At 41.1% G+C, this 72,089-nt stretch overlaps 1 long non-coding RNA gene across 1 annotated transcript; it reads right to left on the minus strand.

Moving 5' to 3' along the window:
* Positions 1 to 34,258: 34,258 nt before the first annotated feature.
* On the minus strand, positions 34,259 to 49,943 carry LOC125482885. The gene is made up of 3 exons (XR_007261861.1): positions 49,838 to 49,943; positions 49,721 to 49,759; positions 34,259 to 35,394 (listed from the first exon to the last, which is right to left on the minus strand). It is a non-coding gene; the product is annotated as an uncharacterized LOC125482885 (long non-coding RNA).
* Between the last annotated feature and the right edge of the window lie 22,146 nt (positions 49,944 to 72,089).

Below are 72,089 nucleotides of genomic sequence, written 5' to 3' on the forward strand. Positions count from 1 at the left end.
CTATTTAGATTTATTCCTTGGTTGTGAATGTTTCTGATTTGGCCAGTGTTTGGTTTTTTTAATCCCGTCCTTAATTGAACTCCAGAAGGTGATAGTGAATGAGCCATCCTGCAAGCCTTGTGTCACCCACGGTGCTGCTAACTTTGGAGTGTCCTTTCACTCATCTGGGACATGAATGAGGTTTAGATAGATCAATGCATTCTTGGCTTACTACTGGTTTGAGCAGATTAAAGTTTTGGAGCCAGTGACCGTTCTTCAGAATAGACCTGAACTTGACCCGGAATGTTAACTCTGCTTTCTTTCCACAGGTGCTGCCAGGTTTGCTGTGTTTCTCCAGCGCTTTCTGTTTTTGTTTCAGATTTCCAGCATCCACAGTTCTTTGGGTTTTTTCATCAATTACTGACATCCTGTCAAGTGGTTCTTGAGAATAATGAATAGTGAACATCGTGTGATGTTGTACTAAATAAGAATATGTTTAACTGGCCATTTGTTTTGTGGATTAGTTAGTACTTAGCAGTTTTAAAAAAAAAAAAAAAAAAAAAAATTGTCTTTCTACACTTCTAACTTGTTTTATTTCTGTCCCAAGTTGGAGAGCAAGATTTGGGAAACTTCCTGGCTCACCACTGTCTGCCATGGGAGAAGCAACCCTGAATGGTGTGACCTTCACAGTGTATGCCTGCATAAGTGTAGAGTTCCAGAGTAGGCCTGTGTTGGTTCTCCAGGATTTCATCCAGTTACTTGCTTATGTTCAGAACGTCTAGCCCTAACCCCTGACACCCTTCCCCAGTTATTCCACCTCATGCCAACCCATGATGTCCAGCTGTCATTCTTTTCCCTTATCCCTCTGTCATTTCACCCAGTGACCACCATGGGTAGACCTCAGCACCCATGCTGAGATGAAACAAAAGATTTAAAAAGTTAACCCAGCCTTTACCATATAGATTTTTCAAAAAAAGTCACTCCCATACATGAAAACCCATTCAGTTTAATTTACATTATCACTGTTCCCCGTGTCCATTTTTGGGTTACCAGCATTTTTGGGGGTTTTTGCTTTAATTTAGACAAATGTGAGGTGTTGCATTTTGGTAACGCAAATCAGGGCAGGACTTGTACAGTTAATGGTAGGGTCTTGGGAAGTGTTGGTGAACAAAGGGACTTAGGGGTGCACATAAATGATCCTTGAAAGTGAAGTTGCGGGCAGACAGTGATTAAGAATGCGTTTGGCACACTTGCCTTGATTGGTCAGACCTTTGAGTACAGGAACTGGGATGTCATGTTGCATTCTTCAGTTTATTTTGCAGCCCATTTTTTTTTTTTCTGACTGTGTTCTCCCCCTCATGGAATCATACAGTGCAGAAAAGAGCCCCTTTTGGCTCATCAGGTCTGCACTGACAAAACTGCTGTAAAGCTACACTAGTCCCACTTTTCAGCACTTGAAATACCATAACATTCAAGGCTAGGGTCAAGTGCTCCTCTAAGTACTTTTTAAAGGTTGAGGTTTCCTGCAACAACTAACTTCTCGGGCAGTGCATTCCAGATTCCTACCACCCTCTAGTTGAAAGACCTTTCCTCAAATCTCCTTTAAACTTTCGTCACCCTAAAATTATGCCTCCCCTTCAACTAAGGGGTGCAGCTGGTTTCTGTCCACTGTGTCCATGACCTCAAACAGGTCCCCAATCAGCCTTTTCTGCTTAAAAGAAAACCATCCCAGCTTATCAAGCCTCTCTTCATAGCTAAACTGTTCTAGCCCACAAAAGGAGACAAGGTGAACTTTGGGAACTACCGAAGATCTCCCTACTCTCTGTTACCAGGAAGATCATCGGCCAAATCCTCACTAGGCGCCTTCTCCCAGCATTGGAGGAAATCCTTCCTGAAAGCCAGTATGGTTTTCGACCAAAATGTGGAACTTTGGAGGTGATTGCTTAGCAACTCCAAGAGAATTGCTAGGCACAATGCCAACTGCTCTACCTTAGCCTTCATTAACCTGACCAAGGCTTTTGACTCGGTTGGGAAGTGCGATGGAAAGTCTTGTTTAAAGGTTGGCTAGTCAGTGACAGCCTCCAACTCCTCCACGTTGAGCTGTCATCTACGGCCCTCACCAATGGGAACGTGACAGAATCCGTTGCGATCTAAAAGGGGTCCAGTAGGAATGTGTCGTCATCCCCACCCTCCTTGTCAAGAACAAGCTTCCCAGTGGTGTGGACATTGTCTACAGGATGGATGCAAAATTTCTCAACCTCAACTTCTTGAAATCCAAGAAGAAAACAAAACTGACTTTGCTTATAGAACTTTAGACAATGTCATCTCTGCTGTCTCAAGAGAATCTTCAGACCTCACTTAATGTCTTTGCGGAAAAATTGATCTCAACCTCAGCTTCAAGAAGACTCAAAAAACCTTTACCAGTCCATCCAAGGTCAAGCTCTGCTTCATCCCTCCATTTAAGATCAATGGAGAAATCCTTCCAAACATGGAACATTTCCCTTGCCTGGGAATCTGTCATCTAAAGCTGACATCAATACATAGATTCAACATCCAATCTGAGTGCGCCAACTTTGGACACCTAAGGATTACAAACTTTTGACATCTGCAGTGATAGCAAAATCCTTGATAGTCATCCTTCTGTATGGCTCCAAAGCTTTACCATGTACAGATCCCACTTTTAAAAACCTTCAAGTATCAGCAACATTGTGTGAGATGGATTCTCCACATCAGCAGGGAGGACAGGTATACTAAAAGCAACGAACTGCACCATGATCTAAATCATAATCATCCATAACCAATTCTTCTAGGCTGGCTGTGTTAGAATGTATGAGTTATGACTGCGAAAGCAAAACATCTTCACCCAGCTGAGGAAGGCATTCAAACGAGAGGAGGGCAAAGCAATCATTTTAAGGACTCCATGAAGGCTTCCATCAAGAAATACAACAAAGGTGTCAATGCACAGGGGACCCTCATTTAGAAGGAACCGACTTGAAGGAGCTCCATTATGAAGGGAGACTATTCTTTCAGAACACCCATCAGCAAGAGGATGGATGGAAAAGAAACTGGAGGAAGGAATGCCTAGGACCAATTATTGCCTCTGAGAAACACCCTACCAAATGTGTGGTCAGAGATGTGGCTTTAAGGGATTTGGCTCTTCCATGACACAAGGACCCACTGAACCCATGACCAGTGACATGGAATTTCCTAGGCGAACAGTCGTTAATGAATGATTGCCGATGAAGATGATGACCAGGACTGTATACAGTATTCTGGCTATGGCCTAAGTGAAGTTTTTTTTTTTTTTTTGCACAGTTCCAACATAACGTCCATGCTTTTACAATTTTAGGGTAAAAGTAAAGTCGCCACAGTCTTAACAGACTGTGTGTGGCTCTGTCTCATTAGGAGGGACAGTTGTTGGTGGTTTAACGTGAAGAATGGCATGCCTAGGTGAGAGGAGAGATTGAGAAGGAGTGTCCCTCTTGGTAACCTCAGCCAGTTTGGGAATTATAAAGCTACAATTGGTGTTGCTGTACATTGCAAACCAGCTGTCAACGCAACTGAGCTAGTATATTGTCTGACATGGCTGTTTAAAGCCAAGTGACCTGTATGTCTTAACCACTCTATTATCCTCATCAGATGCCATTTCTGCCACCACCAGACACGCCTTCCCCTCCCCTCCTTTGTCCGCCTTCCACAGGGACCGTTCCCTCGGGACACCCTGGTCCACACTTCCTTCACCCCCAACACCTCCCACAGCCCTATGGCACTTTCCCCTGTAACCAGAGAAGGTGCAACACCTGCCCATTTACCTCCTTCCTTCCCAAGATCCAAGGGCTCAAACTACCTGAAGTAACACTTCACTTGCACTTCCCAGAATCTAGTCTACTGTATTCGCTGCTCACAATGTGGTCTCCTCTACATTGGGGAAACGAAGTGTAGACTTGGCGACCGCTTTGCAGAACATCTACGTTCTGCTTGCAAAAAAGACCCTGAATTACCTGTTGCCTGCCATTCAATGCACTACCCTGCTCCCTGGCCAACATCTCTCTGTGGCTTGCTGCAATGTTCCAGTAAAGCCCAACGCAAGCTGGAGGAACAACACCTCATATTCTGCTTGGGGACCCCAAAGCCCTCTGGACTCAATATTGAGTTCAATAATTTTAGGGCCTAAACTCTCCCATGTCCCAGCCCTCTACCCCACACACGAGGCCTTGTTACCGCATAGCCTGTCATTACACACCCTCTGTTGTTAGTCACTAACAGTCCCCATTAACAACTATTCACCCTCCTAGCCTGATCGTTAGCAACTCCTTTGTCTGTCCAACTGTCTTTCTCTCGTTGGGCTGTATCCTACCGTTTACTGCCTACCCCACCCACCTCCCTATTTTCTGCACATAAACTGGTGTTTTCCCAGCCACCACCAGTTTTGAGGAAGGGTCACCGGACATTAACTCTGTTTCCTCATTCACAGATGCTGCCAGACCTGCTGAGCTTTTTCAGCAACTTTGTTTTTGTTACCTATTATCCTGTTCTGTCTCCCCGGATATCTGTGGGAAATCACTCCAAGATCCCTCTGTTCCTCTGAGCTTCCTAGTGTCCTGCCATTCATCGAGTACTCCCTTGTCTTGTTACTTCTTCCAAAAGCGCATTATCTTGCATTTATCAGGGTTAAATTCCATTGGCCTCTGATCGTTCACTGGATGAGGGTGTTGTTGGCTAGGCAGCGTTTTTTTGCCCATCCCTAATTGCCCAGAGGACAGTTCAGAGTCAACCACATTGCTGTGGGTCTGGAGTCACATGCCAGACCAGGTAAGGATGGCAGTTTCCTTCCCTAAAGCACATTAGTAAACCAGATGGGTTTTTCCTGACAATCGACAATGGATTCATGGTCATCATTAGACTCTTAATTCCAGATATTTATTGAATTCAAATTCTACCATCTGCTGTGGCAGGATTCAAACCCAGGTCCCCAGACCATTATCTGGGTCTCTGGATTAACAGTCCAGCGATAATACCACTAGGCCATCGCCTACCCAATCTGGGGATGCAATACTTTCTTCCTCACTGTTGACTACCTAACTAGCCTTCATATCATCTTCAAACATAACTGCTCATCCACATCCATGTTTTCTTCTATATTGTTTGTATATATCATGATCAATAAGGGACTCAGTCCTGATCCCTGTGGTACACCACTGGACAACGGCCTCCAATCACATGAACCCTGGAATCCAGGTGCTTTTGCGTTCTTTGTCAAAGGCTTTGCTGAAATCTGTATAAACGATGTCAACTGCACTATCCTCATCTACACACCACCTCACCTCACGGAATTCACCCAGATTTCTTACGTGTGACCTCTCTGACAAAGCCATGTCGACAATCCCTGATCAAACCTTGCCTCTCTAACTGGAGATTAATTCTCTCCCTCAGAATTTTCTTCAACTGTTTCCCTACCACTGATGAGAGACTTGCTAGTTTGTAATTCCCTGGTTTATTCCTCCCACTCTTTTAAAAAAGGTGAATTGCATTAGCTATCCTCTGGTCCTTTGACATCTCCCCTGTGGTTGAGGGGAATTAAAAATTTGAGTCAGAGCCACTATGTAATTTCCTCCCTTGTCTTCTACGGCAGACTGAGATACAACTCATCTAGACCTGGGGATTTGTTCACCAAAGGTCTGCTAAACCGCCCAAAACCTTCTTACACTTTATGTCAAACTGTTCAAAAATCCCACCATCCCTCTTACCAAATTTTATACGTACATCTGCTCCTCCAAAGTGAAGACTGATTTAACACCCTAACAGTGTCCGTCAGCTCCATGCGCAGATTGGACCCTAATGAGCCCTGCTCATTCTCTTTTTTTTTTTTTTTTCCCCTTGATGTACTTGTAAAATATCTTGGGATTCTCCTAAATCAAATCCACCAGTGTTTTTTTTTCATGCACCCTCTTTGATCTTCTCATTTCTTTATATTCCCCTGTGCTTTCTATGGCCCTATCCAGGGCGTCCTGTGATTTTGCTTCCTTTGTACGTGTAAAAGCCTCTATTTTCCTTCTTATCCAGTCCTAAGTATTCCTAGAGATCCAGGCTTCTCTGGGCTTTTTGCACCTACATTTCACTGTGAAGGGAACATGTTGAGCCTGTACACTTGCCAATTCTATTTCTAATGCCCCCACTATTCTGCTGTAGATTTACCCAAAAAAGCTCTTCCTAATTGGCTTTGCCCAGATCCTGTCTTATTTCAATAAAATCTGAATGTGGTCCCTGTGCACCCTCCCCCAAAAAAGAACAACCAACGGAAGTCCGGAACTTTTATCGACCAATTGCATCTTTTACCATTACAGCCCTGCCCCTCCCTTAACTGTGTCTCTGGCAACAACATTGCAATTCCACATGTCAATCCTCATCCTTACCTTATGCGTCTTGTCTATAATTCTTCTAGAATTAAAGTAGAGACAATTCCTCTTTGCCTTATTCTCTTAAAATGCAACATTGCTGAATTCTCTCTGCCTTAGTTTCTTTGTTTAAGTACGCTGCATCCCTATCATACTAACACTGTGACCCTCCCCCTGCTGAACTTTTAGATTTTGTTTAAATTCCTCCCACCAGCGTTAGCAAACAAGGAATTGAATTGAATAATTTATTGTCACTTGTACTTAACAAATAAATAGTGAAAAGTGTACTAAGTTGCCATGCTCTGGCACCATTTTGATGACTTAAAAGATATTAAGATATAAGACTGAAATTAAGATATTAAATAAATATAACCAAAAATGTTGGTCTCATTCTGGTTCAGGTGCTGATTGTCCTGTTTGTACAGGTCCCAGAAGGTGATATCCCCTAGTCCCAGCGGTTCAGGAATTTAAGACCCTCCCTCTGGCACCAACTCTTCAGCCATGCATTCGTTTCCTATTCTTATTCCTGTACTGATTAACACATGGCTTTGGGAGTAATCTAGAAATTATAACCATTGAGATCCTGTGTTTTAGTCTACTGCCTAGCTCCCCAAATTCTTGTTGCAAGACCTCCTCCATCATTCTACCAGCATGTTCCAGTACCTTTGTCTTGTCACCATCCCTCTTCAAGATGTCCCGCAGCCACTCTGTGACATCCCAGGGAGGCCACACCATCCTGGAGTTGTGTCTTTGGCTGCAGAAACACCTCTGTTCTTCAAACTAATGAAGCTGCTATGAGTATCACTGTAGCTTTTTTCTTTTTCTCCTTCTGTACAGTCAGGTCACTTGAGATGCAAGAAGCTTGGCTCTGTCAGCACCCCCTTGAGGAACCAGATGGGCTACTTGTTGCTTTCTCTGCCATCCGTTTCCGAAATGGAAAACTGATTTATCAGTGGGACCCCAGATTCCTGCAATACCTGCCTAATTTTCAAACTATTTGATAGTCACCCATTCCCTTCTTTCCATCGGTCCCTTGAGCTGTGGTGTGACCATCTCTCTAAATGTGCTATCCAAATAATGCTCAGCCTTGTGGATGTGTCACAGTGTCTCTTGCTGCTGCTCAAGCTCTGAAATATGGAGCTCAGTTGGAAGCATTTCCCACACGCATCATCTAGGTCACCGGTAGGGTTCTAAGACTTCTCACATAATACAAGTCATAAACTCCAATCGGCTCGGCTCGGCTCACCTCACCTGCATCGCTTAAACTTGAACTTAATTAGTCTGAGATAGTAGGAACTGCAGATGCTGGAGAATCTGAGATAACCAGGTGTAGAGCTGGATGAACACAGCAGGCCAAGCAGCATCAGAGGAGCAGGAAGGCTGACGTTTTGGGTCTAGACTCTCCTTCAGAAATCAGAAGGGTCTAGACCCGAAACGTCAGCTTTCCTGCTCCTCTGCTGCTTGGCCTGATGTGTTCATCCAGCTCTACACCTTGTTAACTTAATTAGTCTTACTTGCTAACTTTTCTAATAACTTAATCTTAAAAATACTCCCTTTACCTTGACTTAGTCTGCTGTTTATCCTCTATTACTTCTCCCTTACGCTTCTCAGTTAATCCCTTAATCTCCCAGCCTTTGAGCCGTGGTCAGCTTCTGCCTACACTGACCTGTAAAACAGTTAGGAAAACCAAATAGGAGGGAAAAAAAGCCTCTCCCACACTTCGCAAACCCCAGACTCCACTCTCTGCAGGTTGTACTGTGCTGATTACATGGAGGCCACGTTTTTTTTCTTTTTTTTGCTTCTCCACCAGGAGGACACCGATGTTACCAATTGAATATTTGCAAGCAAAGCCTGTTGAGTGCAACGCAAACATCACAAAGTGAGGGGGGATGGGAGGGTAGGGAAAGAGGAAGGGGATAAAATCAATGAAATTGGCAGGGGAAATGAAGTATTGTATACAGGCCTTTTTTATATACTCTTCAACTATTTCACCTGTTTTAAACAAGATTAACTGTTGTTAACCCTAGTTATCCAATTATCCAACCCAAATAGCCCACCCACTAGGAGAGATTATTTTACTCTCCTGAGCCCTCAGATTTAACTGTCTACTCTTTAACTTTAACTATTTAGTGGGATTTAATTTTATAAAAAAACTAGCAGCAATTAGTAAAAACCAAAAGAACTGCGGATGCTGTAAATCAGGAACAAAAACAAAGTTGCTGGAAAAGCTCAGCAGGTCTGGCTGCATCTGTGAAGGATAAAACAGGGTTAACGTTTATGGTCCGGTGACCCATTCTGAGGAAGGGTCACCGGACCCGAAACGTTAACCCTGTTTTCTCCTCCACAGATGCTACCAGACCTGCTGAGCTTTTCCGGCAACTTTGTTTTTGTTACTAGCAGCAATTAGTACTTGATTTTAAGGCAAGAGTTTAACTCTTCAACTCCCACAATAAACACTGCACTCTCTTCACCCTCCTTGCCCTTTGCAACACTACCCAGGACACTGGGTTCCTGCCCCAAGGTGAAACCTCCCCCCACCCCCCACTCCAAAATACTTGCACGAGTTTGCTTAATTTTTCCAAGCTGATTTTTCTTTAGTTTTTTTGTTGTATGTCCTTTAGATTATTGTTGTTGTTCAGCTTCCTCTTGTGTTTCCTAGATCTTAATTTTGAACCCTTGTGATCCTGATTCTTAGAAGTCCTTCCTGAAACATGTTGCTGTACTATCTTTCTTCCAAAAGTATGTTGACCTCTCTCCTGTTCTATCGTGCCTTTTATCCTTGCTGGCATCTCCCACTTAATAACTTCAATTATAATGGTTGAATATTCCATTTTTAACTTTTGAAGTTAGATGTGTATCTTGACAAAATTATCTATTTTAACACTCAAAATCTATGACTACTTTTTAATATAATTGTAATTATGCTTATTAAGCCTATGAGGATGTTGGGGTGGGTATAATTCCATTTCTGCTTGGAATTGGTTCAGATAATTCTAATTATGAATCTGTGGATGGTGATTTAGTTCAAACCCTGCAATTTATTGTTGAAATTGGCAGCTCAAAGGTATCCATTTTGGAAGCTTTTAAAATGTTTCAAGGCTCTTGTAGGGGCACTGCCATTGCACCGCCTCTGAACCAGGAGACTTGGGCTCAAATCCTACCTGCTCTAGATGTGTGTCATAATGCCTCTGAATAGGTTGATTAGAAAATATCTTTAAAAGTTGTTTAGAAAAATTCTACTTGAAAGTAGGTAGAAAAACCTTGGTGACAGTTTGTAAAGCTTACAGACTGAGAGTTGCTAATCTGGCTGGCGGAAAGGATGAGTAAATCACTTCCTGCTATTTATGCCGGGGACTTTTTCTCATTGATTTTTACATGACCTATTCTTGTTGTCTATTGTTCTAGGTCAGAAATCACATGACACCCGGTTATAGTCCAACAGGTTTATTTGAAAACACAAGCTTTTGGAGTCTCACTCCTGAGTAAGACTTTGTCCACCCCAGTTCAACACCAGCACCTCCACGTCTATTATCCTATTCCTAAATGTGTTGATATGCAGTATGCATACGAATACTACCTGAAAATATCAACTCAAATTAATGGAAGGCATTATGCATGTAGAACTGTTTTGTACTGGACTTTCTTGAAGAAAACTTTTTTAACATTTGATCCCAAAATGGATAAAATACACTTCTTTGAAACAAATTTATTTCATCAACCCAATTGGTAAATCTGGCATTAAAAATGGGAAATGCTTTAAATACTCAGCAGATCTCACAACATCAGTGGATAGAGAAACAGTTAATGTATCAGGTTGATGATCTTACCCGAACCACCAATAAATTCTAAAGTTAGATGCGTTGCATTACCTATCTCATTTGTTTGAATGTTGTGATCTTTTGCAATCAGTTGCGTAAATGAAGTTTCTATTTTAGAAGGTCATGATCAAAAGAGAATTATCTCCCTAGATAGTAATGTTATTTGAAAGCTTCACCTTCATTGTCCATCGAACATAGCATTAATGTCATAGAAACCCTATAGCGTGGAAGCAGGCCATTTGGCCCATCAAATCCACACTGACCCTCTGAAGATCATCCCAACCAGACCCACCTCCTTACCCTAACCTTGTAAACCTGCATTTCCATTGGATAAACCATCTAGCCTGCACATCCCTGCAAACTATGGGCAATTTAGTATGACCAGTCAACTGTGGGAAGAAACTGGAGCACCCGGAGGAAACCTGCACAGACATGGGGAGAATATGCAAACTCCACACACACAATCACCTGATGGTGGAATCGAACCCGGGTCTCTGGCACTGTCCGGCAGCAGTGCCGCTGTGCCCCCTGTCAGAAGTAGAAAATTAATTGCATGTTTTAAACTTTAAGGAATTGAAGGGCAAACTGAAAAAAATTAAGTTAGTTTTAAATTTCTGAAACTTAAGTTCATTATGTAAAATGATCCTTAGGTTAGACACTTTGCAGTCAAACCTAGTCATCTGTGTTGGTAAAGGTTATCTGCTGCTGGTAATTGTGTAATTGTGCAATTAGAAATAGTTACTGCATCACTAAAGGTGGGTTGCAATAATGTTTTTGCCTGTTAGGCTGTCTGTAAACAACAATTCTCAAAAATTAATGTAAAATAATTTACAGCAAACTCTGGTATCCTCAAATTATTTTAAAGGATCTGTAAACATTGAGATGGAGAATTAACTTAGAATGCTGTAGATTGTCTCAGCCGCTCTGGTCAAATGTGTCACAATTGTCAAAATATGCTCAGTTTTCAGAGCTGTTTGTTAGATTGGGACGAAACTTCTTCAGTGCAATTGAAGCTCTTAATAAAACGACCTACTTGTTCAGCTTTGTAGTTGCATTGTACCAGCCAGGCAGGGAAAAGCCTCAAAGAACTGATTAATTGTAATAATGTTGAATTAGCACAATGAGTAGTCAAATTGTGCGCTTTACGGAGTGCACTCTTCAAGTGGCTTCTGTGTGAAGTTCCAACATGTCCTGTGACAAATTTATAAGTTAAGAACAATGTTAATTACATATTTAATAGTAAATTCAACTGGTGAGATAGTTAGGCAAAACAGATTTCTTTAATTGGAGTATGAAGTAGTTGTATAAACTTTCAGTGAAATGATTGAAAAGCAACAGCAACAATAGTTTGTATTTACAACTTTTAATGTGGTTAAATCTTCCAACTTAATTACCAGCAGCATTACAAGACCAAACTGAACTGTGCCATAGATATTCAGACAGCTGCTGGAACTCTTGGGTAAAGAAGTGTATTTTAGGGAAAGCAATTGGGCTGAATGACCTCCATCTGTGCTCTGTGCCTGAGAATTAGGGTACCAAGGACAGATCCTTTTGGGGTAGGAGGTAGGCATGGACAGAGGTAATGGTGTAGGCATATAGGAAAACAAACTGGTCTAGGTGATTTACTTAGCTGTGGTTAGATGCCTATAGTACCAGGCAAATGCAGTCCTACCCAACTGGGCAAACCATAGGTGACAGAGGGGAATGGGAGTGATCAACTAAGTTGAATGTTGCAGGCAGATCGAAGAACAAGGAGAACATGAAATATCTTTTGTTACTCTGCGCTAGAAACCATGTTGAAGGGATTCAGACATAGATTTCAGGGAAAGATAGGCACAAACTTGCTCCGGACTTTGGAGAGGAAGGGGAAATTGGAGATGATAGAAAACTAGAGAGGGCAATATTGGTTGTTGGTGACTACCTGATTTTTCTAAAAAAAAACACATTTGGAGGTTGGGGGGATGAATAGTTCAATGTCTGAAGGAGAGATTTGTTAGCAATATCAGTTATCATGGAAGCAACAAAAGACAGGTCGGAATAAAGTTGAGAGAACATTTGCTGTATCATGGACAAGATGAGCTTGGAGATGATGTAGGGGAGATGCATAACAGATCATTAGAATCGTTAGTGCGGAAGCAGGCCATTCAGCTCATCAAGTCCACACTTGCCCTCAGAAGAGATTGCGCCCCCCCCCCCCCGCCAACACCATATCTTTGTAACTCTGAATTTCGTATGGCTAATCCACCTAATCTGCACATCTTTGAACTCTGGGAGCAAGCCGGATAATTTGGCTGTCTGGATACAAAATTGGCTGTCCAATAGAAATCAGTGGGTGGTAGTAGATGGAAAGTATTCAGCCTGGAGCTCGGTGACCAGTGGTGTTCCGCAGAGATCTGTTCTGGGACGTCTGCTCGTTGTGATCTTTATAAATGACTTGGATGAGGAAGTGGAAGGGTGGGTTAGTAAGTTTTTGCCAATGACACAAAGGTTGGTGGAGTTGTGGACAGCGTGGAGGGCTGTTGTAGGTTGCAGTGGGACATTGACAGAATGCAGAGCTGGGCAAAGAAGTGGCAGATGGAATTCAATCCAGAAAAGTGTGAAGTGATTCATTTTGGAAGGTTGAATTTGAATGTAGAATACAGAGTTAATGGCTGGAATCTTGGCAGTGTGGAGGAACAGAGGGATCTTGGAGGCCACGTCCATAGATCCCTCGAAGTTGATAGGGTCGTCAAGAAGGCGTATGGTGTGTTGGCTTTCATTGGCAGGGGAATGGAGTTTAAGAGCCGTGAGATTATGCTGCAGCTCTATAAAACTCTGGTTAGACCACACTTGGAACTTGGGTTCAGTTCTGATAACTTCATTATAGGAAAGATGTGGAAGCTTTAGAGAGGGTGCAGAGGAGATTTACCAGGATGCTGCCTGGACTGGAAGGCAGGTCTTATGAGGAAGGGTTGAGGGAGTTAGGGCTCTTTTCATTGGAGCGAAGAAGGATGAGAGGTGACTTGATAGAGGTGTACAAGATGATGAGAGGCATAAATAGACTGGATACCCAGAGACTTTTTCCCAGGGCGGAAATGACTATTATAAGGGAGCATAATTTTAAGGTGATTGGAGGAAGGTATAGGGGAGATGTCTGAGGTAGGCTCTTCACACAGAGTGGTGGGCGTGTGGAATGCGCTGCCGGCAGTGGTAGTGGAGTCAGATACTTCAGAGACTTTTAAGCGACTCTTGTATAGGCACATGGAGGATAGTAAAATGTAGGGTATGCAAGGTAGGTTGATCTTAGTAGGATAATAGGTCGGCACTGCATCATGGGCTGAAGGGCCTGTACTGTGCTGTATGTGCTGTACAGTTCTGTGTTCTAGTTTAAAAAAAAAAAAAGTACAGTAGGGTAAATAGGGAATGTTTTTTGGAGGAGTTTTGATCTGGCAGTTAAGTGGAATTCAGGGAACCAGAAACTATCTTAATCTTTGTCAGATAAGTCCATGAGCTCCTTGTACTTGGCAGAAATTGACACTGGGAGATGAGTTTAAGAAAATGGTTTGCATTCTCTTTACACACCAAGAAGATGGTGCAGTAGTGAACAATTTTGGTAGATGAGAGCAGGACCTGAGTATTCTATTTAGTACAAGCAGACAGGTGAATGTCTAGAGATAGTAGGAACTGCAGATGCTGGAAAATCTGAGAGATAACAAGGTGTAGAGCTGGATGAACACAGCAGGCCGAGTAGGAAGGCTGACGTTTCGGGCCTAGACCCTTCTTCAGAAATGGGGGAGGGGGAAGGGGGTTCTGAAATAAATAGGGAGAGAGGGGGAGGCGGATAGAAGATGGATAGAGGAGAAGAAAGGTGGAGAGGAGACAGACAGGTCAAAGAGGCGGGGATGGAGCCAGTAAAGGTGAGTGTAGGTGGGGAGGTAGGGAGGAGATAGGTCAGTCCAGGGAGGACGGACAGGTCAAGGGGGCGGGATGAGGTTAGTAGGTAGGAAGTGGGAGGAAGAACAGGTTAGGGAGGCGGGGACGAACTGGGCTGGTTTTGGGATGCGGTAGGGGGAGGGGAGATTTTGAAGCTTGTGAAATCCACATTGATACCATTCGGGCTGCAGGGTTCCCAAGCGGAATATGAGTTGCTGTTCCTGCAACCTTCAGGTGGCATCATTGTGGCACTACAGGAGGCTCAGGATGGACATGTTGTCTGAGGAATGGGAGGGGGAGTTGAAATGGTTCGCGACTGTGAGGTGCAGTTGTTTATTGCGAACCGAGTGTAGGTGTTCTGCAAAGCGGTTCCCAAGCCTCCACTTGGTTTCCCCGATGTAGAGGAGGCTACAGAGGATGCAGTATACCACATTGGCAGATGTGCAGGTGAACATCTGCTTGATGTGGAAAGTCGTCTTGGGGTCTGGTATGGGGCCAGATGTAGCACTTCCTGCGGTTGCAGGGAGAAGTGCCGGGTGTGGTGGGGCTGGAGGGGTGTGTGGAGCGGACAAGGGAGTCACGGAGAGAGTGGTCCCTCCGGAAAGCAGATAAGGGTGGAGAGGGAAAAATGTCTTTGGTGGTGGGGTCGGATTGCAGATGGCGGAAGTGTCGGAGGATGATGCGTTGGATCCGGAGGTTGGTTGGGTGGTACGTGAGGACGAGGGGGATTCTTTTTTTGGTTGTTATTGCGGGGATGGGGTGTGAGGGATGAGTTGCGGGAAATGCGGGAGACACGGTCGAGGGTGTTCTCGACCACTGAGTGGGGAGGAATTTACGGTCCTTGAAAAACGAGGACATCTGAGATATATGGGAATGGAATGCCTCGTCCTGGGAGCAGATGCGGCGGAGGTGAAGGAATTGGGAATAGGGGATGGCATTTTTGCAGGCAGGTGGGTGGGAGGAGGTGTATTCTAGGTAGCTGTGGGAGTCGGTGGGCTTGAAATGGATATTGGTTTCTAGGTGGCTGCCAGAGATGGAAACAGAGAGGTCCAGGAAGGAGAGAGAGGTGTTAGAGATGGTCCGGTGAACTTAAGGTTGGGGTGGAAGGTGTTGGTGAAGTGGATGAACTGTTGGAGCTCCTCGTGGGAGCACGAGGAGGCGCCGATACAGTCATCAATGTAACGGAGAAAGAGGTGGGGTTTAGGGCCAGTGTAGGTACGGAAGAGGGATTGTTCCACATAACCTGCAAAGAGGCAGGCATAGCTTGGGCCCATGCGGGTACCCATGGCCACCCACTTTGTCTGTAGGAAGTGGGAGGAATTGAAAGAGAAGTTGTTGAGGGTGAGGACAAGTTTGGCTAAGTGGATGAGGGTGTCAGTGGAGGGGGACTGGTTGGGCCTGCGGGACAGGAAGAAGCGGAGGGCCTTTGGGCTATCTGTATGGGGAATGCAGGTGTATAGGGACTGGACGTCCACGGTAAAGATGAGGTGTTGGGGACCGGGGAATTGGAAGTTCTGGAGGAGGTGGAGGGCGTGGGTGGTGTCACAGACGTAGGTAGGAAGTTCCTGGACCAAGGGGGAGAAAATGGAGTCGAAACTAGCTGTCTGCATTATCTCTCAAGTTTGTGCTCTTTGAACTTGAAGGGAAACTGGGGTGAGAGAGAGAAGTAGTTTTAATGGACATGGTAGAGATGAATAATAGCTGCTTTATTGTCGGAGGACCCAAGATCACTGGAATTTTGAAAATGCAGTTGTAAGTAAATTTGACAAATGCTGTTTTCCAAGGGCAGTAAAAGAAGAGTGGGCAAAATGTTTCTTATATTTTCTTTATATCAAATGGACAACAAACTTTTCTCTCCGAACTTTACTTTTGTGTATGGCAACTTAAATTTTAGAAGTCACTGAACTTTCACCAAATTATGAATAGACTGCTTATTTTGTCCAACCAAAACATCCTTCATAATTGTTCCTGACATATTCCCCAAATCAGATTTCAAGCTAACTGGCGTATAGTTCTGGTTTTCTAACAAACTGCAGACACCACTTCAACGCAGACTGGTGTCGTTAAATGGGCCATCATAAACTGATGGGGCGGCCAATTACCGGGCCATCAGTCTACTCTTGATCATCAGAAATAACCTGCTCAGTGATGCCCAGTTTGGGCTCTACCAGGGCCACTCCGCTCCTGAGCTCATTACAGCCTTGGTTCAAAGATGGACCAAAGAGCTGAATTCCAGAGGTGAGGTGAGAGTGACAGTCCTTTTCATCAAGGCTGCATTCGACCGAATGTGGCATCAAGGAGCCCTAGCAAAACTGGAATCAATGGGTATCGGGGCAAACTCTCCGGTGGTTGGAATCATACCTGACACATAGGAAGATGGTTGTGGTTGTTGGCGGTCAGTCATCTCTGCTGCAGGACATCTCTGCAGGAGTTCCTCAAGGTAGTATCCTGGGCCCAACCATCTCCAGCTGCTTCATCAATGACCTTCCCTCCATCATAAGGTCAGAAGTGGGGATGTTTGCCGATGATTGCACAATGTTCAGCACCATTTGTGACTCCTCAGAAACTGAAGCAGTCCATGTTCACATGCAACAAGATCTGGATAATATCCAGATTGACCAGTGGCAAGTGATATTCGCTGCACACCAATGCCAGGCTATGACCATCACCAATGAGACACAATCTAACCACCGTCCCTTGACATTCAATAGTGTTACTATCACTGAATCCTCCACTATCGACATCCTGGGAGTTGCCATTGACCAGAAACTCAACTGGACTCACCATGTGAACACAGTAGTTACAAGAACAGGCCAGAAGCTAGGAATACTGCGGCGAGTAACTCACCACCTGACTCCCCAGAGCCTGTCCGCCATCTACAAGGCACAAGTCAGGACCGTGATAGAATACTCCCCACTTGCCTGAATGAGTGCAGCCCCAGCAACGCTCGAAGCTTCACACCATCCAGGACAAAGCAGCCCACTTGATAGGCACTACATCCACAAGCATTCACTCCCTCCACCACCAACACTCAGTAGCAGCAGTGTGTACTATTTACAAGTTGCACTGCAGAAGTTCACCAAAAATCCTCAGACAGCACCTTCTAAACCCACGACTCTTTCCATCTAGAAAGACAACAGCGTCAGACATATGGGAACACCATCACCTCCAAGTCACTCACCATCCTGACTTGTAAATATATCACCGTTCCTTCACTGTCACTGGGTCAAAGTCCTGGAGTTCCCTCCTTAATAGCATTGTAGGTCAACTTGCAGCAGGAGGACTGCAGTGGTTCAAGAAGGCAGCTCACCACCACCCTCCAGGGCAACTAGGCAAGAAATGCTGGCCAGCCAGTGATGCTCACATACCAGAAATGAATAGGAGGAAAAAAACTCCATATTCCTGTCTGCTCCTCCATGTTCTGTCATGGGAATGGCAATAAAGAGCCAGACTAAGGATCAAAACGAGAAAAAGGTGCTCTGGGAAATTCCTCTGTGACCTCCACCGGTCAAACATATGATCGTGTGAACCATGTGATTATCTGTTAAATCTCTTGCTTTTTACGTGATGTGGTCTGTGCCCCATTGAAGAGCTGATGTGGTTTCTGAAAACATGGATATAGGACTTAAGAGCAGGAATCTATTTGATAAGATCACTCAATTTTCCACTTGTTGAGTCACTTTCAGCTGGCCATGCATTCTGGAGGATAAGGAAAAGGTGCTGAACATTCAGTTCAGACATACTTTTGTGTGGAGTAAATATGTGTCCACTTATGCTGCACAATCTGAACTGAAATAATCGATTGACCGGTATAATATCTTACCCGTTATCTTACACATGTATTTCTATCAGGTCACCTCTAAATATGCGGTGCTGTAAAGTAGATAGGAAAGATTCTCATTGCTGTTATGAATTTTTGTTCCAGGGGATGGAACTTTTCTGTCCTCTTAGCATGATGGAAGTTAGCTCATTCTTCAGATCCAGTCTGAAAAATGGCATGTTCAATCTCGGGTGGATGGTATTCTATTTATACTGAATGAGTTTTAATGATACAATCCAATACAGGTACACTGCTCCAAATTTGGCAATCCAAAAACCACATCGTCTGCAGACAGAGTTTTCAAATTCAATGTTTGAGAATTAAATTAGTATCAGCTCTATGCCCATTTCACAGGTAGAGTTCCTCCAAATAATATCCTACCCAGAGTCAAAAAAAACGTGGAGCTTTAAAAGCATAGCAGGTCAGACAGCATCCGAGGAGCAGGAAAGTCAATGTTTCGGGCCGAAACCCTTTGTCAGGACTCTGACTCGCACCCCTCATCCTATCCCCATAACACTACATTTACCATAGCTAATCTGCCTGGCCTGTTTATCCCTGGACAGTATGGGGTAAAGTTTGGCTTGTGGAGTGATATAGCAGAAACCCACACAGGCACAAGGAGAATTTCAACTTTGGAGTTTGCACATCGAACCTGGGTCCCTGGTGCTGTGAGGCAACAGCGTTAACCACTTTGTCACGATTCTGCCCATTAACCTAAAGTGGTCTGTGATCATATTAGTCGGTTCCCTATATGCACTTCTCACTGAATTGCAATCTGAATTAACATGTTCTGATTTTCTGTACCTTGTTCGCTTGAGTTAATGTTGATTTGATTGTAAACATCCACTGATCTGCTCCCACGAGGAGCTCGAACAGTTCATCCACTTCACCAACACCTTCCACCCCAACCTTCAGTTCACCTGACCATCTCCAACACCTCTCTCTCCTTCCTGGACCTCTCTGTTTCCATCTCTGGCAGCCACCTAGAAACCGATATCCATTTCAAGCCCGCCGACTCCCACAGCTACCTAGAATACACCACCTCCCACCCACCTGCCTGCAAAAATGCCATCCCCTATTCCCAATTCCTTTGTCTCCGCCGCATCTGCTCCCAGGATGAGGCATTCCATTCCCGTATATCTCAGATGTCCTCGTTTTTCAAGGACCGCAACTTCACCCCCTCTCTCAGTGATCGAGAACACCCTCGACCGTGTCTCCCGCATTTCCCGCAACTCACCCCTCACACCCCGTCCCCGCAATAACAACCAAAAAAAATTCCCCTCATCCTCACGTACCACCCCACCAACCTCCGGATCTAATGCATCATCCTCTGACACTTCCGCCATCTGCAATCCGACCCCACCACCAAAGACATTTTTTTCCCTCTCCACCTTTATCTGCTTTCCGGAGGGACCACTCTCTCCGTGACTCCCTTGTCCGCTCCACACTCCCCTCCAGCCCCACCACACCCGGCACTTTTCCCTGCAACCGCAGGAAGTGCTACACCTGCCCCTACACCTCTCTTCCCCCACCCCCATCCCAGGTCCCAAGAAGACTTCCCACATCAAGCAGATGTTCATCTGCACTTCTGCTAATGTGGTATACTGCATCCGCTGTACCTGTTGTGGCCTCTACATCGGGAAAACCAAGCGGAGGCTTCGGGACTGCTTTGCAGAACACCTATGCTCGGTTTGCACTAAACAACTGCACCTCCCAGTCGTGAACTATTTCAACTCCCCCTCCCATTCCTCAGACGACATGTCCATCCTGGGCCTCCTGCAGTGCCACAACGATGCCATCCGAAGGTTGCAGGAACAGCAACTCGTATTCTGCTTGGGAACCCTGCAGCCCAATGGTATCAATGTGGACTTCACAAGCTTCAAAATCTCCCCTCCCCCTACTGCATCCCAAAACCAGCCCCGCTCGTCCCCGCCTCCCTAACCTGTCCTTCCTCCCACCTATCCCCTCCTCCCACCTCAAGCCGCACCCCCATCTCCTACCGACTAACCTCATCCCGCCCCCTTGACCTGTCCGCCCTCCCTGGACTGACCTACCTCTTCCCTACCTCCCCACCTACACTCACCTTTACTGGCTCCATCCTCGCCTCTTTGACCTGTCTCTGTCTCCTTTCCTCTATCCATCTTCTATCTGCCTCTCCCTCCCTCTCTCTTTATTTCAGAACCCCCTTCCCCTCCCCCATTTCTGAAGAAAGGTCTAGGCCCGAAACGTCAGCCTTCCTGCTCCTCTGATGCTGCTTGGCCTGCTGTGTTCATCCAGCTCTACACCTTGTTATCTCAGATTTTCCAGCATCTGCAGTTCCTATTATCACTGATCTATGCAACTCCTTTTAGTATCATTCGCTGTAAATGATAATTGTAATTTGTTGATTCTAACAACGCATGCCAGTGCATTCAGCTATGTTAAATGCCATTCCTTCAGTAAATCACTTTGTATCAGATTGCATGCCTCAGCTCTTAACTCTTGCACAGAATTTAGTATCAGCTGCAAATTTAGTGAATATATTTCCAATCACACTCTCCTAGACTATTAATCAGAATCATGGGTGGCAGCGTGTAAAGCAACAATTCCTGGAGAACCCCACTTGTAAAGTATCACCACTAGTAAAGAAGCTGTATAAGTGCATGGTGAGGTTGGAGCTGAATCTCCTCAAGAATCAGCATCTTCAAGACAGGAGTCTGAGAGATGCTTTGTTGGAGCTGGGGGTTGATGCTGATTTTTATATGATGTGTTTATTTTCTTTCAAACCCGTTGTTCAGCACCTGAATTTCATTCTTTAGTCTGGGGTAATGTATTTTTAACGTTTTTTCATTTTCACATTAAACTTTCCAAATGTTTGCAGGTGAAAGCAATTCTTTCCATATGTATTCAACAGACACCAATGTAGCATTATTATCTCGACCCAAAACGTCAGCTTTCCTGCTCCTCTGCTGCTTGGCCTGCTGTGTTCATCCAGCTCTACACCTTGTTATCTAAGGTCAGCAAGCTGTGTTTCTTGTGGTTTTCTGTCAATACCAGATAGTCCATCTAGTTTCATTACTCTTGTTTAGATTTTCTAGCAGAATGTTGTTATAAGTGGACCTCGTCCTTGCCAATCTGTAGGTCATAGATGCATCTATGCACAACAAGATCTGTAAGACTGACCACTGCGCAGTCCTTGTGGAGACCAAGTGGCACCTTCACACTGAGAATACCTTGCATTGTGTTGTGGTGTGGTACAAATCACCTTAGCAAGAAAACATGGATTGACAATAAATGATCATGTACTTGAAAGTTAGTTTCATATTCACCACTTGAGACTGTCATTGACTGCTGTAAAAAGCCATCAAGTTCTCTAATTTTTTTTTTTAGGGAAGGAAATCTGCTATGCTTACTTCATCTAGCTTACGTGCGACTCTAGATCTATTAGAATCTGGCTAATTCAGCTGCCCCTGAAGTCCAACAAACACATGAACAAGGAACAAATGTAGGTCCCTCAGCCCTTCGAGCCTACTCCACCATTGAATAAGACTATTGCTGATGTAATTTTAACCTCAACTCTGCATACCTGCATACCTCTGATAATCTTTTATCCTTTTGGTAATTAAGAATCTATCTCCCTCTGCCTTAAAGATTCTGCCTTTTTGAGAAAAAGAATTCTAAAGACTTCAAACCTCCAAACTTTTTGTCTTAAATAGGCATTGTTGCGGTAGTTCCTTAAGAGTCTACTTAGGCATAATTTTCAAACAGTTTGCCTAAATTGCAGGAGTAACCAAAGCATTGTTCACAATCCAAATGCAGCAGGCCTAGTGTTTCTAAAAAGCATTCTGACTTGGATATTATACCAATATCAAACTGATACTGGAGATATTCCCAAATATTCACAGCTAGCAGAACGATACTGGAAAGTAGCCTTCTCACTTGGCTATTACCATTACTTATAACTGGATCAAATCTAAGTATTTACCACACTTATCAGGGACCCTCATTGAATAGTCAAGAGCTTTCAACAGCTAGATTTAACCAGATTTCAGGCTTACAAGTCAAATTTAACACAATCTCAAAAGGAAAGTTTCTTTTGTGCATAGTGGGAAACTGTTTGCTCAGTACTATCAGAGAATCATAGTTAAAATCAGAACTGCAGTTTTTAAGCCGATTTTTAAAAATCATCACCAGCAGTTTAATTTCTCTGCTGATATATTTTAAAATACTACCCATTAATGTGAAATAGACAAATGCATAAAGAAAACCTGTGTGTCTAATAAAAAGGAAATTCTGTCCATGCAGAACAAAGGCAGAACCACAAGAAATGATCACCACTCCCAAGGGCTAACAAAGTCTATTTTTGCACACTAAGGCTCTCTTTAAAGCTATGCTAAACAATGTCATTTCAGTGTGCAGTTATATAAAAAAAACTGCTGAGTTCAATGCAAGTTCCTGTCATCAATGCTGCATTTGATTTTTATTGGTTTGACTTTGAGAAAATCTGTTTAAAAAGCTATTTTCCCTTTTGGCCTAAAAGTCCTTCGCAATGTGTTAGTAAGATGCCACCTGAATCCGATTTGACCCTAATTGGTAAATTAATCAGCCAGTTGCAATTAATCACGGTTTTTTTGCTCAGAAGAACTTGTCATTAGACTCATTTGTAGTAGATTTTTCATGCTGAGAAAGAAGCTAATGTACGAGTCAATGGCTGCTTGTTACACAAGTGTTTTGTTGAGAAACTATATCATGCACTTGATACTCTGGGTTGCAGTAAGTCTTTATCAAAATGGAGAATTCTTCATGTGTGTTAAATAACAGATGTTCAGCCCCAGATGAATAACATTTTCTTCCTGTCCAAGTCAGGGAGGGGAAAAAATAATATTTGGATTTATACAGCAAATTTCGTGACTTCAGGATATCCCAAAGTGCTTTACAGCTACGTAGTAACTTTCAACACAGCAATGAAAAAGGGAAATGCAGCAGACAAATAACATCCAGTCCTGCGAACAACTTGATAAATTCTCAAAATTATGGTTTTAATGATGTTGGTTAAAGGTCAAATATCGACCAAGAGAAATCCCCTGCTCCTCTTTGAATGCTACTTTGGCATTATGATGCCTCCTGAAGAGGCAAAACGGGCCTTGATTTACTGTTTCATCTGAAAGATGGTCCATTTGACAGCACAGTACTCTTATGATAAAACAATCAATTTTTCTCAAGCCTCTAACGTGGATCTTTTAATGCATAGCTTTCAAAAGGATAAGTATGAGGTAAGGATGTTATCAGTATGAAAAGCTGTATTTGCCTCTTCAGGGTTTCAAGGAAGAAATTTTGCAAAATGTCCAAGCATTTCTGGTTTCAAATTCCCTGCCTCAGGATATATAGTTTGCAAACTAGTAACCAAGTTATGTGCTACCTAAATCCGAATTTATTTATTTATTTTTTTTAAATGCTTATGCTGTGTACTTGATGGGAAATAGTTGGAGCTGAGAGAAAATAAAGCATCAGCCTGTCATTACTCATGGATGTACAAATGGATGAGGAAATGGCAGAATTACTTGTAAATTGTCAATCTTTACAGAGGAAAATGACAGTGACTAATTTGGAAAGTATTGAAAACCTACCACTGGAGCTAATTTATCAAAAAGGACTGTGCTTAGCTAATTATGGTGGGTCACCACCCAGCATGGAATACATCCAATTGATCATAATTTGTAACTCTATCCTTTCCTTCCTAACGTTTCTCCACATTGTGATGATCTGTGGATTGGCCTCGCTTTTATTTAATCCAATCTTTCTTTCCCTTCCGTGGTTTGTCTTTCTGTATCCCTTCTGACATTGTATTGAAACATGCCAATTCACTTTGCTTCTCATGCCAACTTATTTTTTTAATCCTTGAACTCTAATATTAAAGAAGAACAAACTGTTTATTCTGTTGTTCACCAAGATCCCAGAAACCCTATACCCATAATGCCAACAAGCTGGCACTTTCAGCACTGAAGTTTTTAAATTTTCTTGCTGAATTTGAAATAGACAAATCTAACAAACGGGGCATGCTGCAAGATGACCTGTTCAGCAAAATCTCGCTGACTATAGCTACCTCGAATGCATATAAGAAAAGCTTTATAACAACAAGGCAAAAGCCAGTTGTTTGCAAATTCACAGTATTGACACCACACTGCACCGACATTTATTTGGCATTACAGGCCTGAATTAGTTATGGACTGTTGCCAATGGTACCTTAAATCAAGGCAGTTCATGGTGTTTTTGCTCTGGCATGCTCGGTAGTCAATCTCAGAAGTGTAAGTATAAAGATCAAACACCTTTTGATCAATTTCTTCGGTCTATTCTCAGTTGAATGTTCAAATAATACTGGAGGAGTGATGTCATTACATTCCATTATCACTACAAAACATATTTTGATTTGATGACTTGCATCCTCAGATCCTAAAATAGGTAGCTATAGAGAAAGTGAATACGTTGGTTGTAATTTTCCAAAAATCCTTGGATTCTGGAAAAGTACCTGAGGATTGGAAAGCTGCCAATGTCACATCCCTGTTCAAAAAGGGAAGGAGGCAAGAAGCAGACAGCTACAGGCGGATTAATCTATTGTTGGAAAAGTATTGGAATCAATTATTATGAAAGTAATAGCAGAACCTAATCAAGCATAATTTAATCAAGCAGAGTCAGCATAGCTTAAATGAAAGGGAAATCATGTCTGACTACTTTAATAAAGTTTTGAGGAAGTCTCAATTAGAGTGGATATCGGGGAACTATAGAAATATTTTATTTGGACTGCAGAAGGCTTTCAACAAGATACTTCACAAACAGTTAAGTCAAGTCATGAGCTAAGAGCCCAGAGTGTTGAAGGTAGTATATTGGCATGGATAGTAAATTTGCTAATGGGCAGGAAACAGTAGAGATAAGGGGTTATTTCTCAGGTTGTCAACTCATGACCAGTGGGGTTCCACAAGGATCAGTATTGTACGACTGCGCTGTAGTCAAATTTGCAAACAACAGAACAATGCGTGGAAAGGCAGGTTGCAAGAGGCATACATACAATTTAGAGATATTGACAGGTTAACTAAGAACATGGAAATGGAATATAATGGAGTATAATGTAGGAAAATGTGAAGCTGTTTTTTGGAAGGGAGAACAAAAGAACAGAATATTATTTATTCTCATTTAGATGGAGAAAATCTGCAGCGTGGTTGCGCCAACCACAACATTCTAACTAATCCCATCTTGGAAAGGCTAACAGAACCTTGGCCCTTACTTCAAGGGATTGGAGCATAAAAGAGTAGGAAAGTCTTATTGCAACTGTACAAAACACTGAAGCTGTGGGGTAGAGTTCTTGTGTATATTTAAGGCTGAGGTAGACGGATTCTTGATAGGCGGGGTATCAAGAGTTACAGGGGAAATGCAGGACTGTGAATGTGAGGAGTATCAGATCAGCCAAGAACCTACTGAATGGTGTACCAAGCTCAAGAGCTGAATGGCCTACTCCTATTCCTACTCTAGCCTACAAAATTGCCTTGATTCTTTGCAATTCGCCTATTGGCATAACAGATCCATAGCAGACACCATCTCCCTGGCCCTACACTCATCCTTGGAATATCTGGATAACAAGGATACCTACTTATTGACTACAATTGCACCTACAACACCATAATTCCAAACAAACTCATCTCTAAATTCTGAGACCTAGGTCTCGGTACCCGCCACCCACCCCCCGCGCCTTACTTATCATAACCTATGGGTCAGGAAATGGAGAATCCAGTTAGAACAGGCGACAACACATCCTCCACCATAATCCTCAAAACTGGTGCCCCCTAACACTCATGATTGTGTGACCAAACCCCGCCCCAACTCCATTTAAATGTTTGCTGACAACACCACTGGGCAGATCTCAAAACAACGATGAGACAGAATACAGGAAAAAGACTGAATTCTTAATGGTATGGTGTGAAGATAACAATCAATGTCAGCAAAATGAAGGAGCTAGTCATCGACTTCAGGAAGCAGAGTGGAGGGCAGGCTCCTATCTGCACAAATGGTGCTGAGGTGGAGATGGTCGAGAGCATCAGATTCCTGAGAGTGATGATCAGTTGGTCCATCCATGTCGACACAATGGTCAAGAAAGCACAATAAATATCTCCACTGCCTCAGAAGGCAAAGGAAATTCAGCATGTCCACAAGGACTCGTACCAGTTTTTATAGATGAACCATAGAAAGCATCCTGTCTCGATGCATCACAGCCTGGTTTGACAACTGCTCTTCATAAGACTGCAAGAAACTACGGCGAGTCGTGAACGTAGCCCAGTTCATCATGGAAATTAGCCCTCCATCCGTTGAAAAAAAAAACAAAAGATCTGCAGATGCTGTAAATCGGAAACAGAACCAAAAGTTGCTAGAAAAGCTCAGCAAGTTTGGCAGCATCTGAAGAGAAATCAGAGTTAAATGCTTCGGGTCCTGTGATCCTTCCTCAAAACAGTTTTTGTTTTCCTTCCATCCATTGACTCCCTCTATACTTCCCGCAGCCTTGGGAAAGCAAACAACATAATCAAAGACACCTCCCACCCCGGTTATATTCTCTTCCATTTATATCTTCTGCCCGACAGAAGAAATGATTGCATACATGTATGAATAGGTTCAAGATTAGCTTCTTCCCCGCTGTTATTAGGCTCTGAATGGACCTCTAAAATTTTGAATTTAATGTTGATCTTGCTCGCTGCACATGTAACACTGTATTCTTCATTCTGTTCTGCTACCCTAATGCACTTTGTATGGTATGATTTGCCTGTACTGCATGCAAAACAAAACTTTTCACTGTATCTAGGTACATGTGACAACAGTAATTGTAATAATAGATCAGATCAATTTCTTATGGTCGTACACTGATCTTGCTATTTATTGAACAATGCAAGAAATATATTCTGAACAATGCACTGAGCTGAACTAAAGCTTGTTAATTATCTCAGATTCTCCAGCATCGGCAGTTCCTACTATCTCTTGCTGACCTTGGAGTTCTCTTTGCTAACATCTGAGGGCTGGTGCCAAAATTGGGAGAGCTGTTGGACTTGTCAAGAGCCAGTTAGCATAGTCACATTCTGAAAATCATACCTTAGTGTCCCAGACACCACCACCACCACCATCACCATCATCCTTGGATATGGGATCAGAAAGTGTTACATTCACCAATCAGCTTGTTTTTGTGTTGAAACAGCATCACCCAAAAATGCTTCCCCCCTCATCACAACATCAGAAGTGGGGATGTTTGCGCAATCAGTAATGTTCAGCATTATTTGCAGTTGCAGATGCACTTACAGTTACGGTTACAGATGTGGTTGTAAAACTAAAGCCAGACTTGGGCTGAGAAGTGACAAATAACATTCACATTACAGAAATGCCAGGCAATGCCACCTCTAATAAAAGAGTATCATACATCACCCCTTGATGTTCAATGGCATTACCATCACTGAATCCCCCACTATCAACATTCTGGGTATTACCATTGATCAGAAACTGAATTGTTGGAGCCATGTAAGTAGTATGGATCCAAAAGCAGGTAGTGAGTCACTCACTTCCTACTTCCCAAAGCCTGTCCACCATCTACAAGGCATAAGCCAATGTGACACAGTGGTGCAGCAGTTAGCACTACTGCCTCAGGCCAGGGACCCATTCAGGTTTAATTTGAGCCTTGGATTACTGTCCGTGTGGTGTTTGCATCTTTTCCCTGTGTGAGTTTCTGCCAGGTGCTATAGTTTCTTCCCACAGATGTGTTGGTTAAGTGGACTGGCCATGCTAAATTGCCCCATAATGTCCAGGGACATGCAGGCTAGGTGGATTAGCTGTGGTAAATGCAAGGTCACGGATCAGGTAGGGTGGTGGATCTGGGTAGGATGCTGTTCAGAGGGTCTGTGTAGACTCATTGGGTCAAATGGCCTCTATCTGCACTGTAGGGATTCTATGATTCTAAATGTCAGGAGTGTGATGGAAACCTCTTCACCATCGTGCCCCCCCCCCAAAAAAAACAATACTCAAGAAGCTTGACACCATCCAGGACAAAGCCTGAGTGGCAGACAATGTCAAGATTTCTGATCTAATATGCATGTGGCTAGTATCTTGAATTTGCAGTCTGTTTCAAGAGGGATAACGACAGTCAACACAATTAACTCACTACCCCTTCACTACAAAAGCCAATTTATTCTACCACCACCCCTCTCCTACCCCACTGACTACAAACATTGAATGTACAGTGACAGTGATATTGATAGTGGGCATTGAATCCACTCACATTGCTGGTTTTGCAAAGTATTGTGCAGTGGATGTTGTTGACTTGGTTAAATGTGGTAATAATGTTTCATCAGGTGAATGATGAGTAATGTATATTCTTGATAAAGATATTTAGAGATGTGGTGAGGAATACAATTTGTTAAGAAAGCTTTATATTTCATCAACCCTTGTTGCCATAATATTAGCTAGTTGAGCTGACTTCTGGCTAGTGGTTTCAGCTGGTCCAGTATTACAATATTATACTACTCAAAGAAAACAGACAACTTATCTTGAAATGCAGTGCTTGAATCAGTTTGCTTTTTTGTTTAAAAACAAAAATGGGTTGAACAGCGTAGAAGTAAACACCAAAAAGAGCTGTTTTTAAGTATCCTTTTAATTTCTTTTCCAAGTTAGTATAATTATATAATGACTTCAAAAGATCATGCAAACTAGTCATTTTTAGGCAATTGAATTATATCAATAAAACCACTGTTCAGGTTTGAGTTTAATATGACACTACTTTTGTCTCTTTTATTTTCTATGTGATCCAGGACTGTCTGCCTGCTGAATTTATTCTGAGCAAGCCAATGGAAAATGTTAGTTGCGTCAGAAAACATATTCTACTGTAATGATGTTGGCCTATAGATTTTTTTTTTTGACACTGGAGTGCTCAGTGGACTTAATTCTCAATTTCTTGAATGAATACCAGTAATGTTCCAAAAGGATCCAGTCTTATTGGCTATCTTGTTCGATGATTAGAGCCACAACTAAAATCCTGGTTTGGACCAATGTTCAATGTACAGGTAAAAGTATTCTTCCCAATCCACACACACTTATTTATCACATTTTAAAAATAGACTTTGTAGGTTCACATTAAAAGTTTTTAAATGTTTTCTACCTGGGCAACAAGAATGATTTATCTTGTATTAGCGATTCCTAGGCAGCCCAACATTCTAAGAATTAGGATCTGACTGCTTTCCATGGGGTGTTTATTCAATGTTTGTCATCAGTGATGGAATAAATGGTCTTTGGTAGTGAAGTGATAATGCCGGTTAACTTAGCTAATTCACAATCTCTCTGAAACAGACTGCAAATTCAGGATATTAGTGCAGAAATCTTGAAATTGTCTGCCACTCAGACTTCCATCGCAAGCTGCACAATGAGCTACACAAGCAGCAATTGTGAAAATCAGTGACAATTTCAACCTCTCCACTCCCACATAGCTGTGTGAAATTCCCTTAAACACTAACTTTTAATCAGGTGTTTAAATTGAGATTTGCACAGCAGAACTGGTCCTGACAATAATTTATAATCATGGAGTGTTATTAAATAACTTAAGTTAATATTTTGCTTCATCCCGTGTATGTATTAATCTTCAACTTGCTGTACAAGTGCTTTTTATTTAATTTTGGTGAAAAGTGTCATTTCAAATTGTTCTAATCACAGTAAACTCGGACTGCTCCATCTCAACTGTAATTTAATTTTAGCATTCCTAACTTGCTCCTATTTCTTGTTGTGTTAGTTGAGAAATCTGCTAATAGGGTCCACTAAGTCTGCCTTCAGTCAGTATGCACACTGGGATTCATTTAGCTCCATATGCTGCAAGATTGTCTTTCAGTAGCCTTGTTAACAGGGCCCTTGGCCGTTTACAGGCTCGATGCGGAAATAGAACTGTAATGCTATCCTGATCATGTTATACAAATGTGTAAAGTGCTTTGACTAATTCTAAAGACTGGTATCTCAAAATTTAAATTGGTTTGAGCAAATTGTTTCATACAGATATTACAGAGCAGCTATGTGAGTGGTATTTTCCACTAACCCGATACTGCCATAAGACTACCTTACAGTTGAATAATGTTGTCAGAGTTTCAGTGACATCCTACATCAGGAATGAAGGCCATGGTGTGCAATGTTTAGCTGAAGAAATCAGATGGCACAATCCTTTGGCTGTTCATAACTGGCAGAATACAGACCATCCTCAACTAGCACACACTTTTGAAACAGAAAAAAAAGTATTGTTAGATGTAAAAGAAAAATGGAGTTTGCTGGAGAACCATAGCAGGTCTGAAAGCATCTGTTAAGAGACGAACGGAGTTAATATTTTGAGTCCCATGTCCCTTTTTATTAGAAAGGCCTACCATTCGATGTGATTCCACGATTAGGAGGACTCGCTGAACAATTGCATGTGCAATCAACTACATTATTATAAATTAAAATCAGTTGACCTTGTGACTTGGCTCATTTTAACTCTGAATGTAAGATACTTCCAAGTGTAAAGGTCCTGTTTGCAAACTAAAGGAATATGTTCAAGCCTTTTGCTTTTGTATTGTCTGGGAGCTAGTGGAGTCTCTGATTCTCTGGTTCCCTCGCCTGTTGTGTAAATTGTTTGATTATTGGAAATGTGTAATTCTAGTATTTATGCTGGTGAGTACAGGACAAACAGCTTCAGCAATTTTTATTCATTTTATGGGATGCGGGCATCACTGTCTGGTCCAACATATATTGCTCATGACCAATTGCCTGAGAGGTGGTAGTGAGCTGCCTCCTTGAATTGCTGCTGTCTCAGGCATCCACAGTTCTATTATGGAGCTTCGGGATTTTGAACCAATAAGTGAAGTAACATTGTTTTATGGGGACTGTAAGAAGATGAACTGCAGATGCTGGAGATCTGAAACAAACAAAAACAAATTGCTGGAGAGGGGGTCTCTGGATTTGAAATGTTAACTGTCTCTCTTTCCTCAGATGCTGCTGGACCTGAGGAGTTTCTTCTGTAATCTGTTATTTGCATTATAGTTCCAAGGCAGGATAATGTGGGGTTTGGAGGAGAACTTGTGGATAAAATATTGAGAAAGGGGCTACATGCAACAACATTTAAGATGAAACCTTGTCTTTGACCCCATTTATCTTCTCAAACTATCAGCCCATTTCCATCTTTTTTTGTTTCTTCTTCAAGTCCTTGAACATTCTGTTGCCTCCCAAACCCATGCCCTCTTTTCCAGAAATTCCACGTATGAATTCCTCTAAACCTAATTTCAATCTACCACAATCTTAATAACAATTCTCTTCAAAGTCACAGATGACACGTTGTGACTCCAGCAAAGGTAATCACTCTCTCAGAACATAGAACAATACAGCACAAGAACACACACTTCAGCCCACTATGTCTGTCCTGACCATGATGCCATTCTAAACTAATCCCACTTGCTTGCACATGGTCTGTTTCCCTCCACTCCCTGCCTAAACTTAGTCCTTCCTGGACTTGCCTGCAAACTTCCCAATAGTTGATCTCTCTATTTTTCTCTAAAGCCTGTTGTCCAGCTCAAACTACATGCATGACCCCATTTCCTTCTAAATAAAAACCAAAAGAACTGTGGATGCTGTAAATCAGGAACAAAAACAAAGTTGCTCGAAAAGCTCAGCAGGTCTGGCAGCATCTGTGGAGGAGAAAACAGAGTTAACGTTTTGGGTCCGGTGACCCTTCCTCAGAACTGATGGTGGCTGGGAAAATGTCAGTTTATATGCAGAAAATAGGGAAGTAGGTGAGGTAGGGAGTAAACGATAGGATAGAGCCCAAAGACAGAGAAAGACAGTTGGACAGACAAAGGAGTTGCTAATGTTCAGACTGGGAGGGTGAATAGTTGTTAATGGGGACTGTTAGTGACTAACAACAGGGGGTGTGTAGTGTTTTGTTACCACATAGCCTGCCACAACACACCCCTGTTGGTCACTAACAGTCCCCGTTAACAACTATTCACCCTCCCAGCCTGATCGTTAGCAACTCCTTTGTCTGTCCAACTGTCTTTCTCTCTCTTAGGATAGAGCCCAATCGTTTACTCCCTACCCCACCCACCTCCCTATTTACTGCATATAAACTGACGATTTCCCAGCCACCATCAGTTCTGAGGAAGGGTCACCGGATCCGAAACGTTAACTCTGTTTTCTCCTCCACAGATGCTGCCAGACCTGCTGAGCTTTTCCAGCAACTTTGTTTTTGTTCCCATTTCCTTCTATCTGGTCATAGCCATAAAATTATTGCAAGTGACTTCTCTTCTCTTGCTGTTCCTGTGCCATTACCTGTGGTACTTCCAAGTTGCTGTAATTTCTTAGCTACATAATACCCTTTGCCAATACCATCTGACAACAGTTTTTACATGCATGCTGATCAAACCCAGCTCTGCCTCACTACCTCTTTTAATCCCTTGCACTGTCGCTAAACAGTCACACTACTTGCCTGACTCCAGCACTACATGTTCAGTAATTTCTTCCAAAGTATTAGGAAGCTGGAGGTCACTTCTTTTCTGATATCCTAGTTTCAAACTGTTCTTGAGCCACTGACTCCATCTCTTTCTTTGGCAGCATTCTCAGGCTGACGTATTTTCAACAACTTGATGTCATTGTACCATTGAGATCGACAGCACAAAACTTTGGCCAATCATCATGTCCACATCATTTTAAAAAAAACAATAAGTACCTAGATATTCTAATCCCAATTGGCACTGTAAGTGCACATCTAAATACTTTAAAATGTTGAGTGTTTCTATTTCTCCCACCTTTTTCGAGGCAATGAGTTCCAGATTCCCACCAACCTCTGGGTGAAAAAGAGTTTCTTTCCATCTCCTCTAAAAACTTTCTGCCCCCTGGTTATTGATCCCTCCATATGGGGAAAGTTTTCTTCCTGTTCACCCTATTTATGCCCCTCAATTTCATGGATGAAAATAATGCCATATATGCTGCATATACAGAATTGAATGTTGCCACTATTTCTACCAGATCAGCATCCAAGGGATTTTCATTGTGGTGGAAGAGAAAAAAAAAGTTGCATGTGAGACTTTGATTAAATCTTACGGTTCCATTAATCATCTAACAACTTTACGGAACACAGTCACCAGGGACAATTGGAGGCCTTTTGAAGAAGGACTGCCATGTAGATGAGTTGTTGAATTTGAAGTAATCTGTAAAAATCTGAGTTAATGTTCTGTCTATTATGAATATGGACACATGAGTAATTGATTATTTTTACTGCATTTGCATATGTCTAACTGTAGAAATCATTCTGATATGACCATAAGTGTTGGAATGAAAACCTCCCAAAAACTTGTAACTTAACTGCTCTATTGATAAAATCATTGTGCTCAAGTTGCTTAACTGCTGAAGTAGGAAATATGTATACATTACTGCATGGAAGGAGGGACTAGTTTAGTTTGGGATTATGGTGGGAGTGGTTGACCTGAAGCGTCTGTTACTGTGCTGCATGACTATGCTCTGCTCCCAGGAAGTGTCCACTCTCTTCATAAACTCTCCAACCCAGGCAGCATCCTGTTAAATCCCTCTCCAGTGCCATCATATCCCTGCTACAAATGTAGATTCTAGAACTGCACATAATGTCATCATTGACCCACAGATGAGTTTCTGACTTCATTGTGTTATCACTAAGAGCACATGTTTCAACTTATGAAACTATTCAACTCCGTCCTGATCTCAATTTATCTCATGTTGTGAAGCCCTTTGTTACATCTAGAACTCACTTATTCCAATGCACTGCTGGCCCATCTTCCAAATTCCCTTCTCCAGAGATGATCCCAGTATCTCTCTGCTGTCTTTGTACTAACTTGCTTCACGTCCTGTTCACCAATCACTCCTGAACTCGCCAACTTAAGTGATTGAAATTTAACTCGAGAAGTAACTTTGAGGGCCTTGTTCCTCCTTATTTCTCTAATATAAGCTGTCTGTGATCTGTGTGTTTTGCTGTAATTCTGGCCTCTATTTACTTCAGTATTCCCAATTTTAAATCCGGAGGTGATGTCTCTTGATTCAGAACCTCAGTCTAAATGATCTGAGAATAAAAGTTCAAATTCCACGTGGGCAGTTAATGAAACTTAAATTCAATTGAAATCTGGAATGCAACGCTGGTCTAATGACAACCAAGTAAGGACTGTCAATTGTTGACAGACCCCACTTGGTTCATTAATGTTCTTTTAAGAGCAGGAAATCTGCTATCCTTACCTTGGCTGGCTGACATGTGACCCACAGCAATGTGGCTGACTCTTAACTTCTCCTTCAGCAACTGAGGTTGGGCAATAAATGCTGGCCTAGCCAGTAATTCCCACATCCTGTGAATAAATTTAAAGAACACTGAGGCCTTAAGCTCTGGAATTTCCTCCCAAAGCTTCTGTGCTTTCAGTGGTTCCTAAAGCTGACCGCTCTGACCAAGCTTTGTCATTTTTTTTGTGTCTCAATTTCCAATTATGTTTGACAAGCTGCTGGAGAAGCACCTTTACAGTATGAATACCAATTGTTGTAGAACCAGAGACAGACAATTTTTGTAATGCTGTTTAGAGTACACCAGTTTCAATCTGATTGATGGAAATAGCCAAAAGAGCAGCATTTTCTCTCTTCCCTGAAAGTAGAAGTAGCTGGTTGTCAAGCACAGATTAAGTTTTTAAGAATCTATTCAGTGTTTATACAGCTTGTGTAGCAAGTTGTCAAAAGTAATAGTATTCTAAGAAACTGAATTATTATATTCCATCAATTCATCTGCTTTCTTCGGCTATGACTGCTTGAGGCCCAAAATGTTTCATTGTCTTTATCTCTGGAGTGCTTGCTGATTGGTTGTTACAACCTTGAAGTGATGACAAAATTCAGTTCCGAAACTTAACGTTGTTTGTTTAAATCTTGTATTGATTGTTCTGACTGTAGCCAGGTCCTACAAAAAATCCTCGATTTGCTATTGAAAGCTAAAATGCCAATAGCACAGTTACAATGTCACTCAGTTCACTTTGAACATCCTGAACAAAGCTAGAATTTTAAAAACTATGAAGTCAGACCTCCACTCCCCAGTCTACATAGTTAACGGAAGTTAGACATGGAAAGGCAAAATGCCACATCTCCTTCACCTTTTAGAGAACTGTAAGGACATGACGTAAAGCCTGTGCTGATTATTCCCTTCCTGTAATTCATTGTAGCAAGGATAACAATGGACTTGTCTTCCTCACTTGAAAAAAATTCCATTGACAATAATGGTAACTGATACAGAGGCATTTTAGTATTTTCAACTTAGTTTTCTTTTCCACATTTGCATGCAGAATTTCTGTTCATGTGGCTCAGCTTCTTTTGTTCTTGCTGAAGAAGGAAAGTCAGAATAGTTTCCCTAGGCTTGGACATTGCTGCTGTAATTTGCTGTTCTTGGTATAGATGATGGTAAGCATTTTCTCCTCTAGAGAGAGAGAGACAACATGTAAGTTTAGAAAACTACTGTGAATTCATCCTGGTTATTACTATCTGTTAAAGTGATACTTCTGTTTGCACTTCTACTTCTTAGTATTTTATTTTAATTACAGATAAAAAGCAACCAGCTATGTGCATGTGCATTTTTCCTTATTGCCTATGGATGCCAGCCACATGTTGTAATTTCCTTAGCTGATAATACTAATGTGTAATTTAATCATCCAAGATTTGGGTGAGTAAAAACATCCAAGACAAAGTAAAAATTTTGCTTGCTTTGGGAAAATCTAAGCAATAGTAGGACATGAAAGGTACCATAAGACTTATTGATTTTAGAAAGCTTCATTTGAAATCAATAGGTAAACTAAGAAACAAATGCACATAATTCAAGTTTGTATTAAATTATAGTAGTACATAAATAGCAGTCTTCATTGCCAAGAGAGATTGGTTGATTGTTAGGTTGTGTATCCGCTTGTCAATTTTCTAGTAGTTATTGAAATTGGTTTATCCTCTGACACAAAAAGTCAACTTGTTTTTAAAAAAGCCTTCTACTTGAGGACCCTTCCTGACTTAGAATTATATGAAAGTTGATGGAGTTTCTTCAGCAATCAACCTGTGGATGAGCAGTTATACGTTTTGCAGTTGCTCATGTACGGAATAACTTGTTAAAAAGAAATTCTTCTGATTTTGTACAAGAAAAAGGAAGTGTCATTTTTATCTGCTTATATGAATGCTGAGTGCATATCAAAGACACTGGCAGTCTCCAAACTGGATCAGCATTCTAAAGAGGATGTCTAATTAAGGTTAAGTAGCATAGGGTCTCAAAACGATGCCAAACCAGATTGAATGACATTTGGATTTCTAAATTACTTGGTATTTGACGGATTGTTCATTGTAGTATAATGTGTATGATATTTGCTGGTTTTTGTTCTTCAGATGTTAAGAAGTTTGAAACTTCAAACATTAATATGTCAACCTTGACTGTTGTGAATTGAGTTGGCTTGACTTAAACATTGCTTTTTTGTGGTCTGTTCGACACAGTACTTCAGGGTTACAAGTTCCTACAAAAACAGAAGTTGCTGGAAAAGCTCAGCAGGTCCGGCAGCATCTGTGAAAAAGGGGGAAAAAAAAAATCAGTTGTTTCTGGTCTGGTGACCCTTCCTCAGAACACTTGCTGAGGAGCCTGCTGAACTTTTCCAGTAACTTCTGTTTTTGTTCCTGATTCACAGCATCTGCAGTTCTTTTAGTTTTTACAAGGTGCTACATGGTCTTAAAAAACTGGAATATGGTTAGAATTTGGAATGTTTAACCTTTGTCTCTAGATGGATAAGAATATAAAGGAGTAGTAGTACTCCTTTTGCAGTAGTATGCAAAGCCCTGTTCAACTTTGTTTTCAATACTGTATAGAGTTCTGTGTGCCAAACTGTTAAAGGATATGTTGGCCTCAGTGAATGCAGTACATTCACCAGTGTTCCTCTGGCCTGATTTGAGGACAGATTGTGAGCTTGCATTCTTTGGAATATAATATATTAAAGGGTGATTTGAGAGGTTCAGGATTTTGAAAGTGTTACAACTGTGATGGGAAGAATGTGCTGATAATCGAGCCCCACTACTCAACAATTCACACCATTAGAATAAAAGTTTAAATTCATTCGCTAAAATGGCTAGTTGATTCTGTTTAGTAATGCTATCTAGAATAGTAGACTTTGACCAGGCTCCTTCAGTAAACTCAATCTACTTAATATTATTCTTAAAACAAGTTTTTATGACTAAGTGGTAAAACTGGTTAATATCTAAAGTCTAATTTGGAATTAAAATTAATCAGACACAAGCACGCTCCCATATGCACAGGACAAGAACAGCTCTGCAGTGATGATACTTTACAAGTAAATAAAAAGGGAAAGTTACCCTGATCAACTAGTGGTCTATAAACAATGATAGAGGTATTGACTGTTCATGGTCCATAGGTGTTTGTTGACAAAATCGATTGTTATCAGCTGTATACTAATGGAAGATTTTTTTAAAAATCTAGTTTGATTGGAAATCAAGCTAGTTCCAAGTCTTTGGAAAGTGCTTGCAGCTCACCTTTTTAGGGTTTATAATGTGACGAAAATACTGATATACTGACTTTGTCAGGTTCCCAATCTCCCAGGGGGAAAGCTACCACAGTCCCCTTATTATTGCTACTACTTTGGTATTTGTCAGATTATGACACCAAATGACAACGTGGAGTTGAGAAATGGGTGTAGGTCAAGAATTGATCCTTGAGAATTTCAAAAGGTAATGGTGGAAAGAAGTGGGGGGAAAAAATGCCACTGCAACACCTTTTCAGGTAAGAGTATAATTAAGTGGTGCCAGCCAAGGGCAGTCCAACATGGGTGAACAGGGGGTGCATGCAGTTGTTGGTGAGTATTTTCTGATTTGCACACTGAGTGAGGGAATAAAGGCTAGGCTTTGGGAATTTTAAAATGACTTGGTTAGTTTTCTTTCAGTGAAAGACATAGATGGAAGTGGTGTTGTATGAGTGGTGAGGCATGCAAGGAGCTTGATGGCCTTGTCTGTGATTGAGAAAATGGAAGAGACAGTTGTTTCGAAAGCTGCAAACATGGGTAGGAGACTTCATTACAGAAATGTTAGAACAAGGAGGCAGTGAAGGTGGTGCTGAGTTGAAGTAAAAATTGTTTTTTTTTTCCAATGTTTGAGTAATTTTCCTGTGAAGGCTGGGGGAGTAAAGCAGTGAGCACATCTTGGTGGCAACTTGATGTGTGACCTCTTTGGGGATTAGTTAGAGAATGAGATTTTTAAAAGGGAGAGACTACAAGGGTGCAGCTGAAGAAGGTGCTAAAGGAGTGGAGGTAACATGGAATTCATTGCTAAGGGCCATGTCACCAGGTGGTGATTGGAATCAGGATGCTCATGGAAGTTATAGCAGAGTGAGGAGGAATCGAAAAGGGGAAGGATGTCTGCATTAAAATCTTGCCTTCTGGATGATGTCATTCTTAAAAAGATGTTCAGTGCCAAGAGCATTTGTTCACTTGTGAATGATCTGATGGAAGAAGTGGAGAGGAGCCACAAGCATTGATCTTAAATTTTCCAGTGAGCATTCTGGATGGGGAATTCAAAGACGACAGGATGGCTGCTGCTTGTAAAGAGCATTGATGACTGCCTTGATAAGACAATGAATTGCAAATTGAGTGGATCAGCTTGGAGCATTGGAAAAGCTGCTGACCAGATGTTAGACATGAGTAAAATGAATGTTGGTAGAATTAATTGCTGCACTGCTCAAAGGATTTCATAGAAAATGGATGCATTCAACTAAAGTATTGTTTTCAGTTCTGGGTGCCATCCTTTAGAAAAGTTCTGCAACCTCTTATGGGCCTTCATAAGAGATTTACAAAGTTCCGGGAATGAAGTATTTGGAAAGGGTGGGATTGTTTTCCATGAAGGAATGATGATTGAGGGGAGTCAATACTGGAGCTGGAGGAACACAGCAGGTCAGGTAGCAGAGGAGCAGGAAAGTCAACATTTTGGGTTTACACCCTTCAGCACTGGGGAGGGGGAAAGGAGCTGGGAAATAAAAGGGGTGGGTGGGATGGTGATAGGTCGATACTGGTAGGGAGTAGTGGAGATTGATCAGTGGGAAGGGTGGGGTGGATAGGTGGGAAAGAAAGACGATGGATAGGTAGTGTCAAGTCAAAGAGGTGGGGATAAGAGGGAGGGTTGGACATGGGATGAGGCAAGGGGTGGGGAAATTTTGAAACTGGTGAATTCTACGTTGAGCCCAAATTGGGCTCTAAGCTCCTGAGGCAGAATAGGAGGTGCTGTTCTACCAGTTTGCATGTGGTGTCAGTGACACTGGAGGAGGCCCAGGATAGACATGTCACCAAGTGGGAAGAAGAGTTAAAGTGGTTGGCAACTGGAACGTGGTGTTGATTATAGCATACAGATCGTAGATGCTCCGCGAATCTGTCATGGAGTCAGTGCTTGGTCTCACTGATGTAGAGACCACCACATTGGGAGCAACGGATACAATAAACCAGGTTGGAGGATGTACAAGTGAATCGCTATTGGATTTGGAAAAATTGTCTGGAGCCTTGGACGGAGTGGAGGCAGTGTTGGGGGGTGGTGGTGGTGTAGGGCAGGTATTGCACCTCCTGTGGTTGGAGGAAAAAGTGCTGGCGTTGGTGGGGTGGTATGTAAGGACCAGGGAGTCTGTCCTTATTTTTGTTGGTGGAGAGGTTTGTTCAAGCTTGACTACACCTCCTCACCCACCCTCCAGCAAGAATGCAACCGCTTACTCCCAATTCCTCCATCTCATTTGCTCCCAAGATGGAGTGTTTCACTCTGACATGACAGATGTTGTCTTACTTCAAGGGCCACAACTCTCTACACCCCCCTTCATTGATTCATGATGCCCTCAATCGCGTCTCTTGCATTTACCACACTTCTGCCCTTACATCCCCTCCCCCAACAAAAACAGCAGAGTCCCCCTAGTCCTCTCGTAACACCCCACGAACCTGCACATCATCCTCTGCCACCTGCAATCCGACCCCAAAGAGCTATTTCCCTGCCCACCCGTCTGCCTTTCATAGGGACTGTTCACTCCACAACTCCCTCATTCGCTCCAAATTCCCTACCAGTCCCGGCTCCTTTCCCTGCATTTGCAGGTGTTGCTACACCTGGCCGTACACCTTCCCTGTCTCTTCCATCCAAGGCCCCAGACAATTTTTCCAAATCTTACAGGGATTCACTTGTACGTCCTCCAACCTGGTCTACTGTATGTATTGCTCCTGATGTGGTCTCCTCCACATTGGTGAGACCAAGTGTAGACTTGGTGAGCGAGTTGCAGAGCATTTGCGCTGTATGCTATAAGCAACATCTTCCGGTTGCCAACATTTTAACTCCCCCCTCCTACTCCCTTGGTGGCATGTCCATCCTGGGCCACCTCCAGTGTCACAATGACGCCACCCACAAACTGGAGGAACAACACCTCCTGTTCCGCTTTAGGGACTTGCAGCCTGATGGCCTCAACATAGAATTCACTGGGTTCATAATCTCCTCACCCACTGCCTCATCCCCTGTTCACCCTTTCCTCTCATTCCCGCCTCCTTGACTTGACACTACCTGCCCATCATCTTTCCCACCTATCCACCCCAGCCTTCCCACTGACCAGTCTCCACTACTCCTTACCTGCATCCATCTATCACCATCCTACCCACCCTCCTCCTATTATTTCCCAGCTCCCTTACCCTTCCCTAATCCTGATGAGGAATGCAAACCCAAAACATTGACTTTCCTGCTCCTCTGATGCTGCCTGACCTGCTGTGTTCCTGCAGCTCTACACTGTATTGACTTTGACTCCAGCATCTGCAGTTCTTGCTAACTCTGCATGTTTGAGGGGAGATTTGCTAAAGATGTATAAACACTAAGGTGACTTCTGATAAGGGTAGGTCAGAAAATAACTTGATTTTTTGGCGAGAGAAAGGGGGGAAAATGTGAGGACGAACTTGTTTTAACAGTTGCAGTGACTGGAACTTGCTGCTCACAAGGCTGGAAGTGCGAACAGTGATTTACCTTGTACAAGTGCAGTAAGATTTCTTTACTCGCTGTCTCGCTCTCCCCCAATCCTGTTGTAACAAAAGATCAAGTAATTTCAAAGACAAATGCTTTCTGTTCCTGCAAGCAAACTTTGATTTGCTTACAAGGATACACAGGTCCCTTTTGAGCATTAGCAATTCTTAATGTCTCAACATCCAACCATTTAAAAAAAAAAAAAAAATTCCTCCAAACATACTACTCTCCTTCATATTTCTTCCATCTACAATGTCCTTGCCAACTTATTTAATCTTCCTCTAACCCTCTCCAGCCTCTTTACGCCCTCTTCATCACTTCCTCACCCAAACTATTGTCACAAAATTTGATTCCTTGTACTTGGTCTCCACATCTAAGTTACCTCACTTGACTTTGAGTTTTGGAGCAGTAGGAGGTTGTTGGCTTGTTTTTGTTCAGACGTTTCGTTACCATGCTAGGTGACAGCAGTGGAGCCTAGTGAAACAACTACTCCACTTGGAATTTATACTGTCTAGTCTGTTACGGTGAGTACCGTCTTTTCCAGGTTTGATGAGTATGGGTTTGTATGTGAATAGAACCTCATCCACAACCTGAGCTACAGATCTTTGCCAAAACATTTGGAGCAGTATGATGGAACGAGTTTTTGTATTGCACATTTGATCATAACATTTTAAATGACATTGTGCTGTAGGTTTGTTTGAGCATAGCCTGAACAATTTAAGTATTCAACTTGTAATTCTTGTCACAAGTTCCATGTATGATAATACTATAGTTTGCTTAACATGTTTTTATTGTTTATGGAAAATAAATTTGAAGTGAGATCGTTGGCCACTGAACAAACATTCACTCAATTTAACACTGCCCACATGCACCTCCTACTGGCTGGTTATGTTTTATTACTTGCAGATGAGCATTAGACAGTTCTCTCCCAAGTGAGCTTGGGAGAAGGAAAAAAAATCTATTGACAAGGTTTATTTTACAGGGAAATAAAAAAAGGTGCTGTTTCTTGAGCCAAGAAATTGAAAATGCTTATCGTAACAAGTTGCTTTTTATATTTTGGATAACATTCTGATAATCATAGAATCAGAATCCCTACAGTGTGGAAACAGGCCATTTGGCACAACAAGTCCACACTGTCCCTCTGAAGAGCATCCCATCCAGACCCATTCCCTACCCCTGATTTCCCATGTCTAACCCATCTAACCTAAACATCCCTGGACGCTATGGGCAATTTAGCATGGCCAATCCACCCACCCTGCACATCTTTGAATTGTGGGAGGAAACCCACGCAGACATAGGGAGAATGTGCAAATTCCACACAAACAGTCATCAGAAGCTGGAATCAAACCTGGGTCCCTGGCACTGTGAGGCAGCAGTGCTAACCACTGAGCCACCGTGCCATAACATAGAAATGTTTCAGGGATGAAACCTAAACAGCAAAACTGGAACTTGAATATTAGTGTCAATGTAACATGGACATTACCTAGTGATTAATGTCACGTGTACAAAGTGTTTCATACAGGAAAACTCTATTTCCTTATTCTTGTACTTTTACACCCTTGGATTAAAAGGCAACATGTCATTTGCCTTCCTAATTGCTGGCTGTACCTCCATATTAATTTAGGCATTTTGTGGAAAAAAGGGTGCCAAAAAACATCTGAATGAACATTTGGCTGTTTCTTACCATTTTAAAATAAAAAGTAGAAAAATTTGAAGACATTAAATTGTAGGAGTAGTAGTAGGCCATTCAAGTCACTGAGTCTGCTCCACTATTCAATTAAATCGAATTTGATAACCCTCGACACCACTTTCCTGCCTTTCCTAAAACCTTCAATTCCCTTACTGATTTTTAAAAAATAAAATCTGTCCATCTCACTATGTTCTATTCTTCCACCAAAGTGAGTAACCTCTTTTCCACAACATACTCCATCTACCACCTGAATTCATTTTTCTCATTAACTATATGTGCCAGTCATCAAGCATCTATCCATTTTACTGGATAGATGGCAGAGGAAGTTCAATACAGAAGCAGAGATGATGTGCTTTGGTCAGAAAAACACCAAAAGACAATAAAAATAGGAATACAAATGTGCACAGATCATTCAAGGTTGCTTAACAGGTGGACAGAACAGTAAACTAAGTACTGTATACAGTTTATTCTCGGATAACAAGGTGTAGAGCTGGATGAAGGTTCTGATGAAGGGTCTAGGCTCGAAACATCAGCCTTCCTGCTCTTATGATGCTGCTTGGCCTGCTGTGTTCATCCAGCTCTACACCTTGTTATCTCAGATTCTCCAGCATCTGCAGTTCCTACTATCTCTGATACAGTTTATTCTCAGTTTTATTAAGTGCAAGAGCAAGGACATGTTGAACTTGTACAAGACATTTGCTAGATCTCAGGTGGTGAGTTGTATAAAATTGCCACCTTTATAGGCAAGGTGTGAATGCTTTGAAGAGAGTGCAGGGTGATTTACTAGAATGATTCTGGGTAAGAGAATTTTCACTTCAGAGGATGGATTGAAGTTGGGGCTGTTCTCTATGGAGAAAAGCAGGCTGATAGAAGATTTGATTGAGCTTTTCAAAATCATGAGCAGGTTGGACAGATTAGAGAGAGAGGCTGTTCCTACTTATAAAAGGAAAAAAAAAATGCAAGAGGACATAGATTTAAACTGATGTGCAAACAAAGCAAGGGTAATGAGGAAAAAACCTCAGGTATGGTATGGAACACTCTGCCTGGAATTATTAAATTCATTCCTGGGATGTAGGCATCACTGGCTAGGCCAGCATTTATTTTCCCGTCCCTAATTGCCAGAGATAATTAAGAGTCAACCATATTGCTGTGGGTCTGGTGTCGCATGTAAGCCAGACCAGTAAAGATGGCAGTTTCCCTCCCTAAAGGACATCAATGAACCAGGTGGCTTTTTCCTACATTGACAATGGATTCATGATCATCATTAGACTCTTAATCCCAGGTTTATTTTTACTGAATTCAAATTCCACCACTTGTGGCAGGATTTGAACCCAGGTCTCCAGAACATTACTTGGGTCTTTGGATTAATAGTCCAGGGATAAGACCACTAAGCCATTACCTCCCCAGGTTCAATTGAAGCTTTCTAGAGAGCATTAGATAGTGCTTTCCAAAAACAAACTGTGTGCAGGGCTATGAGGAAAAAGGCAGGAGATTGGCACTTGATAGAGCAGCGCAGGCACACTAGGCTAAAACAATGGGTTTTACATTGAATTCACAGCAAGGGTGTTTCAGAACCAGGAGAGATGAGCTGGGCAGTCTGTCTTCAAGTAGATGTTTTTGTTCAGTAAGAGAAAAACAAATCTCCACTGCACATCAAGTAAAACACCAGCTCCCTTGTAGCCATAAAACTCAAGTAGGTGACCTCAGCAAACACATCTGGCAGTTGGCTGAAATCCTGCGGTTTCTTAAACATGCCTTATTCGAAAAAGAGGTCCTTTCATTGATCTTTTAAAACAAAGTGTGGGTGTTGCCACAGAATTTGAAATAAATTAATTTTCGTTAATCCTTCAAAACTCAGGTCCTCAAATAAATTGAATATGAAGCCTTCACAACAGGTGTTGCATCTGTCATCTTAAAATTCACTGTGACTGTGTAAGAATCTGCAGACAACCAGTGCATTCATTCTAAGATATGGCAGCAGGCCCATGACATTTGTTGGCTTAGTCCCTTTGATTGCCCCATTTATATTTCTTTCCTAATATTAATTACACTCAAAGTTCCTCATTGGACACTTGGTTCCCTACTATGATTTTTCCCCTGACTGTAAAGTAAGGTAGCAAGGTATTTAACACTTCAGCCACTTCCTTGTTCCTCATTATAACTTATGTCTCAGCCTCAGATCTGCATTTGCTTTTGCTATACTTTCTTTCCACATAAATACTAATACACAATCCTTAAATATCTTCACTTAGCAATCCTCTTAGCTATGGGTGGATCACTCTACCCACAAAGGTTTTATTTAATACACATTCCATCAAGAAAAATAAACTCTCTTGATTGACAAATATTTACTGTATTTCAGTCTGATTTCTAAAATCAACCTAGTTAACTCACTTGATTTTTGCATATTTTGTACTGTTAGATTGTGCTTCAATATTTGCTCAGGGTGAAATTCTTGTGGTTTGAACACTACGTCAGTGTATCCATTGCTATCATGTCACTGTTGCATGACTGTCATTACAGAAGACATGATCTAAAGTAGCTTCTTCCCTCAATTCCATAATTTTTCTAGCTATACTAATTTTACTTCCTGTTCTTCCAAACAATATCCTTTTTCACTGCTGTCCTCTTTAATAAAGATTAAGGAAACCACCTGCATCCATCCCCCTGTCCCCATCTGCATTCTGTACCCACGCCATTTGTCTTTCCAGAATGTAAAGTAATTGAATATTTACCTTAGTCACCATGCAACCATGTCTCTCTAATGGGTGTTGGATCAAACCGATTTACCTTTGTGCTGTTATCTCATTATGAATGTTATCAGCTTTGAGATAATGCAGTTTTAGCTTACTACTACTTGATTTGACTTTTTAGTTCACTGTATTTTCACAAACGTTTTGACACAGGAAGGGACAATGTTTATCAATTAGAGGGAGGAACGGTGGCTCAGTGGTTAGCACTACCGCCTCAACATCAGGGACCCAGGTTTAATTCCACCTTTGGGCAATTGCCCAGTGTCTGCATGGTTGCCTCCAGGTGCTTTGGTCCAAAGATGTGCAGATTAGGTGGATTGGCTATGCTAGTTTGCCCCCTACTGCCCAGTTACATGCAGGACAGGTGGATTAGCTTTGAGAAGTTCAGGGTTAAAAATAAATAGGATTAGAGGGGTGGTGAGACAGTGTCTGGGTTAGATGCTGTTTGGAGGGTCACTGAACTCTATGGGCTGCTTCCACATTGAAGGGGTTCTATGATTCAATGAAATTGTAATGACACTCCATGGACTTGTGGTGCAGTAGTAGTGCCCCTCAAGTTATTACACGCCTCTGCAGCAGGTTGACTAGTGTTAAAAGGAGAACAGTTCCCTTTTTGCCTAGTATTGTTGTTGATACTGTATTAATCAGTTTTTGCCTTTTCACTCTAATTTTGTCCTTGTGTGGACATTGTGGCTCAGATAGTAACTTGGGAGTTTAAGTCAAGCTAAATTTAATCTTGATGAATGAGGTGCAGGGTTTAAAGGGATATGGGCCAAATGCTGGTAAATAGGACTAGATTAATTTAGGGTATCTCTTCGGTATGGACGAGTTGAACCAAAGGGTATGTTTCTGCATTGTATATCTGATTCTTCAGTTTTGCTCAGTAGAACCTTATTCCTCGTAACTATTTTGCTTATTCCCTTGTACGTAGTGACAACTGGATCCACCCCCTTCACTCAAAGGGTAGGTCCAGCTTTAAGGAGAAGTCTTTAACCCTGGCACTGGACATGTAATACAACTTTCTAAACACAAGTCATGGCTGCAGAAAATGGCATTGATCCTTGACAATAGTTGTGACCACTATTCCCACATTTTGGTTTTCATTCCTTCCATTTGAATAACCTCCTGTACAAAAGGTGTAGTATGTTATTAGTTCAACCTGCAGTTTTTGCCTCATTCGAGCAGGCACCAAGAACCTTGTATCTGGTGATTATGGTCAGAAGTTAGTTCAACTTGTGCTTCCCTCGAGACCCTGTACTCAACTGATTTGCAGTAACACCTTACTGCCCATGATAACTGATAAGAGCTGTACCACACCATAACCCAAGGGTTGTGACGGATTCTCCAGGATAAAAAGTGTGTCCAGGTAACTTAATTTTCTGGAATCTCTGCTCATCAGGCACCAGCTCTGTAGCTGAATGTGCATTTTAAAGGAGCTTTAATTCAAGGAATTAGTGCAAGTGTGTTTGTCCAGAATTATACTGCTTTCAAACTAGCAATTCACCTGCATTGCCATAGCGAACATCTTATTAATTAGAACACAAGAACAGAGCTGGGTGCAGAAGTAGACAACTCAGCCCCTCAAGTCTGCTCTGCCATTTTATGTAGTAATGGCTGATCTCATTTCAGTCCCAACCCCACTTTCTTACCTGCTTTTCATAACCCTTTAACCCATTACTGATTAATAATCTGCCTAGCTCCTCAAATTTACTCAATATTCCAACATCCGCCACTCAGGTAGTTAATTCCAGAAATTCACAACCCTTTTGAGAGAAGTAGATTTTCCTCAGTTTTAGGATAAGGGATAGTCGATTTAAAACTAATGACCACTCAGGCTAGATTGCCCACCATGATGAAACATTGTCTCTGCATCTACTTTGTCAGTCCCTTTAGCATCTTAACCCTCAATTAAATCGCTCTCATTCTACTAACCTCCAGAGAATAGGCCTAGAGTACGCAATCTCTTTTCATAAGACAAACCCTTCTTCTCTGGGAGAAATGCATTGAACCTCCTTGAGCTGCTTCCAATACGTCCCCCCTCAGGTAAGGGAGCCAAATCATATGCAGTACGATTCACTAATGCCTTGTACAATTGGAGCACTGCTTCTCTACTTTTACACCCTAGAAAAATTGCCAATATTCCATTTGCCTTCCTTATTACCTACTGTACCTGCCTACTGGTTTTTCCCCACAATTTGTGGAAGAGAACACCCAGATCTGTCTGCACCAAAACACTCTGAAATTTCCATCCATTTAGATCATAAGTTACCATTCTATTCTTGACCAAAATGGATAACCTCTCATTTATCCACATTATACTTCATTGGCCCAAAATCTGGCAATTCACCTAACCTGTCCGTATCCATTTGTAAACTTATTTCTTCTTTGCAGTCTACTTTTCCAACTTCTAAGTGTCATCTGCAATTTCACCATTGACTTGAATATGGAGACAGAAAGATTGACATTCATGTAGATTGTAAATAGTTGGGGCCTGGGGACCAAGCCCTGTAGCACCCTGCTAGTTGGGTCTTGCCAACCAGAAAAAAAGACCCACTTACTGCACATCTGCTTTCTGTTAGCTAGCCATTTCTCCTATTCAAGCTAGTAATTTTACACAAGGTAACATGAAGTAAGGCAGTATTAATCTTTGATGCAGCACCTAATCAAATACCTTCTTGAAGGCCCAGATATACCACATCCGCAGAATCCCCGTTGTCTACCTTGCTGGAGTTCTTCACAGATGTAACAAGCAAATTAGTCAAACAGGATGTACTGTGCTATACAAACATAAAACTGTGCTGACCGAGTTTTGACTTTCCAAATGTTCTGTTATTACTTCCTTAAATGATTGACTGTGACAATTTCCAGATAACACATGTTAAACTAACTGGTCTATAGTTTCTGCCTCCCTCCCTTTGAAAAAGGCCATTATATTAACATTTTTCCACAATTCAAAGTTTTCTGGCATCCAGAAAGTTTTGGAATGTCATAACCAATGGATCCACTATCTCTCCTCCACTTCCTTTAAGACATTAGTAAGTAGGCCATCAGGTCCTGGAGACTTGCCTACCTTAAATCCCAATTACTTGTTTAGTACTTTCTCTACCCCACTCCTTACTTTTGCGTTTTCCACTATTAAAATTTCCAGTCTCGTGCTCCAAGGAACCAACGTTCACTTTAGCTACTCTGTTCCCTTTATAGTCTTATAGAAGCTTTGGCTATGCATTTTTATAATTGTTGCTGGTTTTCTTTCAAAAGTGTACCTTTACTCCTCTTTAAAAACTGAAAAATTCTCAAAGGTTACTTTAAAAAAAAAACAAACAAACAATCTTGTAGCTGGCCCCTCACCTTTGCAATAAGGTATCCATTAGTTTTTGAATGTGATATCTTCAACTTCCTGGCTTTTTCATGGATGTCTTTTCTCCCCCCCCTTATATTCTCTCCTTCTGGAATATATTTCAGTTGGGATTAACTCCTTAAACATATGCCACTGCTTGTCAATTATCCTACCTTTTAGTCTTCCTGTCCAGTCCACTAGGGCCAAATCTGTCTTCAAGCCTGTATAATTACTTTTGATTAACTCCAAAAGACTAGTATGGGACTTCAGATCCTTACCCTTCAACTGAATTTGAAATGCTAATGCTGTGATCACACTTCCCCAGAGGATCTTTAATATTAGATCATTAATTAATTTTGCCTTATTACACACTACCAAAATCAATAATTGCATGCTCCTTAGTTGGTTCCACAAAATGTTACTCCAAGAAACAAACTCTTCTCAAAGCAACCCTTGCCAATTTGATTAATCTAGTCTAGCAGATTTCAGACTTAACCATTTATTATTACTTTCAATTTGTTCCAAGTCCTCTGTATTTCCTGGTTTATATTGCACCCCACTGCAGGACTTCTGTTTGGGGACCTAGAGATTACTCACACTAGGTTTTCTTTCCTCTGCTTATTTTTACCCAGTCTGATGCTACATCTTGATCAAGTGTTGATATCATTTCTCACTTATAGCACTAACTTCATCTCTTATGAACAAAGCTTCACCATCTCCTTTTCCTTCCAAAGCACTAAGTACCCTTGGATATTCAATTTCCAAACCTGGTCTCCCTGCAACTATGCCTTCGTAATCATTTTTAAATCATACCCACTTGTCTCTATTTGCACTAATAACTCATTAATTTTATTCTGAATGCTTCATGTATGTAGATACAAAGCCTTTAAGTTTGTTTGTTCTGTTATCAATTTTCCCAGCTTCTTTCAATCAATTTATAATTGCTAGTTTTTTTTTTAAAACTTACTTGATCCATTTTAGTCTTGGTAGTCAATTAAATATTTATCTGTAACACAAAGCATAATTAGATTACAGCAGGATCACTTGACTCCAAACCTGGTTACAGCCCTGATCCAACACAAACCAAAGAGCTGGATTCTGAAGATGTGGTGAGAGTGAGTCCCTCTGCCATAAAGACAGCATTTGACTGAGTCTGGCATCAAGGAATCCTAATAACATTGAAGTCAGTAGGAATTGGGGTAAAATTCTCATAGGTTGGAGTATACTCAGTACAAAGGAAGATCGTTGTGATTATTGGAGGCCAATCATCTCAGCTGCAAGTCATCAGTTTCTCAGGGTATGTCAGGGCCCTCTTGTGGTGCAGAGTTAGAGTCCATAATCTTGGACTAGGAGGCCTGAGTTCAAGTCCCACCTGCTGTAGAGGTGTATAATAACATCTCTGAACAGATTGATAGAAAAACAGGTTAAATTGAAAAGACCTCAGGGTAGTGTCCAAGGCCTAATCATCTTCAGTTGCTTCACCAATGATCTTCCTTCCATCACAAAGCTGGATGCCAGGTTATTTGAGAATAATTGCAGTATTCAATCTCATTTGTAACTCCTCAGGTAATGAAGTGATTTGTATCCTTGTGTAGCAAGACCAGGACATTTGCAGGCTTGGGCTGATAACATTAGGCAAGTAACATTGTTGTCATTAAAATGGTTATTGATCAACCATTGACAACAAGAGAATTTAACCATCTTCTCTTGTGTTCAAAGGCATTACTATTGCTGAATTCTCCACTACCAACATCCTGGAGTGTGGGCAGCTACCATTGACCAGAAACTGACCAGACATATGATAACGTCTTACTATCAAGAGCAGGTTACAAGCTTGTAAGTCTGCAATGAGTAACTTGCCTTTGTCTCCACCTCAGTGCCTCTCCAGCATCTGCAAGGCACAAGTCAAGAATGTGAGAATACTCCCCACTTGTCTGGTTCGCTGTGGCTCAAAAAACACTTCAGAACTTGACATTATTCAGGACAAAGGAGCCCACTTGATTGTCACCTCTCCACGACAATGCACAGTGGCAGTAATGTATGCTATGTGCACATCCTTCTTTGACAACACTACTCTAGCCCATGATGTCTACTGCTTAAAAGGACAAAGGCAGCAGATGGAACATCACCAACTGCAAATTCCCCTCCAAACTACACTGCATTCTCACTTGAAACTGTATTGTTGTCCCTTCATTGTTGTTTGGTCAAAATCCTGGAACTCCCTTCCTAGTGGCACTCTTGCAGTTCAAGAACATGGCTCAACATTGCCTTTTTATGTGCAGTTAGGGACGGGCCACAAATACTAGTCATATACCTAGAATGAAGTAGAAAGAACATTATACAAATAATGAAGGCAAAAAGCAGCGCTCTTCCTTTCTCTTCATACTAAATTGCCACTCGAGATGCAAGATGGCAGCAGGGTAAGATGCTCCAGTCAGAGTTCCTTTGCTCACCAGTTCCATTTCCTTCTCCTTTTTCTGTCTCTCCCCTCTGCAGTACTTACTTTTATTCCACTCCCACCCCACCCCATCCATCCAACTTTTAACTTTTACCCCTACCCGTGGAAAGGAGTCGGGTCGTGACCGGAGACCAAACAGAGCCGAACCCACGAATGTGCGGCAATGGAACCAGCACGGGCTGGAATGATGGCGGCAGATGACCAAGAGCAGAGCGAGAGGACTGAGTCCTGCAGTGGAGCTGAGTGAGCGGGCTGTGGGCCATGTCCCACGGCAGAGCGGACCAAGCAGGCAGGGGCGATTCCTGGAGCGGCGGCGGAGTGAGCCCTGGATAGAAACCGGCACGTGGTGGCAGCATGGCCTAGTGCCCTGGGGCCTGCAAACAAGCACTGGAACTTAAGTATTGATGGGCACTTATCATTCTGAACTTTTCACTGTTTTCGTGCTAATTTATATTCTTTTTATTCTGTAACAGTACCTTTCTTTTATTCCACATTTTGTGTCTAGGCACTTGTACCCAAGATGGTGCCATTAAAGGCAGCCATTGTAGAAACTTTTCACTGTATTCCTGTACTTCTGTACTGGAGTACATGTGACAGTAAAGGATATTCTGATTCTGTGCCAAGCTCCCAAAATTTTATGTGATGTACTCCATTTATAACCTTGGATGAAGCTGTTAACTATAGAGTTGATGGAAGATGCTGGGAGATCTCAAAATGTATAAATTTACAGTGCAGTTCAGGACTTTCTTCACTACTATGTATGTGTGGCGTGTTTCACTGTTGTATGAAAGGTGATATTGTTGTCGTAGCATCAACAATAGAATGTATCTTTCATCTTGATTAATGTACGAGGTTGGTTCCTAGTGGCAGAAAATTCCAATTGAAATTTTGCCATTGCTTGCGTGTAGAGTATTTTCTGTTGTATTAATGTGATGAATGAATGTCAAATTTATATATATGAGAACTGAAATGCAATAATTGGCCCACTGTATTTGCATTATTACTGTACATTTACATATTTCACTATGAGGTAATGTGCTGTGATATTTTGACAAATTAGTCTTTTGAGGCCAGTGCAAGCTTTGTTTGAAATTTGTCCACTGTGTAATTTTCAATGCACTACAATGCCTGAAAGGCTGTTGATGCAGGACTCAGCTGGTACATGATTACGTAGACCCCTGGGATGTGTAGGGTGGAGGGAAAGTTACAAAAATCATGAACCATAAACAGTGAAGTGGTGACAGCATGCTATGACTTTGAAAGAAGATCTAAATAAAAGGCGCTACAAGATACTAATAGTAAAATATACCTTTTTCAAGTCTACACTGTCTTAACTTATCAGGCTATTTATATTCCAGAGATAACCAAATATGTTCCCATTTTGTTTGTGTAGTGAGTTTAAAACGTGCATTATCAAAATATTTTCAGGCTTTAAAAGTATTGTTTATAGCAGCAGTTAACTGCAAATTAATTGTTTCGAAATATATTGAGATAAAGTTTGTAAATTGTATTTTGTAGATTTATTTTGGAGAATTAAATCTATTGCATTAGCAATGCTAAGAACATAAGTACAGCCTTCATATCAAAAACTGAAAATGTACTTTAGTCTAGACAATTGAACTAGTCATTACCAACACAACTGCTTAATTTTATACAGTAGATTAAATTATGGGGATCCTATCCATCTGCGAGACAAAATTGTTGAGTCGGCTGGTGCTTGTGTACTGCAGTGATTGATGTATATTGTTTCTGATGTGCAGCTTTTGGGTGCTGTGGCACAACAAAAGACTCGCGTCAGCGTATGGCATAGTGCAGACTAGTCGGTGTTTTAATGCAGGGCTAGAGCCATTTTCTCCTCTTCTGTGTTCATTTAAATCATGTGCTGCTGATTAGCTGAAATTTTGAATCGTATATTCTAGAAATCACGTTGCATTATAATCAGGCAAGCTGCTTTGTTTATATGGAAGATTTTCTGAACTGGAAGCTGAATATTAAATATTATGGTGAGTTAAGTCCTCTTGTGCTTTCTGCTTACATTGTTAGATCAACTTCAGTTTGTGGAGGCAAATGTGGCAAATTTCTGTTGTTATTTTTTAAAACTCCTTTATGTTTGCAACTGTTTGCTAAATAACTGTGGAACAAATTTTACTGCCAGATCAAATTATTACTAAACATAAAAATGTATTTTGTGATTTTAACATAATTGAACGATTTTGACAAATTTAGGAGAATGCCAAGTCTTAGTGACTGTAAAAGGGACATGGAATTTTTGGTAGCTAGATTTTGTTATTTAAAAATTGAAATGTGAAAAGGCTTGTAAAATGGTTGATTCCTTGTCTGTGTGTGAGATATGCCAACAATGCGTCTGGAATGATAAAGCAGCATGTAAATTAGGCTGGTTAATTTGAAGACGAGAGAATGTGTGATGTATGGAGTATTTTCCTAGTTAGTCATATCTGAATATCTTCTTATGTAGTTGAAGACTAATGGTGTTTTCTCAAACTCGACCAAATGCTGCCTCTTTTTTTTTCTCTCTACCAATTGGATCTGGGGTAACATTAAAAATTTGCAAACCAAACCTGCCTAAATTGAAATTTGCAATATCTTAAACATGTAAAATGTAAAGGTTAGGAAAAGACATAATTTAAAATAATTTGTGTTCGATGTTACAAATTCTTTCATTGATTGTACACATTAAAGTCTAACATGTCTCTTAGAGCTAATTTTTGTATCTTTCTGTGATCAGGAATTGTATTTATTTGGAATTAACCATGGGAATGTATGCTATTCATTGATTAGGTTAATGTTTCAATGCTTCTTTAAAGTTTTACACACATACAGTGGTTATCAATATCCTTCCATATGCAAGCATTCAGAAAAATGTGGGGTTAAAAGGACCTACTTACTGAGGCCATCTTGTGTTTCTGAAAGTTCAAACCCAAATGAGCAACATTACGATCTTGGGGTGGACGCAGTAACTTTTTGAAATAGTTGATGAAATTCAAAATCCCAATTATTTGCTAATAGTCACAAGATTCCACCATTTGAATCACAAATTTTACTGTACAAGGTAACAAAACAAATGCCAGCTATGTAGAGTCAGACAGCACGGAAACAGACCCTTCGGTTCAACCAGTCCATGCCAACCATAATTTCAAACTAAACTAGTCCCACCTGCGTGTGCTTGGCCCATTTCCCTCCAAACATTTCTTATTCATTTCCTTATCCAAATGTCATTTAAACATCCTCCACTTCCTCTAGAAGTTCATTCCACATGCAAACCACTCTTTGTTTAAAAAAAAAGTTGCTCCTCAAGTCTTCTTTAACATCTTTCTCCTCTCACCTTAAAAACATGCCCCCAGTCTTAAAATCCCCCACCCTAGGAGAAAGACCCTTGCCATTCACCGTATCTATACCCTTCATGATTTTATAAACATCTATAAGGTCATCCCTCAACCTCCTGTGCTCAGTGAAAAAGTCCCAGCCAATCCAGCCTCTCCTTATAACTCAAACCCTCCATTCCTGGCAACATCCTAGTAAATCTTTTCTGAACCCTGTTTAGCTTAATAATATCCTTCCTAAAGCGGGGCGACCAGAACTGGACACAGTATTCCAGGAAAGGCCTTGCTAACGTCCTGTATGACCTCAACGTGATGCCCCAACTCCTATACTGAAAAGTCTGAACAGTGAAAGCAAGCATGCTAAAAACCATCGTAATCACTCAGTCTACATGTGATGCAAACTTCAAAGAATTATGTACACGAAGCCTGAGGTCTCTCTGTTCTACAGCACTGCCCAGGGCCCTACTTTTAATTGTATTAGTCCTGCCCTTGTTTGTTTTACCAAAATGCAATACCTCACGTTTATACAAATTAAACTCCATCTGCTACTCTCAACCCATTGACCAAATTGATCAAGACCTCAACATGAACTAACAGGCAATTTGTGGTTGGATATATTCCAATTATGATGGGCTATCACTGAGTTGCCCTCGGCTATTTATGAAATAGTTAATCCAGACTTAGTGTACATGGAATACATTATTAACTTATATAAAAGTTTGCCTAAAAATCGTGAGTAGTAACCATTTTGTCACAGAATCAAATTAAATATTTGTTTTGAAGAGCAATTATTGGTTGAAAAAGAACAGGTTACTACAATATGAGCACGACTTAGTATTGAGTTTATATCTTTAATATACAATGTTTGTATTCAATTTCTTGTCTAGCACAAACCCTTGCTCTTTTTCCTTTCTCATGGACATAATGGGGGAATTGAATAGAACACCTTAAATCCTACGCAATCAAAACAGAATTCAGCTTAATTAATTACTGAAATACCAACTCTGCCGCTGTGCATTCTAAAAATTTCAGAAGGGTAGAAAGAGAGAAGTGTGACAGTTTTTTTCTAACCTGAGACCTCAGTGAAAATAAAGGCTAGACTAATGGATACAGGAGAACTTCAAATTCATTAGTGTGTTGCCAAAGGTAGGAAGTAAACTAATGGAAGCTATTGCAAGCCAAAGTAAGAAGAGAGCTGTTTTATTTATGCTTTCTATGATGAGTATTTTAAAAGGCAAAATTATGTTTTCAGCAAATTTCCTTGAAAGTATTACAGGTGTGTATTTGGCTAAGGTCCACAGGAAAGATTCATAAAGATACCTAAAGATACAGAATACAACATGGAACTGAACTGAAAGCTTAAGAGATGCAATGTGATGCTTGAGTGAGGCTTGAATGAGGCCTATAGCAGTTATTAATTTTTGAAAGAAATTCCATCTAAATGACCTGCATGTTGAATTGAAAGAGAAACCCGATAATTCTGCTGACCAGTGGTACCTTAATTTACAGTGCTTCCCAAGAGGCTAACATCGTCAAAGGTGACTCTTAAAATTAGTTTTCATATTTGAAATCACACTTTAGTATGCCCCAAAAAATTTATAGACAAATTACAACGTAAGAGTCTGAAAGATTGTTCTTTCATTTTCTGTTTGTGAAGTCATAGGTAAAATTCTCACTCCCCACTTGACTGAAGGAGTGCAGCTCCCACAGCAGTCCAGGACACCATCCAGGACAATGCCACCCATTTGTTTGATTGGCACCACATCCACAAACATCCACTTCCTCCGCACTGATGCTCAGTAGCAGCAGTGTGTACTGTCTACAAGATGCATGGCAGAAATTTACTAAATATCCATAGATAACACCTTCCAAACTCACAACCACTTCCATCTAGAAGGACAGGGGCAGCAGATGCATGGGAACACCACCACCTGTAAATTGTGTTCCAAGCCACTCAACATCCTGACTTGGAAATATAGTGCAGTTCCTTCACTGTCGCTGGATCAAAATCCTGTAATTCCCTCTTTGATGGCATAGTGGGTTAAGCACATGGACTGCAGTGGTTCAAGAAGGCATCTCCCCACCACCTTCTCAAGAGCAACTAAGGATGGGCAATAACTGCTTTCCAGTAGCAATGTGCACATCCCATGAGTGAATAAACAAAAATAGATTTGGAGGGCCTTGGAGTTGATGCTGAACTGAATCTGAGGGACTGCACATTTCATGTTGCAATATGTAATACCTCACTTAGTCTTTTTAGTAGGTTTCTAAAGGAATATATTAATCTGATAGCATATTAAAAGGTCCATGAAAATCTGGGTTTGCAATTACTTTAACTTGCTATTCTTGTTTTAAAAAAATGGATACACAGTTCTTTTATGCTACAGCTGGGTTGAACTTTATTCATTTTCCTATGGTATAATTTGTGAATAGATGAGGTTGCGATGAATTAGTATTTAAGGAAGTTAAAGGTCAATAAAATAGGAAAAGTGGTTAAGATGGTCTGCAGCAAAACTTTTACATAGTTTATCTGCCAAGTAGAAAACATACCTATGTGAAATATCAATTTGTGCACCTTGGTCAAAAATATCAAGGATAGAATGAATGGGTTTGACTTGGTTCGGAGGTATCACTTTATCTGCTTCGATGCAGGAATGTAGATCTGTCATAAAAGCTAATTGATGACTGGACTTTATACCCAGAACACACGTGCCAATCTGTAGTAATGAATGCTTTACAATGCTTTGCTTGGTCCAGTCCAACTTCAATCTTTCTTTTTCTGGAAGGTATCAAGAGATATGGAGCCAAAACATGGAAGTGGAGTTGAGGGACAGATCAGCCATGATCTGATTGAACACTGGAGCAGGCTAAAGAGCCTACTGCGCATTTCCTCAAGGGCCTATATTTGCTTTTGTAAATTCTGGATACCAAAATTATGAAATAGTGCGATGAATATAGTACCTAACTAGGAAGGGTTTTGGGAAAGATTTTAGGGAATCATTGAGACAGAGATTGTTCTGAAAGGAGACCCCAAGTTGTCAAAATATTAAATGGGATACACATACATTTAAGTGAGAAAATGGGAACAAAGAATATGAATGCAGAACAGTAAAAATATAAATTTTAAAGTGTTACGCCACAAAGAAATTCCTTTTGCCAAACTTCTCTTTCAGCCATTCTGGCGATTCCTAGAGAATTAGAAAACTGTTAATTTAACACCCTTGATCAAAATGGGAGGAAGACATAAAGCGAGTAATTGCAGGCCAGTTAGCTTTACACCTGCCATTAGGAACATATTAGAACCTTTTAGAAATACATAATATAATTAAGCAAAATCAGCACAACTTCATGAAGGGGAAATCATGCCTGACGAATTCACTACAATTCTTCGCAGAGGTAACAAGAAGTATAGATAAAGGGAAACCAGTAGGTCTACATTTGGATTTCCAAAATGTCTTTGATGAGGTGCCAAACGTTAGGCTGCTAAACAAAATGAGAGCCCATGGTATTTGCTAGTGAGAGAGCTGATGTGGGTTTAAAAGTTTGGAGTGTACCTAAAGAAATGAGCATAGATGGAGAAGAGGTTCTGAGTGGTCCGGCAGGCTTAAAAGTGGTTAAATCTCCAGGGTCAGATGAAATATATTCCATGATGTTGAGAGTGGCAAAGGAGGAACTAGCAAGGATGCTGGCAATAATTTTCAATTTGTCTCCCTGGTCAGAGGAGAGGTGCCAGAAGACTGGAGGGCAGCTAGTGTAGTACTGGTGAATGTTATTCAAGAAGGGAGGAAGGGATAAAGCAAGAAAACTCCGGGCCTGTCAGTCTCGCCTCAGTGGTGGGGAAACTGTTGGAAGCAATTCCGAGGGACAGAATTAACCTGCATTTGGAGAGGGCAGGATTAATCAAGAGGAGTCAATGTGGCTGTGTTAAAGAGCGGCCATGTTTGACCAACTGGATAGAATTTTTAAAGAGATGACCAGATATTTAGACTAGGGCAATACTTTCACTGAAGTCTACTTGGATTTGATAAGGTCCCGCATGGGAGATTGATAGAACAGGTAAGAGCCCATAGGATCCAAGGCACATTGGCTAACTGGATTCAGATCTGGCTGAGTGGCAGAAAGCAGTGGGTGACAATTGAGGGGTGTTTTGTTACTGGAAGCCTAAGTTCAGGGGAATTCCACAAGAATCACTGTTGGGATCCTTGTATATAAATGATTTCTATATAAAAATAATTTAGAGTTGTGTTTTGGAGGGTTATAGAGTCAAACAACATATTCTTAAACTGAACGAGTCCCATTTTGACCAGTAAATTTGCAGATGATATGAAAATTAGTTGGGCAGTAAATAGTGAGGAGGGTAGCCTGAGATTACAGGAGGATATAGACAGGCTGCTCAGATTGGCTGATCAGTAGCAAATAGAATTCAGTGTGGACAAGTGTGACCTGATGCACATAGGCAGGGTAATACATAATGAATGAGTTGAACCCTGAGAAGCACTGAGGATCAGAGAGATCATGGTGTGCATGTCAGTAGGTCCTTTAACGTAGCATGACGGGTAGATAAAGTGGTTGAGAAGGCAAAATGGGATAATTGCCTCTGTTTGCCAAGGTGCAGAGCTAAAGAGCAGGATAGTTATGTTGGAGCTGTACAAAACATTGGTTAGGCCACAGCTAGAGTATTGTGTGCAATTCAGTAATCCATATTATAGGAGGGATGTGATTGCACTGGAGAGGGTGCAAAGGAGATTTACCAGGATGTTGCCTGTGCTGGAATGCTTTTCTTATGAAAAGATTGGATAGATTGGGTTCTTTTAATTTGATCACGGGGTGAGGGCATCACTGGCTCGGCCAGAATTTATAGTCAGTCCCTATTTGCCCAGAGGGCAGTTAAGAGTCAACCACATCTTTATGGGTCTGAGTCACGTATAGGCCAGACCAGGTAAGGACAGCAGATTTCCTTACCAGAAAGACTTTAGTGAACTAGATTTTTTTCCTCTCTCTTTGACTAATGACAATAATTTCATAATCATCATTAGACTCTTAATTGCAGATTTTCATTGAATTCAAATTCAATCACTTGCTGTGGCAGGATTTGAACCCGAATCCCCAGCACATTAACTGGGCCTCTGGATTAATAATCTAGCAATACCACAATGCCAGCGCAGAGAAGGTTGAGGTGAGGGACGTAATTGAGGTGTATAAAATTATACATGACATAGACAGGAAGAAACGTTTCAGCTTTGGTGGAGTGATCAATGTCAGGGGCATAGATTTAACAGGGGGCGTGAGGAACTTTTTTTCAGCCATAGGGTAGTGGGAATCTGGAAATCATTGCATGTAAGGATGGTAGAGGAAGAAACCCTCAACATTTAAAAATTATTCAGGTACACACCTGCGATGCTGAGGCATATGAGACTGTGGTCTAATTGCTGGAAAATGGGATTAGAATAGTTAGGTAATTGAGTCTGCGCTGACCAAAAACAATGTAGTGAGAATGACATTAAAAAGTCTACAGAGAGATGTAGACAGGTTAAGTGATTGAGCAAAAACTTTGCTGATGGAAAATAATGAAGGAAGATAGCAGATAATGCACTTTGGCAAGAAGAAGACAAGAGCTGAATATTATTTAAGTGGAAGATTACTACCAGTGGATCCATTGTCTTGCAGCTATTTTCTTTTTGATATCCTCGGATGCAGCTCTTAAGGTCCAGGGACATCTTTTTGGCCTTTAGTCCTATTAGTTCCATAAGCACTTTTTTTCCAGTGATGTTGGTCTCCCCTGTTCCCCCAATTTTAGACCCTTGATTGTTTAGTATTTCCAGAATGCTGTTAGGGCCTCTAGCCATGAATTTCCCCACATTTGTTATCTAAGTGACATATGTACATTGGTGCCTCTCTGTTACCTCATAAATTTAAAGAAGCTCTTGCTATCCATTTTTGTTCTTGCCATTTTGCCCTCGTAGTTTATTATTTCCCTCTTTTATTAGTTTTCTCTTCATCTTTTGTTGGCTTTTAAAACTTTCCAATCCTCTAATTTACCACATTTTTTTTTGCTTTCAATTTGATAATATCCTTAGCTTCCCTGGTTAACCGTGTTCTGTTTATGCCCTTCCTAGTAAGCTTCAGCCTCACTGACATATATATCTGCTGTGATAACAAGGTGTGGAGCTGGATGAACACAGCAGGCCAGGCATCAGAGGATCAGGAAAGCTGACGTTTCGGGTCTGGGCCTTCAGAAAAAACACAGCCTGGCCAGCTTTGTTCATCCAGCTCCCCACTTTGTTATCTCAGACTCTAGCATCGGCAGTTCCTACTATCTCTATGTTTGCTGTGAGATGTGTACCACTTCCTTAAGCCTCTGCCATTATTCATAAACTGTCTTTTCTGCAAAACACTTTCCAGTCCACTCCAGCGAACTCTGCCTACACTAGCTGAGGTCACCATGAAGGTCCCACCTTCTCAAACACACCTCTAGCTTGAGGTATAGTGACCTTCCGATTAAACTCCTCACCAGTTGTTTCTGTCTAATGAGAGAGCTACCCTGTGGTTCTCTGGGTCAATGCTGACGTTGCCATGTAAATTAATTAAGTTGAGCACATTTGTTTCTGACACAAGTTTCTCATTCTCAAACCGAATGCTGAGTTGTACTGTATGGTTACTGTTCCCTAGGTGATCCTTTACTATGAGATAATTTATTAAATCTGCCTCATTTCACATCACCAGATCCAAAATAGCCTGATCCTTGTTTGGGTCCACAGCATATTAATCTAGAAAACTGGGACAGACTTTATGAATTATTCCATGTGGCTTTGCTAATTTGATTTTCCCATGGGAAATTAATTCAAGCCTTTTTAATTTACTGATTTATCCTCTGTCTACAGGATAGCTACTGTTAGGGGAACTATAGAATACTCTCACTCATTACCCTTGATATTTCTAATGGGTATCCGTATGGAATCCAAATCATCCAGTCGAGGATGATTTCTTGCTAATTATTCCATCTCGTAATAACAATGCTACCCCACCACCCTTCCCTTCCTGTGTATCCTTTTCAGAGGTTACATACTCTTGACTTTTCCAGCTTTGACCTTCTTATAGCCATGACTGAGATATGGTTACAAGATGATTCCCATTAACTTCTATTTGTGCTGTTGGATCAATACCGATGGCCTGGATTGGAACATAGTTGAGATGTCCATAAATTTTGACATGTCGAACTGAGCAATGTTGAGGAGATAACAGTGCTAGTGAAGAAATTGGCCATGAAAAGAGCAGATTCACTGCTGTGATGTTGCTTTTGTTTAATGGGACCAAAATTAAGCCAATGCTTAATTCAGAAATTTCAAAAATTTATTGCGTCCCTTTTTGTTTATCGTTTCATATGCCATTAAGATGTTACTTGAATGCTGCTTAAGCTTTGTGAAATCTGCCATCTTACATTTAGGCTTGATATGCCGACTCAGTCCGACCCACCCGTTCAATCTAAAGGGGTGCTGATAATAAGGCAGCTTAGCTTCAGGTGTTTGAAGTCATGACAAGTGAACAGTCTCTTTGCTACTTGGAACATAGATTATGTATCCCATCAATATGTCTTTTCCTTTCCACTTAATTAATTTCTCCAAGTATGACATTTGTATGCTATTATTGTCTCAGTTTTGTTTCTTTTGCCAAGTCTAGAAAACCTTTTCTAAAATCAAAGATGATCAAGTTTGCTTGATGTTTGCAAGTTTGTTAGTCATGTTATTTTTAAAAAAAAGGTACTTTTAAATTAATAGATTTTTTGCTTTTTGTCAATTAAATGACAGTTTGACCTTGCCAATCATCATTATTCTATTTTTGCTGTGATTGTCAAACCACGATGCAAATCCACGTTTTGTAACAGTGTCAAGAGTTTGAGAAGAACAGAGAACATTGGAAGACTAGTCCATTGGAACAGGTGGAATTTAAATTCTACTCAAAAATCTGGAATATGAATTTAGTCCATGTAAGGTGTGATGACTGCCATCAATTATCATTTTAAAACAACTCCTCTGGTTCACCAATGATATTTAGGAAAGACCGTTAGTCTGGGCGGAATGTTACTGCAGATCCACAGTAATGTAGCTGACCCTCTGAAATGGCTGTGCAAGCCATTCGACTCAAGGATGATTAGGGATAGACAACAAGTGCTGGCTTTGCCAGTGATGTACACCTTCTTGTTTTGATTTATTATTGTCGTGTACAGAGATGCAGTGAAAAGTATTGTTTTGGGTGCTAAATCATACCTTACGTAAGTACATTTGGGTAACAGAATAGAGTATAGAATATAGTGTTACAGCTGCAGAGAAGGTGCAGAGAAAGTCAACTTTATTGTATGAGAGGTCTGTTCGTAAGTCTGATAACAGTGGGGAAGAAGCTGTTCTTGAATCTGTTGGTACGTGTTTTCAAACTTTTGTATCTTCTGCCTGATGGGAGAGGATGGAATAGAGTGTACCTGAGATGGGAGGGGTCCTTAATTATCTTGGCTGCCTTACCGAGGCAGTGGGAAGTCTCGACAGAGTTAATGGACAGAAGGCTGGTTTGCGTGATGGACTGGGCTGTGTTCACAACTCTCGTAATTTCTTGTGGTCTTGGGCAGAGCACTCGTCATAACAAGTTGTGATGCATCCAGATTAGGATGCTTTCTATGGTGCATCAAAAAGAATTGGTAAGAGTCCTTGTGGAATCATTGCATTCTAAAGAATAAAGAAGTTCTCAGTTCTTATCCATTTTTTATACCCGTTAATATCCATTGATGCTCCACGAAAGAGAAATAATCAGTTACAATAACAATGTTCATTTGTAGAGTAACCTCTGTGCAATTTAAGCGGTTGAGCCTTTGCTGATTATGGACCAATGCCTGTGTGTTTGCCTGTACAGCCATTTTCCTGTCTGAACTTAAAAGGTGCATATGGCAAGATGCTGACATTCACTGACAGGAAAAACTAGACCAGGAGAGATGATGGCCTGGTTAATGTTCCCAGGATCTGGATTAAATTCTCACCACAACAAGTGGTGGGATTTGAATTCAGTAAAAATCTGCATTGAAGTATCTGATGGCCATGAATCCATTGTTGATTGTCAGGAAAAGCCCTTCTGGTTCATTAATTTAGTGTTAAATTAGCTGCCCCATTCAAACATGATAGATGTTTCAGGGATTTCAAATACAAGACTAGTACAGTAGAGGATTTCATGTGTTTGAGATTAAAATGCATGTCCTGTCAGTGGAGTCTTGAATCTGGTGAACCTTACCACCTTGTAATTCCTAATGTAGTCCTGGCAGCTTGCAGACTTTTCATCTGTGATCCAATTGGTAATTCTGATATTAGCTTGCTAAAATTTTTGCCCATTTTATAAAGGTCTTTGTTTAATATGGGATATGGGCATCTTTGGCTGGGCCAGCATGTATTGCTCAACACTAACTGCCCTGGATAAAATGGTGGAAAACGGCCTTCTTGAATTATTGGAGCCCTTGGGGTGTAAGAACACCCGTAGTGCTGTTAGGAGGGAATTCCAGCATTTTGATTGAGCAACAGTAAAGAAGCAGTGATATAGTTCCAAGTCAGGATGGTGTGTGGTTTGGAGAAGAACTTGCTGGTGCTCCCGTGTCTTTTATTCCACCTCATGATTTTTAATTCAAATTCATTTGTATATTGCAACACATGTTTTGATAAGAGCCAGCTGTTGTGCAGAATTTTGAAACAATTTAAATCAGTGTTAGTGTAGTACCTGTGAGGAAGCAATCTTAATTCACCACAAAAAAGTCAAAAATATAGGTGACAACAGCAACGCTCTACCTCACCACCACCACCTGGGGATTTCAGTTGTGATGGTGAGGAAGATTAATAAGGAAGAGGCATTGGATGTCTTAGCTGGTATAAAGGTGTATAAATCTCCAGGGCCTGATGAGATATGTCCCAGACTGTTATGGGAGGCAAGGGAGGAGATTCGGCCCAGGCCTTAGCAGATATTTAATACTTGCTGGCAACAGAGGAAGTGTCAGATGACGACTGGAGGATAACTAATGTGGTTCCCTTGTTCAAGAACAGCAGACTGGAAAGGTGAGGTAATTATAGACCTGTTAGCCTGACATTACTGGTCGGGAAATTATTGGAAAAAAAATTGACGAGAGGATTAATTGACCGTTGGAAAGGCATGAATTGATCAGGGATAGTCAGCAAGGACTTGTTGGAAGGAGATCCTATTTGAGTTTTTTTTTTGGAAAGGTATCTAAATATATTGGTGAGGGTAGTGTACTTGATGTAGTTTACGTGAACTTTAGTAAGACTATGACAAGGTCCCACTTGGAAGGCTGGTCCAAAATATAAGAACCCATTGTATCAAAGGCAAATTAACAAACTGGATCCAAAGTTGGCTTGCAAATAGGAGGCAAAAGGTGATGGTGGAGGGTCATTTTTGTGATTGGAAGCTTGTGACCAGCAATGTACCACAGGGATCAGTGCTGGGACCCTTGCTGTTTCTAATGTATATTAGTGACTTGGATGTCAGTGCAGAAGATATAATTAATAAGCTTGCAGATGACATGAAAATTGGTGGCATTATTGCTAGTGAGGAGGATGGTCTCAGGCTGCAGTCTGTTATTGATCAGCTGGTAAATTGGGCAGAACAATGCTAACAATCCTAATAAGTGTGAGGTCATGCATTAGATGGATCATTGATCTCTGTCATAGAGTCATACAGCATGGAAACAGACCCTTCGGTCCAACCAGTCCATGCTGACCATAATCCCAAATTAAATTACTCCCACCTGGCTGTGCTTGACCCATATTCCTCCAGACATTTCTTATTCATGTACTTATCTAAATATCTTTTAAACATTGTAACTGTACTCGCATCCTCTGAAAGTTCATTCTACACATGAGCCGCTCTCTGTTTAAAAAAAAATTGCCCTTCATGACTTTTTTGTATCTCTGTCCTCTCATCTTAAAAATGTGCGTCATAGTCTTGAAAACCCCCACCCTCAGGAAAAGACACCTGACATCCATCTTATCTATACCCCTCATTATTTTATAAACCTTAATAACCCCTCAACCCCCTGTGCTCAGTGAAAAAGTCACAGCCTGTCCAGCCTCTCCTTATAACTCCTCCATTTCGGGCAACATCCTGGTAAATCTTTCTTTTCTGAACCCTCTCCAGCTTGATAATATCCTTCCTCATAACAGGGTGACCAGAACTGGACACAGTACTCCAGAAGAGGCCTCGCCAATGTCCTGTACAAGCTCAATATGACTTCCCGACTCCTATATTCAAAGGTCTGAACAATGAAGGCAAGCATGCTAAAAACCTTCTTAATCGCCCTGTCTACATGTGACGCAAACTTCCAAGAATCATGTACCTTAACCTCTAGGTCTCTCTGTTCTACAACACAGCCCAGGCCCTACTTTTAATTGTATAAGACTTACCTTTGCTTGTTTTACCAAAATGCAATACCTCGCATTTATCCAAATTGAACTCCAACTACTCTTCAGCTCATTGACCCAATTGATCAAAATCTCTTCTTAATCTTAAATAACCTTCTTCACAGTCCACTATACCACCAATATTGGCATCCACAAACTTTCTAACCATGCTTTCTATATTCTCATCTAAATCATTTGTATTTATGCAAACAAAAGTGGACCCAGCACGGATCTGTGTGGAACACCACTGGTCACAGGCCTCCAGTCTGAAAAACAACCCTCCGCCATCACACTGTATCTCTTGTTGTTAATTCAATACAGGTATTGGAAATGATGAGTAATTGCAACTGTATTGACTCTGCAAACTCCTCCTTTCCATCTGGGGCCTTGTGCTAAAATTCGGGAAGCTGGCTGAGAGACTGTTCATGCAATTATAAGATTTTGAGGTCCACTTTGACTTGGGTCTTACAATTAATGTTAATCACATTTATAGATTGGTTCTCCCAAATTCAATCTAAAGTTCACTTGTCCTGATTTATTACAAGACCTGTTTCAGATATAAATATTTTCACATGTTTTAGATAAGTTATTACATTTATCATAACAAATACAAAATAAATAATACTCGATAAAAGCAGTTGTTTGTTATTTGATCCACTTTGGGATGCGAATTCATGACACTGGTTGATACGGCACAAGTCTCCTGTTCTGTTGTTTGAAGTTCTTGTGTCTTCAGTCTTCCTTCCTATGCATCAAACCAAAAAGAAGCACTATTTAAACTTTGCTAGCTGCTACCCTCTGTGCATGACCAAAGACATCTGGTGTATGAACAACTTGTGGCCTATCTTGGATTGGCTAGATAGCCCACTTCCTGATCGGTCATTTTAACTACTTTCACTCCTGCCTTCTGATTAATTCTTTGACATGTCATCACTTTGTAAGATCATTTCAGTAGTAACAAGTTGGCTCTTTTAGTTCACCTGTTCCATAGACTTTGATCAAGATCGGTGGCACCAATGAGGTTATTTATGTATCTGCTTAGAATACGTAACATCACCTGCTAGTGATTAGTGACACTTCACTCGTCCTAACTGACAATGGTCAGATCACTTGCAACTCGTTAGATGATGAAGCAATCCATGTCCATTTGCAACAGACCTGGACAACAATCCAGCCTTAAGCTTACAAGTGGTAAGTAACATTCACACCACGCAATGCCAGGCAATAACCATATCCAGCAAGAGAAAATCTAACCACTGGCCCCGATGCTCAATGGCATAACCATCACTGAATTCCCCACTATCAAAATCCTGGGGTTACCATTGACCATATACTGAACTCAACCAGCCATTACAATATTGTGGCTACAAGATCAGGTCAAAAGCTAGAATTCTGCAGTAAATAAATGAACATGTGTCCACCCACTGCTTGTTCTCTAAGGCATAAATCAGGAGTATATTGGAATGCTTTCCAATTGCCAAGATGGGTGCAGCTCCAACAACACTTGATACCATCCTGGACAAAGCAGCCCACTTGATTGGTATCCAACATCTGAACGTTCAGTCCCTTCATCACCGATGAAGAGCGTCATCAATGTGTATCACCTATGAGTGCAATGCAGTAATTCATTTAAGGCTGCTTCGACAGCCCCTTTTGAACCTGTAAGATTTATGGGCTAGAAGGACCAGGGCAGTAGATATGTTGAAGCACCACCACCTAAAAATTCCACTGCAAGCTGCGCGCCATCTCAACTAGAAATATACTGCCATTTCTTCACTATCACTGGCCAAACTCCTAGAACTCCCTCCCTAACAACAACATGGGTGTCCCCATATGTCAAGGGTTGCAGTGGTTCAAAAAGGAACTCACCACTATATCTCAAGGGCAATTATGGATGGGTCAGAAATGCTAGCCTGGTCAGTGATGACCACATCCCAAGAAAAATTAAAAAAAAAATGTTTCTATTTAGAAGAATCATAAGTCAAATTGAATAGAAAGGGAAAAATTGACCTATTTGGTAAAATAGTTTCATAGCAGGAACTTTTTTTAATAGTAGTAGCTTCTTGATATTGGAGATAAACTTTGCTAATTAATTTTGTAACCTTTGTGAAATTGGTTTATGATCTGTTTGGTGTCAGTTCCACACGAACTCACATTTCACATAGTTAGGAAATGGGGTTTGTTTTTAACTTTATTGTGCAAGACTAGGTTACATAAATGTGTTTGAAATATTTGACTGACTACAGAATTGTTCTGTTATGAGATAACACAGTGTGGAGCTGGAGGAACACAGCAGGCCAGGCAGCATCAGAGGAGCAGGAAAATTTTGACATTTCGGGTCAGGACCCTTCTTCGCCCCACCCACTGCCGACATCGCCTCACCGACAGCAAACTTTGACAATCGTTTTCTGAAGAAGGGTCCCAACCCGAAACGTCATCTTTCCTGATCCTCTGATGCTGCCTGGTCTGCTGAGTTCCTCCAGCTCCACACTGTGTTATCTCTGACTCCAGCATCGGCAGTTCTCACTATCTCTGATTGATTGTTCTTTATAAGTTAGGTACATCCCAGCACTTTATTTTTCTGCTTATCCTGTAGGCAAACTACAATCATTTTCAACTTGCAAAAGTGCACCTGTCCTGAATGGGGATAGTGAGCATTTCCACTTTTACTGGCATACTGTTTGGATTCATACCTGGCACATAGGAAGGTGGTAGTACTTGTTGGAAGGTCAGTTAACTCAGCTGCAAGAGTTCCTGAGGGTTGTACTCGCGGCCCAACCAACTTCAGCTCTTTCATTAATGACCACCCCTCCATCATCTAGTCAAAAATGTGAATATTCACTGATGATTGCATAATGTTGAGCACCATTCACAACTGCTCAGATACTGAAGCAGTCCAATGTCCAAATGCTACAAGACATGGGTAATGTTAAGGCTTGAGTTGAAAAGTTGCATGTAACAATTGTGCCACGCAAATGCCAGGCAACGAGCATCTCCAATAAGAGACCATCCATACACTGTCTCTTGACATTCAAGGACTTTAGCGTCACTGAGTCTCTCACTATCAACATCCTGGGGTTACTGTTGAACAGAAACTCAACTGGACTCGCCATATAAATACAGTAGCTACAAGAGCAGACCAGAAGCTAGGAATACTGCAGTGAGTAGCTTGCTTCCTGACTCCCCCAAAGCCTGCCCACCATGTACAAGGCTCAAATCACCACTTACCTGGATGAGTGCAAATCCAAGAACACTAGAATCTTCACAACCTCCATGTAAAAGCTGCCTGCTTATTTGGCACCACACTCTCAAACATCTACATGCTCCACTACTGATGCTTAGTGTGCACAGCTGCTACAATCTACAAGATGCACTGCAGAAATTCATCAAAATCCTCAGACGGCACTTTCCAAACACACAACCACTTCAAGGACAGGAGCAGCAGGTACATGGGAATACCATCACCAGTAAGATCATCTCCAAATCACCCACTATCCTAACTTGGAAATATATTGCCACTGTTCCTTCACTGTTGCTGGCTTAAAATCCTGAAATTCCCTAGATAACGACATTGTGGATCTGCTGACAGCACATGAGCTGAAGCAGTTCAAGAAGGCAGCTCATCACCTCTCAAGGGCAGCTAAAGACGGGCAATAAGTGCAAGTCCAGCCAGTGATGCATATGTCCCAAAAGTGAATAAACAACAAGAACTGCAATAAATATGGATATTGCTGGAGAAACTCAGCAGGTCTGGCAGCATATATGGAAAGAAAGCAGAATAAATGTTTTGGGTGACTGGGCCCAAGACATTAACTTTGCTTTCTCTCCACAGATGTTGCCAGACCTGCTGAGTTGCTCCAGCAATTTCTATTTTTGTTTTGGATTTCCATCATCTGCAGTTCTTTTGCTTTTTTTTTGTTACAAGAAATGAAATTTTGGACCAAGGGTTGAACCCTTCCTTTTCCTGAGAGTTGGAACACACCAACATATCCCCAGAAAGCAGTTAAGAATCAACGAAATTGCTATGAATGTGGAGTGACACATACGTTAGACCAGCTAAGGATGACAAATTTTGTCTCGAAAGGACATTAGTGAATCAGATGGTTTTTACGATCATTGACAGTGGTTATCTGTTCTTTGTTTCAAATTTTTAGTGAATTCAAATTTCACCATCTATGATGGTGCTATTCAGACCTGTGTTCCAGAACATAGGCCCGAGTTTCTGAATTGCTAGTCCAGTGATGTTAGTATTACACCACTGCCTGCTCTATTTACATGCTCTTTCATTCAACAAAAGTAAAAGGTGCTGATCATATTATCAGAGCCACAAATCTCTAATTCACATGCTATGTTAAGCTGTTTCACATGGTAAAATGCACAGCACCTTAATGCACTTAAGAATAATGTAACCAAGCCTTTAAGCATCTCAAAATAGATACACCTCTGTTCCATGTCATTACAGTGATGAGGAAATAATTGTTTAAAATAATGGAAAGCAATAAATTCTCTGTTACACCATTTCTCTATCTCAAACATGCACCAGGGGCCTTTCCATATGTCAAGCTGTTGATTTTTTTCATGAATTTTAAATTTTGCTCTGTGAAAAGTGTGATTTACGGTTTTTTGAAGTTGATGGGTTTTGAGCTTTTTACACTTGCTGTCAAATATTACTTCCAGTAGTTTAGAACACTGATCAGGCATATGAAATATTTTGGAAATCGCACTCCCCCAACCGATTTGTAATGGTTCTTAATTGCTGTAAAGTGAAAGGACAATATATTTTTAACAATTCCAAGTTTTCCTTTAACTGCCACAGACTGTCACTGGAATTAAATTCAGATTTGCTGTGTAAAGGTCCTGAAGGAAGATGACCTGTTGATTATCCTGAAGTGATTTCAAATAGTTTGATTAGTCTTTATGATCGTCATGTATTGATAAGTTTGTGAATGTTCAACATTTCAAAGAATTGCAATCTTAACTCAATTAACGTCAAGTACTTATAAACTGCCATCCACTGTATCTTCCTTGAAAATGTGAGTTACTTTAGTTTCTACTGAATTTCTTGCAATGAGCAGCTGATTTTATTTTAAATTCATTATGTTGGTCTATATAAAATTTAAGCTGAAAAGGATAGATTACAGATTTTGCAATTTGAATTGGAATTAGACTTTGCTTATGTTGCAGTTATATCTGGAATTTTGAATATAACAGACCTTTTCTACTGTTCAAAATGAGATATGTGGCTTAACTGTTCTGACAGTTTGATTTGAAATGGATCATTTATTTACAGCAATCATAGTTAACTTTGTTGCACCTAACCAAATGCAGCCAATATTCATATTAGAACAGTAAGTATAAGTTTTATATATTGGAACAGATATGACAATTGTGAAGATATTTTTCACTGTGTTAAAAATTTAGTATTGTGCTGAAATGTCAGCTGGTAGTAAATAAATATTTCCCCTTGCTTTGTGTTATTACTTGAACTGTTTACGACATTTTGAAAATGAAACTCCTTTTGTCTGATCCAGTGCTGAAATCTGTTTTTTTTTGCTGGTTGGCAAATGAGTTATGTTTGGAGGTTGCTCAGATTATTGTTCCTTTCTGGTTTTTTCTTGTGTTTATCTCTGTGAATAGGTTGAGCAATGATATTTCATTTTTAAAATGTTTGATGAGCAATTAGTATCTCCTGAGTATTATCAGAAACTTTGTTTCACCTAGAGTTCTATAAGCAAAGAGGCCCAAGTGACATTTTTATTCCTATGTGTGGTATGGAAATGGATGAGATTTTCTTTGCAGCGGGCTCTGTTTAATAGCCTCCATTAGGTGAATTTTGCACAGATGCCGTTTTCTTGAAAATTTTTACATTTAAATTTAGAGTTTCAGGGGATATGAAAATGAACATGTAACCCAGAGAGAAATAAAAGAGGTTAGTATATTTTTGCGTTTCAAACGCAAAAAGGGAAGCCAGCTGCTGCCAGTGTGTGACTGCTGACAGTTTAGATTGTAAAGGGCACAGAGTTGTGCCAGATGGCAGTATTCTTATTAATCAATAAAACCCAACTTTGATTTTCAAAGACAACAAGGTGCAGGGCTGGA

This window comes from Rhincodon typus, chromosome 4 (assembly GCF_021869965.1).
Source record: "Rhincodon typus isolate 14 chromosome 4, sRhiTyp1.1, whole genome shotgun sequence".
In the NCBI taxonomy this organism is placed as follows: Eukaryota; Metazoa; Chordata; class Chondrichthyes; order Orectolobiformes; family Rhincodontidae; genus Rhincodon; species Rhincodon typus.